This window comes from Oncorhynchus gorbuscha, unplaced genomic scaffold, assembly GCF_021184085.1.
Source record: "Oncorhynchus gorbuscha isolate QuinsamMale2020 ecotype Even-year unplaced genomic scaffold, OgorEven_v1.0 Un_scaffold_691, whole genome shotgun sequence".
NCBI lineage: Eukaryota > Metazoa > Chordata > Actinopteri > Salmoniformes > Salmonidae > Oncorhynchus > Oncorhynchus gorbuscha.
Genome location: NW_025745766.1, coordinates 1 through 67,500, shown reverse-complemented (window position 1 = coordinate 67,500; position 67,500 = coordinate 1). Strand labels below are relative to the sequence as shown.

General features: G+C 45.4%; 2 protein-coding genes across 2 annotated transcripts in view; one reads left to right on the top strand and one right to left on the bottom strand.

Moving 5' to 3' along the window:
- Positions 1 to 5,358, bottom strand: part of LOC124019825 (methyltransferase-like protein 22) — a 30,252-nt gene extending 24,894 nt beyond the window's left edge. Inside the window, exons 1-3 of the mRNA XM_046335259.1 lie at positions 5,269 to 5,358; positions 4,182 to 4,325; positions 3,585 to 3,882 (exon numbers count right to left, since the gene is read on the bottom strand). Coding sequence (XP_046191215.1) covers positions 3,585 to 3,882; positions 4,182 to 4,287 — 404 coding nt within the window. The 5' untranslated portion in view covers positions 4,288 to 4,325; positions 5,269 to 5,358. The remainder of the gene's footprint in view (positions 1 to 3,584; positions 3,883 to 4,181; positions 4,326 to 5,268) is intronic.
- Positions 5,359 to 11,374: 6,016 nt separating this feature from the next.
- Positions 11,375 to 56,094, top strand: LOC124019820 (transmembrane protein 114-like). Its single transcript, XM_046335252.1, is given in 5 exon segments — positions 11,375 to 11,654; positions 14,039 to 14,116; positions 45,050 to 45,187; positions 55,811 to 55,902; positions 55,905 to 56,094. Coding segments are annotated over 5 exon segments (627 nt in total). The 5' UTR covers positions 11,375 to 11,473; the 3' UTR covers positions 56,043 to 56,094.
- Positions 56,095 to 67,500: the final 11,406 nt, after the last annotated feature.

Below are 67,500 nucleotides of genomic sequence, written 5' to 3'. Positions count from 1 at the left end.
ACTCACCAATATAACTAACTGACCAATATAACTAACTGACCAATATAACTAACTCACCAATATAACTAACTGACCGATATAACTAACTGACCGATATAACTAACTGACCAATATAACTAACTCACCAATATAACTAACTCACCAATATAACTAACTGACCAATATAACTAACTGACCAATATAACTAACTGACCAATATAACTAACTCACCAATATAACTAACTCACCAATATAACTAACTGACCAATATAACTAACTGACCAATATAACTAACTGACCAATATAACTAACTCACCAATATAACTAACTCACCAATATAACTAACTCACCGATATAACTAACTGACCGATATAACTAACTCACCAATATAACTAACTCACCAATATAACTAACTGACCAATATAACTAACTGACCAATATAACTAACTGACCAATATAACTAACTCACCAATATAACTAACTCACCAATATAACTAACTGACCAATATAACTAACTCACCAATATAACTAACTCACCAATATAACTAACTGACCAATATAACTAACTCACCAATATAACTAACTCACCAATATAACTAACTGACCAATATAACTAACTGACCAATATAACTAACTCACCAATATAACTAACTCACCAATATAACTAACTGACCAATATAACTAACTCACCAATATAACTAACTCACCAATATAACTAACTCACCAATATAACTAACTCACCAATATAACTAACTCACCGATATAACTAACTGACCGATATAACTAACTCACCAATATAACTAACTCACCAATATAACTAACTGACCAATATAACTAACTGACCAATATAACTAACTGACCAATATAACTAACTCACCAATATAACTAACTCACCAATATAACTAACTGACCAATATAACTAACTCACCAATATAACTAACTCACCAATATAACTAACTGACCAATATAACTAACTCACCAATATAACTAACTCACCAATATAACTAACTGACCAATATAACTAACTCACCAATATAACTAACTCACCAATATAAAAAAACAAGTACCAAATAATGCTGAGAGAGATAATTGAGTGACTGTCACAAGAAGAGAAACACTGCTGATGCACAAACACATTTCTAAATAATGCTGAGAGAGATAATTGAGTGACTGTCACAAGAAGAGAAACCCTGCTGATGCACAAACACATTTCTAAATAATGCTGAGAGAGATAATTGAGTGACTGTCATAAGAAGAGAAACCCTGCTGATGTACAACCACATTTCTAAATAATGCCGAGAGAGATAATTGAGTGACTGTCACAAGAAGAGAAACACTGCTGATGCACAACCACATTTCTAAATAATGCCGAGAGAGATAATTGAGTGACTGTCACAAGAAGAGAAACACTGCTGATGCACAAACACATTTCTAAATAATGCTGAGAGAGATAATTGAGTGACTGTCATAAGAAGAGAAACCCTGCTGATGTACAACCACATTTCTAAATAATGCCGAGAGAGATAATTGAGTGACTGTCACAAGAAGAGAAACACTGCTGATGCACAAACACATTTCTAAATAATGCTGAGAGAGATAATTGAGTGACTGTCAGTGGCTGTCATAAGAACAGAAACCCTGCCGATGCACAACCACATTTGTATATTGGACCTTGGTGTATTCTACCATTCTATTGACCCACTGGCCATAAAACATCTACAGGACAACAATCAAATGAAGGCAGTACAACACAGAGGGAAGGTTTGACTGTAATAACTGTGGTGATGTGGAGGTGAGATGTAGAAGGGAAGGTTTGACTGTAATAACTGTGGTGATGTGGCGGTGAGATGTAGAAGGGAAGGTTTGACTGTAATAACTGTGGTGATGTGGAGGTGAGATGTAGAAGGGAAGGTTTGACTGTAATAACTGTGGTGATGTGGAGGTGAGATGTAGAAGGGAAGGTTTGACTGTAATAACTGTGGTGATGTGGAGGTGAGATGTAGAAGGGAAGGTTTGACTGTAATAACTGTGGTGATGTGGAGGTGAGATGTAGAAGAGAAGGTTTGACTGTAATAACTGTGGTGATGTGGAGGTGAGATGTAGAAGGGAAGGTTTGACTGTAATAACTGTGGTGATGTGGAGGTGAGATGTAGAAGGGAAGGTTTGACTGTAATAACTGTGGTGATGTGGAGGTGAGATGTAGAAGGGAAGGTTTGACTGTAATAACTGTGGTGATGTGGAGGTGAGATGTAGAAGGGAAGGTTTGACTGTAATAACTGTGGTGATGTGGAGGTGAGATGTAGAAGGGAAGGTTTGACTGTAATAACTGTGGTGATGTGGAGGTGAGATGTAGAAGGGAAGGTTTGACTGTAATAACTGTGGTGATGTGGAGGTGAGATGTAGAAGGGAAGGTTTGACTGTAATAACTGTGGTGATGTGGAGGTGAGATGTAGAAGGGAAGGTTTGACTGTAATAACTGTGGTGATGTGGAGGTGAGATGTAGAAGGGAAGGTTTGACTGTAATAACTGTGGTGATGTGGAGGTGAGATGTAGAAGGGAAGGTTTGACTGTAATAACTGTGGTGATGTGGAGGTGAGATGTAGAAGGGAAGGTTTGACTGTAATAACTGTGGTGATGTGGAGGTGAGATGTAGAAGGAAGGTTTGACTGTAATAACTGTGGTGATGTGGAGGTGAGATGTAGAAGGGAAGGTTTGACTGTAATAACTGTGGTGATGTGGAGGTGAGATGTAGAAGGGAAGGTTTGACTGTAATAACTGTGGTGATGTGGAGGTGAGATGTAGAAGGGAAGGTTTGACTGTAATAACTGTGGTGATGTGGAGGTGAGATGTAGAAGGGAAGGTTTGACTGTAATAACTGTGGTGATGTGGAGGTGAGATGTAGAAGGGAAGGTTTGACTGTAATAACTGTGGTGATGTGGAGGTGAGATGTAGAAGGGAAGGTTTGACTGTAATAACTGTGGTGATGTGGAGGTGAGATGTAGAAGGGAAGGTTTGACTGTAATAACTGTGGTGATGTGGAGGTGAGATGTAGAAGGGAAGGTTTGACTGTGATAACTGTGGTGATGTGGAGGTGAGATGTAGAAGGGAAGGTTTGACTGTAATAACTGTGGTGATGTGGAGGTGAGATGTAGAAGGGAAGGTTTGACTGTAATAACTGTGGTGATGTGGAGGTGAGATGTAGAAGGAAGGTTTGACTGTAATAACTGTGGTGATGTGGAGGTGAGATGTAGAAGGGAAGGTTTGACTGTAATAACTGTAGTGATGTGGAGGTGAGATGTAGAAGGAAGGTTTGACTGTAATAACTGTGGTGATGTGGAGGTGAGATGTAGAAGGGAAGGTTTGACTGTAATAACTGTGGTGATGTGGAGGTGAGATGTAGAAGGGAAGGTTTGACTGTAATAACTGTGGTGATGTGGAGGTGAGATGTAGAAGGGAAGGTTTGACTGTAATAACTGTGGTGATGTGGAGGTGAGATGTAGAAGGGAAGGTTTGACTGTAATAACTGTGGTGATGTGGAGGTGAGATGTAGAAGGGAAGGTTTGACTGTAATAACTGTGGTGATGTGGAGGTGAGATGTAACTGACCTGCGTGGTACCTCTAAATCTCCATCTTCATCCAGGGGTGGTTCTACCCCTCCGTCCTCATCACTGTTCACTCCTCCGTCAGGTCCTCGGTCCTCATCCCTGTCCACTCCTCCGTCAGCCCCTCCGTCCTCATCCCTGTCCACTCCTCCGTCAGCCCCAGTCTCACTCTCCTTAGCATCTCCCCTTCCACTCTCCTCCTGGGTGTCGCGGTCTAACTCTTCCCCTCTGCAGGGGGAACCGAGGTCACAGGTGCGCTGCTTCGTTCCGTCCCACAGGATTCTGAACCGGGAGATGAACACTAGACACACAGGCTGCGTTTAGACAGGCACCCCAATTCTGATCTTGTTTTCACTCATTGCTATTTTGACCAATCAGATCAGCTCTGAAACAGATCGGACGTGAAACGATCTGATGTGATTGGTAAAAAGACCAATTATTGGGGGGGAAAACTACCAGAACTGTGCTTCCTGTGTAAACACAGCAATAGAGGATTGGGACACAGTTCCGTTCACATTCAGGAAAGACCTACATGGTAACTAAATTAAAACATTTTCATAATTAATTTTGTGTCATTTCACACACACACCCCTCCAGTACCTGGTTGTCCTACGCGGTTGAGGCGTGCCATGAGGTGGCGAGAGTTGGGCAGCAACAGGTGAACGTCAGACAGCACCGTGTCATAATGGAAGGTGATCTGGTCCATGGCTCACCCTGCATGTCATCTACCTGCCTGCAGCACACCTGGGGAAAACACACACACACACACACACACACACACACACACACACACACACACACACACACACACACACACACACACACACACACACACACACACACACACACACACACACACACACACACACACACACACACACTTTTAAGAGCTTAAACTACCAAATTGGCTGTATTTCAGGTGAAATAAAGTCTGTCTCTGTTATCTGTTAGACAGGTGAAATAAAGCCGTTATCTGTTAGACAGGTAAAACACAGCCTGTCCCGGGAACACAGAACTAAAAGACGAGGCCAACAGCAACCCTCAGCCAGAGGCCATCTGCAGCTCAGCAAAGTGTCCTCTCCAGCATCACAGTGAGCTGTTGTAGCAGCAATCCGCCTCATAGCTGGGAAAAGCACCAAGTGACGTCGCCATAGCGACCGACCAAGGTGTGTTGACGACCCTGTATTCATTATGTCAACAAGAGACATCATAAATGGTTCTTAGAAACACAATCTTCTTGGTCGGTGTGGCTAAAAATGTATGTTGTTATGCCCTGCAGTTATAGTAGCCAACGTTACTTATAACTGTTAGCGGTCACTCGCCTTTCCCAGTGGTAGTTAGCTAACTTTTCTAGCCAGAAGTTGTCAATGAAAATGCTGCCAAGACGTGTGTCTGGTAAACATGTTTTCATTTGGTCAAATAAACTAGCCTTTTCTCTACGGTGGGAACTGCTGACAAACGTAACTGAATGGGTGGGAGGGAACCTGCTAGAAACAGCTAGCTTGATGCTAGCTACTCTGATAATGAATGACTTGGCCAGGTCCAGGGGCAGACTAACTAAATAACTAACTAACTCACTAACAACGACGCTAGCTAAACGAGGCACATTTAAATGAAACACTTCCAACACCTGACATTCAATACAGTCTAATAACATAAACACGCATTTCATTCACTCTGAGCTTACAACGACGACGCGCAGATTGTCTCAAAATATCAGCCGTTCAGAAATAACACTAGACGTACAGAATTACAGGCGGTGCCGCATTATTATTTCACCCACCAACAAAGGAAACAAAAGCCATTCAAAACGTTCCGTGTGCTACACGCATCTAGAAATCACTCAATATGTAAACCTGCTCCGAAAGAATTTAAATGGCATTTGGATTAGAATTCAAATTGAAACATAGTTAGAATTTCACTTAGATTGTGATTAAATATCTACATGTGTGTGTTGTAGACACTTTTCCTCACTCAAATAATTACATTTCTAAAACTCTGATTAAATTAACATAATGTGTTCAACACATTATTACAGTACAACCATGGTGGTGGCAGCATCATGCTGCGGGGATGTTTTTCAGGGGCAGGGACTGGGAGACTAGTCAGGATCCCTACTGTGAAGCATGGTGGTGGCAGCTTCATGCTGTGGGGATGTTTTTCAGGGGCAGGGACTGGGAGACTAGTCAGGATCCCTACTGTGAAGCATGGTGGTGGCACCCTAACCCTAACCCTAACCCTAACCCTACAGAGATGAGGTCATCATTCAAAAATTATGTTAACCACTATTATTGCACATAGAGTGAGTCCATGCAACTCATTATTGAATTTGTTAAGCACATGTTTTACTCCTGAACTTATTTAGGCGTTTCCATAACAACGGGGTTGAATACTTATTGACTCAAGACATTTGAGATTTTAATTGAATAAATGTGTTTAAAAAAATGTCTAATAACAGAATTCCACTTTGACATTATGGGGTAAATGTAATCCATTTTAAATGTAATACAACGACGTGTGGGGAAAGCCACGGTGTGTGAACCCTTTCTGAAGGTGCTGTATGCACCTGGTCCTAATGAACTTTAGTCAATGATCGATACATGTGTCTTTGCTATATTGTTTCAGAGATTTTAACAGTTATTGTGTTGAGTTACATAGCTTTTTAAAATTGTATTTTTTACTTCTCTTTGTTTAGTAAATGATTGAATGGTCCCTAATCCCATTGGGAATGACACCAAATCCTAGATGTATCAGACACCAAGATCACATCTATGATGGTTTGAGTGGCGTTACGTACTCTAGTGGGCTATTTTATCAGTTGAAGCAAATCAAACCCCCGTCAAAAGGTAAATGGAAACTTTCATAACGGTTTTGTCTTTGACTTGAGTGGTTGTGTTAAAATCACCAATCAAAACATTTACATTGAAGATCTAAACATTTAGAGAAAGGTTTCTCCAGCGCTGGGTAAAAGTCATTCTGATTGGCTGGTCTGTAGCATGCCTCCTCCAGCGCTGGGTAAAAGTCATTCTGATTGGCTGGTCTGTAGCATGCCTCCTCCAGCGCTAGGTAAAAGTAATTCTGATTGGTTGGTCTGTAGCATGCCTCCTCCAGCGCTGGGCAAAAGTAATTCTGATTGGCTGGTCTGTGGCATGCCTCCTCCAGCGCTGGTTATATCTTGTCTCAGAGAAACACACAATCAATTTGAGAGATGGTACGGTCCATACATGTCTCAGAGAAACACACAATCAATTTGAGAGATGGTACGGTCCATACATGTCTCAGAGAAACACATAATCAATTTGAGAGATGGTACGGTCCATACATGTCTCAGAGAAACACACAATCAATTTGAGAGATGGTACGGTCCATACATGTCTCAGAGAAACACACAATCAATTTGAGAGATGGTACGGTCCATACATGTCTCAGAGAAACACACAATCAATTTGAGAGATGGTACGGTCCATACATGTCTCAGAGAAACACACAATCAATTTGAGAGATGGTACGGTCCATACATGTCTCAGAGAAACACACAATCAATTTGGTGAAGAAGCCCAGTGTGGAGTTCCTGGGTTGCCGTGGTTACACGGGGTCTGCGGTTCTGAGGCCGGATGAACGTACAGCCAAATTCTCGAAAATGACATTGGAGGTGGAGAGGTGGAGAGAAATTAACATTACATTCTCTGGCAGCAGCTCTGGTGGACATTTCTGCTGTTGGCCTGCTAATTTCACGCTCCCTCAAAACTTGAGACATCTGTGGCATTATGTTGTGTGACAGCACAAGGTGCACCTGTGTAATGACCATACTGTTTAATCAGCTTCTTGGTATGCCACACCTGTCAGGTGGATGGATTATCTTGACAAAATGAGAGATGCTCACTAACAGGGATGTAAAACAAATGTGTGCAGAATATTTGAGAGGAATAAGCTTTTTTTTTGTGGGATTACTAGGATCTTTTAATTCAGCTCATGAAACATGGGACCAACACTTTACATGTTGCGTTTGTACATTTGTTCAGTGTATATTCCTGCACACATATGGCAGACAGATGATGGTCAGAGCACGTCTTTGGAGCCTCTGAGCCAGAGCAGCGTGTATTAACCCTGCTGTAGGACTCATTGCAGCCAGCACTAGCAGGTCAAATAAATGGCAGGTCAAAAATACATATTTTGTAAAACCCATAGAGATAGATAGAGGACTCATCTTTGTGTCTGTGCCATTTTAGCGTCTGTGACAGCTTGGGCAGCTGCATAGAGATAGATAGAGGACTCATCTTTGTGTCTGTGCCATTATAGCATCTGTGACAGCTTGGGCAGCTGCATAGAGATAGATAGAGGACTCATCTTTGTGTCTGTGCCATTTTAGTGTCTGTGACAGCTTGGGCAGCTGCTTAGAGATAGATAGAGGACTCATCTTTGTGTCTGTGCCATTATAGCATCTGTGACAGCTTGGGCAGCTGCATAGAGATAGATAGAGGACTCATCTTTGTGTCTGTGCCATTTTAGCATCTGTGACAGCTTGGGCAGCTGCTTAGAGATAGATAGAGGACTCATCTTTGTGTCTGTGCCATTTTAGCGTCTGTGACAGCTTGGGCAGCTGCTTAGAGATAGATAGAGGACTCATCTTTGTGTCTGTGCCATTTTAGCGTCTGTGACAGCTTGGGCAGCTGCTTAGAGATAGATAGAGGACTCATCTTTGTGTCTGTGCCATTTTAGCGTCTGTGACAGCTTGGGCAGCTGCATAGAGATAGATCTTTGTGTCTGTGCCATTATAGCATCTGTGACAGCTTGGGCAGCTGCATAGAGATAGATAGAGGACTCATCTTTGTGTCTGTGCCATTTTAGCGTCTGTGACAACATGGGCAGCTGCATAGAGATAGATAGAGGACTCATCTTTGTATCTGTGCCATTATTATTGACACGGTCTGTGAACTGTGTTGTGCACGTTTGCACGTTTGGTGATACTACTGATACTACTAGTGATACTACTGATACTACTATTGATACTACTGATACTACTATTGATACTACTAGTGATACTACTGATACTACTATTGATACTACTGATACTACTAGTGATACTACTGATACTACTATTGATACTACTGATACTACTATTGATACTACTAGTGATACTACTGATACTACTATTGATACTACTGATACTACTATTGATACTACTGATACTACTAGTGATACTACTAGTGATACTACTGATACTACTAGTGATACTACTACTGATACTACTATTGATACTACTGATACTACTAGTGATACTACTAGTGATACTACTAGTGATACTACTATTGATACTACTGATACTACTAGTGATACTACTAGCGATAGTACTGATACTACTATTGATACTACTGATACTACTAGTGATACTACTTATACTACTATTGATACTAGTGATACTATTGATACTATTGATACTACTATTGATACTAGTGTTACTACTATTGATACTAGTGATACTACTATTGATACTAGTGATACTACTAGTGATATTAGTGTTACTACTAGTGATACTAGTGATACTATTGATACTACTGATACTACTGATACTACTAGTGATACTAGTGATACTACTAGTGATATTAGTGTTACTACTATTGATACTAGTGATACTATTGATACTACTGATACTACTATTGATACTAGTGTTACTACTATTGATACTAGTGATACTACTAGTGATACTAGTGATACTACTAGTGATACTAGTGATACTACTACTGATACTAGTGATACTACTATTGATACTAGTGATACTACTAGTGATACTAGTGATACTACTGATACTACTATTGTTACTAGTGATACTACTGTTACTACTATTGATACTACTGATACTACTATTGTTACTAGTGATACTACTGTTACTACTATTGATACTACTGATACTACTATTGTTACTAGTGATACTACTGTTACTACTATTGATACTACTGATACTACTATTGTTACTAGTGATACTACTGTTACTACTATTGTTACTAGTGATACTACTGTTACTACTATTGATACTACTGATACTACTATTGTTACTAGTGATACTACTGTTACTACTATTGATACTACTGATACTACTATTGTTACTAGTGATACTACTAGTGATACTAGTGATACTACTATTGATACTAGTGATACTATTGATACTATTGATACTACTGATACTACTATTGATACTAGTGTTACTACTATTGATACTAGTGATACTACTAGTGATACTAGTGATACTACTAGTGATACTAGTGATACTACTAGTGATACTAGTGATACTGCTATTGAAACTACTAGTGATACTAGTGATACTACTAGTGATACTACTGATACTACTATTGTTACTAGTGATACTACTAGTGATACTAGTGATACTACTATTGATACTAGTGATACTACTAGTGATACTAGTGATACTGCTATTGATACTACTAGTGATACTAGTGATACTACTAGTGATACTACTGATACTACTATTGTTACTAGTGATACTACTAGTGTTACTACTGATACTACTATTGATACTAGTGTAATTACTGATGCTACTGATACAGACACAGAGATCATAACGAACATTCAAAATGCACATTGTCTGTCCCACGCTACCCTCATCTGGCCCATGACGGTACTACACCCTAATGATCGACCGTCTGGTAGGACAGGGTTTTCCAAACTTGTCCCTGGCCCACCCTCTGGGTCCTGGGCCCCTCTTGGTCCTGTACCCCCCCCCACACACACACACACACGTTTATGTTTATGTTTCCCCTCGCACTACACAGCTGATTCAAATAACCAACTCATCATCAGCCTTTGATTATTTAAATCAGCTGTGGGGTGCTAGAGGAAAAACCTAAATGTGCACAGAGGGGCCCCGGGATTGAGTTTGGGAAACCCTGTGGTAGGTAGACTACTTCAGTACCAGACCAGGACACAGAGATACACCTCCACTCCACAGACGGCAGATACACAGTCTGACATAGAGACAGTCCACTACAGCTCCATCTCTTTATCTTTCACCCCCTGTATACTTCTCTTATTCACCCTCTTCCACTGTGTGTGTTTGACACTCTGATCTCTCACTCTGTTCCTCTCTGCCTCTCTCTCTCTCTCTCTCTCTCTGTTCCTCTCTGCCTCTCTCTCTCTCTCTCTCTCTCTCTCTCTCTCTCTCTCTCTCTCTCTCTCTCTCTCTCTGTTCCTCTCTCTCTCTGTTCCTCTCTTCCTCTCTCTCTCTCTGTTCCTCTCCCTCTCTTCCTCTCTCTCTCTCTCTCTGTTCCTCTCTCTCTCTCTCTCTCTGTTCCTCTCTCTCTGTTCCTCTCTCTCTCTCTGTTCCTCTCTCTCTCTGTCCCTCTCTCTCTCTGTTCCTCTGTTTCTCTCTCTCTCTCTGTGTTCCTCTCTCTCTCTGTTCCTCTCTCTCTCTCTGTTCCCCTCTCTCTCTCTCTCTCTCTCTCTGTCTCTCTCTCTGTCTCTCTGTTCCTCTCTCTCTGTGTTCCTCTCTCTCTCTCTGTTCCTCTCTCTCTCTCTGTTCCTCTCTCTCTCTCTCTCTCTTTCTCTCTCTCTCTCTGTCTCTCTCTCTCTTCTTGTACTTTTCCTCTCTCCCTCTGTGTTTCTCTTCCTGTCCCTCTCTCCTCCTTCCTCTCTCTTCTTGTCCTCCTCCTCTATCCCTCTCTCTGTTTCTCTCCCTTTCCCTCTCTCTTCCTCCCCCCCCCCTCTCTCTCTCTCTTCTTGTCCTCCTACTCTCTCCCTCTGTGTTTCTCTTCATTTCTCTTTCTCACTCCCTCATGCTCTGTACACCTCTTTCTTTCTCGCTCTGATTTGCCTCACCAGGTCTATCACTCTCTCTGTTTCTCTCTCTCCTCTCTCCTCTCTCCTCTCCTCTTCTCAGTATGGTGAGGATGACTCTGGGAGCTCTGGCACTTTTTGTAGCTGTGTGTGGAGTGTCCAGTTTTGTGTTGCTGGGGGTGGCCATAGGGACAGACTACTGGTACCTGATAGATGTCGCTCAGAGGGAAAACATCTCCAACCTCTCTCTCAACTCACACTCAGGACTGTGGAGGACCTGCAACTGTAAGTCACTGCGTCTTACTTTTCTTCTAGCAGGGAGTCAGATACTGGTCCTTTGTGGCTTAGTGTGACCATCTGTAGCTCAGCTGGTACAGCATGGTACTACCAGGTTATAACATGTATAGTGTAGTCCCCTGTAGCTCAGCTGGTACTACCAGGTTATAACATGTATAGTGTAGTCCCCTGTAGCTCAGCTGGTACAGCATGGTACTACCAGGTTATAACATGTATAGTGTAGTCCCCTGTAGCTCAGCTGGTACTACCAGGTTATAACATGTATAGTGTAGTCCCCTGTAGCTCAGCTGGTACTACCAGGTTATAACATGTATAGTGTAGTCCCCTGTAGCTCATCTGGTACTACCAGGTTATAACATGTATAGTGTAGTCCCCTGTAGCTCAGCTGGTACTACCAGGTTATAACATGTATAGTGTAGTCCTCTGTAGCTCAGCTGGTACTACCAGGTTATAACATGTATAGTGTAGTCCCCTGTAGCTCAGCTGGTACTACATGGCTTTAAGATGCTTTGGATAAGTGTCAGCTAAAGTTTCTATTATCAGACATTCTATTATCAGATATTATATTATCAGACATTCTATTATCAGACATTCTATTATCAGACATTCTATTATCAGACATTCTATTATCAGACATTCTATTATCAGACATTCTATTATCAGACATTCTGTTATCAGACATTCTATTATCAGACATTCTATTATCAGACATTCTATTATCAGACATTCTATTATCAGACATTCTATTATCAGACATTCTATTATCAGACATTCTATTATCAGACATTCTATTATCAGACATTCTATTATCAGACATTATATTATCAGACATTCTATTATCAGATATTCTATTATCAGATATTATATTATCAGACATTATATTGAGCCCCAGGTCTCTTTTACAAATAAAACCCTTTTCTCTGCTGTTCTGTTCTTTAGTCCTTGTCCTGTGCAAGTGTTTTGTTCCAACCCAGCACTAATACAGCTGATTCAACTTATTAGACTTATCGTAACGACATTGATTACGTGGAACAGGTGTATTAGTACTGGGCTGGAACAAAAACAGTCAATGTAACAATGTCATAACATAAAAGTCAACCTAGGCTAGGACTGCTGTGGTGTTTAGAAACAGACTGACATCCAGGCTAGGACTGCTGTGGTGTTTCGAAACAGACTGACATCCAGGCTAGGACTGCTGTGGTGTTTAGAAACAGACTGACATCCAGGCTAGGACTGCTGTGGTGTTTTGAAACAGACAGACATCCAGGCTAGGACTGCTGTGGTGTTTAGAAACAGACTGGGAGGGAAATGAGGGGGAGGAGATGAGGGGAGGGGAGGAGATGAGGAGATGAGGGAGAGGAGATGAGGGGGAGGAGATGAGGGGGAGGAGATGAGGGGAGGAGATGAGGGAGAGGAGATGAGGGAGAGGAGATGAGGGGAGGAGATGAGGGGGAGGAGATGAGGGGAGGAGATGAGGGAGAGGAGATGAGGGGGAGGAGATGAGGGGAGGAGATGAGGGGGAGGAGATGAGGGGAGGAGATGAGGGAGAGGAGATGAGGGAGAGGAGATGAGGGGAGGAGATGAGTGAGAGGAGATGAGGGGAGGAGATGAGGAGGAGGAGATGAGGGGAGAAGATGAGGGGAGGAGATGAGGGGAGGAGATGAGGGGAGGAGATGAGGGAGAGGAGATGAGGGAGAGGAGAATAGGGGGAGATGAGGGGAGGAGATGAGGGAGAGGAGAATAGGGGGAGGAGATGAGGGAGAGGATATGAGGGAGATGAGATGAGGGAGAAGAGATGAGGGGAGGAGAATAGGGGGAGAAGATGAGGGGGAGGAGATGAGGGGGAGGAGATGAGGGAGAGGAGATGAGGGGAGGAGATGAGGGGGAGGAGATGAGGGAGAGGAGAATAGGGGGAGGAGATGAGGGGAGGAGATGAGGGAGGAGATTAGGGGGAGGAGATGAGGGAGAGGAGATGAGGGGAGGAGATGAGGGGGAGGAGATGAGGGAGAGGAGATGAGGGGGAGGAGATGAGGGAGAAGAGATGAGGGGAGGAGATTAGGGGGAGGAGATGAGGAGAGGAGATGAGGGAGAGGAGATGAGGGAGAGGAGATGAGGGAGAGGAGATGAGGGGAGGAGATGAGGGAGAAGAGATGAGGGGGAGGAGATTAGGGGGAGGAGATGAGGGAGAGGAGATGAGGGAGAGGAGATGAGGGAGAAGAGATGAGGGGAGGAGAATAGGGGGAGAAGATGAGGGGGAGGATATGAGGGGGAGGGGAATAGGGGGAGAAGATGGGGGGGGAGGATATGAGGGGGAGGGGATGAGGGAGGGAAGATGTGATTGGCTGATCCATGTGTTCTGTCTTCTCTCCCAGCCCAGAAGCTCTGTCAGCCATTCGTCAACCCGTTTGAAGGCGGACAAAACCTCACAGACTCTTACAGACAACTTTTAAGTAAGAACAGTTACAGTAACTAAAGCACTTATCGTTATCATCATCTTCATCATTACCATGGTTACCACCTTTTGGGCAGTATTTTGCTGTGTGTTAATGTAAGATATATTGGTGAGTATTTAGCCGTGTTTAAATGTAAGATATATTGGTGAGTATTTAGCCGGGTATAAATGTAAGAATTTTTACATTTTAAAATGTTACATTTATTTGTACAAATTATAACAAATTGTAAGGCTAAAATGTCTTGAGTCAATAAGTATTCAACCCCGTTGTTATGGAAACGCCTAAATAAGTTCAGGAGTAAAAATGTGCTTAACAAGTCACAGAATAAGTTGCATGGACTCACTGTGTGTAATAATAGTGTTTAACATAATTTTTTAATGACTACCTCATCTTTGTACCCCACACATACAATTATCTCTTATGTCCCTCAGTCAAGCAGTGAATTACAAACACAGATTCAACCACAAAGATCAGGAAGGTTTTCCAATGTTTAACAAAGTAAGGCTCCTATTGGTTGATGGGTAAAAATGATAAAAGCAGACATTGAAAATCCCCTTTTGAGCCTCTGGTGAAGTTAATAATTACACTTTGGATGGTGTATCAATACACCCAATCAATACAACTCAGTTGCCGGAGAGACCCATGGTGACTTTAAAACATGGCTGTGATAGGAGAACACTGAGGATGGATCAACAACATTGTAGTTACTCCTCAATACTAACCTAACTGACAGAGTTTAATGGCTGTGATAGGAGAACACTGAGGATGGATCAACTACATTATAGTTACTCCACAATACTAACCTCACTGACAGAGTTTAATGGCTGTGACTGGTGAAAACTGAGGATAGATCAAAGACATTGTAGTTACTCCACAATACTAACCTAACTGACAGAGTGAAAAGAAGGAAGCCTGTACAAAATAAAAACATGGATCCTGTTCGCAACAAGGAACGAAAGTAAAAAAACTGCAAATAATGGGGCAAAGAAATTAACTTTATGTCCTGAACACAAAGTTTTGTGTTTGAGGCAAATCCAATACAACTCATTACTGAGTTACTGAGTATCACACATATTTTCAAGCATAGTGGTGGCTGCATCATGTTATGGGTATACTTGTCATAGTTAAGGGCTGGAGAGTTTTTCCAGATAAAAAAAACATGATAAAATGGAGCTAAATCCTCAAGGAAAACTTGGTTCTGTCTGTTTTCCACCAGACACGGACTTGAATACACCAATAACCTCAAGGCCAAATCTACACTGGTGTTGTTTACAAAGAAGACAGTTTTGACTCAGATCTACTTGAAAAGCCATGGCAAGTCCGGAAAATGGTTGTCGAGCAATGATCCACATCCAATTTGACAGAGATCGAAGAATTTTGATAAGAATTTTGGGGAAGGTATTGAACAATCCATGTATTCTATTATCAGATATTCTATTATCAGACATTCTATTATCAGACATTCTATTATCAGACATTCTATTATCAGACATTCTATTATCAGACATTCTATTATCAGACATTCTATTATCAGACATTCTATTATCAGATATTCTATTATCAGACATTCTATTGTCAGATATTCTATTATCAGACATTCTATTATCAGACATTCTATTACCAGACATTCTATTATCAGATATTCTATTATCAGACATTCTATTATCAGACATTCTATTATCAGACATTCTATTGTCAGATATTCTATTATCAGACATTCTATTATCAGACATTCTATTATCAGATATTCTATTATCAGACATTCTATTATCAGACATTCTATTGTCAGATATTCTATTATCAGACATTCTATTATCAGACATTCTATTATCAGACATTCTATTATTAGAGATTTACCCAGAAACACTCACAGCTGTAATCGCTGCCAAATGTGCTTCTACAAAACACTTTATTTTATTTAACCTTTATTTAAATAGGCAAGTCAGTTAAGAACAAATTCTTAATTATAATGACGGCCTACCAGAAGACAAAAGACCTCCTGTGGGGACGGGGGCTGGGATTCAAAAATAAATAATAAAATAAAAAACATATAAATATAGGACAGAACACACATCACAACAAGAGAGACAACACAACACTGCATAAAGAGAGACCTAAAAACAACGACATAACAAGGCAGCAACACTACATGACAACACAGCATGGTAGCAACACTACATGACAACACAGCATGGTAGCAACACTACATGACAACACAGCATGGTAGCAACACTACATGACAACACAGCATGGTAGCAACACTACATGACAACACAGCGTGGCAGCAACACTACATGACAACACAGCGTGGTAGCAACACTACATGACAACACAGCGTGGTAGCAACACTACATGACAACACAGCGTGGTAGCAACACTACATGACAACACAGCGTGGCAGCAACACTACATGACAACACAGCATGGTAGTAACACAATATAACAACAACATAACAAGGCAGCAACACTACATGACATCACAGCATGGTAGCAACACAATATAACAACAACATAACAAGGCAGCAACACTACATGACAACACAGCGTGGTAGCAACACTACATGACAACACAGCGTGGCAGCAACACTACATGACAACACAGCATGGTAGCAACACTACATGACAACACAGCATGGTAGCAACACAATATAACAACAACATAACAAGGCAGCAACACTACATGACAACACAGCGTGGTAGCAACACTACATGACAACACAGCGTGGTAGCAACACTACATGACAACACAACGTGGTAGCAACACTACATGACAACACAGCGTGTTAGCAACACTACATAACAACACAGCGTGGTAGCAACACTACATGACAACACAGCGTGGTAGCAACACTACATGACAACACAGCATGGTAGCAACACTACATGACAACACAGCGTGGTATCAACACATGACAACACAGCGTGGTAGCAACACTACATGACAACACAGCATGGTAGCAACACTACATGACAACACAGCGTGGTATCAACACATGACAACACAGCATGGTAGCAACACTACATGACAACAACATGGTAGCAACACTACATGACAACACAGCGTGGTAGCAACACTACATGACAACACAGCGTGGTAGCAACACTACATGACAACACAGCGTGGTAGCAACGTGGTCCTTCTGTAGCTCAGTTGGTAGAGCATGGCGCTTGTAACGCCAGGGTAGTGGGTTCGATTCCCGGGACCACCCATACGTAGAATGTATGCACACATGACTGTAAGTCGCTTTGGATAAAAGCGTCTGCTAAATGGCATATATTTTATATATATATATATATATACTACATGACAACACAGCGTGGTAGCAACACTACATGACAACACAGCATGGTAGCAACACTACATGACGACTCAGCGTGGCAGCAACACTACATGACAACACAGCGTGGTAGCAACACTACATGACAACAACATAACAAGGCAGCAACACTACATGACAACACAGCGTGGTAGCAACACTACATGACAACACAGCATGGTAGCAACACTACATGACAACACAGCGTGGTAGCAACACTACATGACAACACAGCGTGGTAGCAACACTACATGACAACACAGCGTGGTAGCAACACTACATGACAACAACACGGTAGCAACACAATATAACAACAACATAACAAGGCAGCAACACTACATGACAACAACACGGTAGCAACACAATATAACAACAACATAACAAGGCAGCAACACTACATGACAACACAGCGTGGCAGCAACACTACATGACAACACAGCATGGTAGCAACACTACATGACAACAACACGGTAGCAACACAATATAACAACAACATAACAAGGCAGCAACACTACATGACAACACAGCATGGCAGCAACACTACATGACAACACAGCATGGTAGCAACACTACATGACAACACAGCATGGTAGCAACACTACATGACAACACAGCATGGTAGCAACACTACATGACAACACAGCATGGTAGCAACACTACATGACAACACAGCATGGTAGCAACACTACATGACAACACAGCATGGTAGCAACACTACATGACAACAACATGGTAGCAACACTACATGACAACACAGCGTGGTAGCAACACTACATGACAACACAGCGTGGTAGCAACACTACATGACAACACAGCATGGTAGCAACACAGCATGGTAGCAACACTACATGACGACTCAGCGTGGTTGCAACACTACATGACAACACAACATGGTAGCAACACTACATGACAACACAGCGTGGTAGCAACACTACATGACAACACAGCGTGGTAGCAACACTACATGACAACACAGCATGGTAGCAACACAGCGTGGTTGCAACACTACATGACGACTCAGCGTGGTTGCAACACTACATGACAACACAACATGGTAGCAACACTACATGACAACACAGCGTGGTAGCAACACTACATGACAACACAGCGTGGTAGCAACACTACATGACAACACAGCATGGTAGCAACACAGCGTGGTTGCAACACTACATGACGACTCAGCGTGGTTGCAACACTACATGACAACACAACATGGTAGCAACACTACATGACAGCACAGCGTGGTAGCAACACTACATGACAACACAGCGTGGTAGCAACACTACATGACAACACAGCGTGGTAGCAACACTACATGACAACACAGCATGGTAGCAACACTACATGACAACAACATGGTAGCAACACAACATGGTAGCAGGATAAAACATGGTACTAACATTATTGAGCACAGCCAACAGCACAAAGGGCAAGAAGGTAGAGACAACAATAGATCACACACAGCAGCCACAACTGTCAGTATGAGTGTCCATGACTGAGTCTTTGAATAAAGAGATTGAGATTAAAACTGTTCAGTTTGAGTGTTTGTTGCAGCTCGTTCCAGTCGCTAGCTGCAGCGAACTGAAAAGACGAGCGACCAGGGATGTGTGTGCTTTGGGGACCTTTAACAGAATGCGACGGTCAGAACGGGTGTTGTATTGACTCAGAGGTGTGAATACATAGGTATGTAAATGAGATATTTCTGTATTTAATTTTCAATACATTTGTGAACATTACTTAAAACACCATGTTGTGCGTAAATAGGTGAGAAAAAAATCCATTCAATCCATTTTGAAATCAGGTTGTAACACAACAAAATGTGGAATAGGTCAAGGGGTGTGAATACTTCCTGAAGGCTCTGTATCACAGTCAAGGGGTGTGAATACTTCCTGAAGGCTCTGTATCACAGTCAAGGGGTGTGAATACTTCCTGAAGGCTCTGTATCACAGTCAAGGGGTGTGAATACTTCCTGAAGGCTCTGTATCACAGTCAAGGGTGTGAATACTTCCTGAAGGCTCTGTATCACAGTCATATCAAGTTCATTTTTCATCAAAGTTACTATCAGCATAGTCAGTGCCAGTAAGGGGGGGGACGTCAAGTGTGAGTGTTAAACAATGTCAAACCCAACACTTGGCCCCTAAGCACATTATCGAGTGGACACTTGCTGTTGTGTTCGATAGTGATTCATTTAATTTTTTATTTAACTAGGCAAGTCAGTTAAGAACAAATTCTTATTTACAATGACGGCCTAGGAACAGTGGGTTAACTGGTCTAGGAACAGTGGGTTAACTGGTCTAGGAACAGTGGGTTAACTGGTCTAGGAACAGTGGGTTAACTGGTCTAGGAACAGTGGGTTAACTGGTCTAGGAACAGTGGGTTAACTGGTCTAGGAACAGTGGGTTAACTGGTCTAGGAACAGTGGGTTAACTGGTCTAGGAACAGTGGGTTAACTGGTCTAGGAACAGTGGGTTAACTGGTCTAGGAACAGTGGGTTAACTGGTCTAGGAACAGTGGGTTAACTGGTCTAGGAACAGTGGGGTTAACTGGTCTAGGGAATGGTGGGTTAACTGGTCTAGGAACAGTGGGTTAACTGGTCTAGGAACAGTGGGTTAACTGGTCTAGGAACAGTGGGTTAACTGGTCTAGGAACAGTGGGTTAACTGGTCTAGTGGGACTGGTCTAGGAACAGTGGGTTAACTGGTCTAAGGAACAGTGGGTTAACTGGGTTAACTGGTCTAGGAACAGTGGGTTAACTGGTCTAGGAACAGTGGGTTAACTGGTCTAGGAACAGTGGGTTAACTGGTCTAGGAACAGTGGGTTAACTGGTCTAGGAACAGTGGGTTAACTGGCCTAGGAACAGTGGGTTAACTGCCTTGTTCAGGGGCAGAACAACAGATTTGTTCAGATTGACGGCCTACCAGAAGGCAATAAGGCCTCCTGAGGGGACGGGGCATTAAATAAATGTATATAGGACAAAACACACATCACCACAAGGGACCACTTGAGTCTACAACTTTTATTTTATTGTTTATTTAACCTTTATTTAACCAGGCAAGTCAGTTAAGAACCAATTCTTATTTTCAATGACGGCCTGGGAACAGTGGGTTAACTGCCTGTTCAGGGGCAGAACGACAGATTTGTACCTTGTCAGCTCAGGGGTTTGAACTTGCAACCTTCCGGTTACTAGTCCAACGCTCTAACCACTAGGCTACCCTGCCGCCTCTACACTCTAACCACTAGGCTACCCTTCCGCCTCTACACTCTAACCACTAGGCTACACTGCCCTCTCTACACTCTAACCACTAGGCTACCCTGCCGCCTCTACACTCTAACCACTAGGCTACCCTTCCGCCTCTACACTCTAACCACTAGGCTACACTGCCCCCTCTACACTCTAACCACTAGGCTACCCTGCCACCTCTACACTCTAACCACTAGGCTACCTGCCACCTCTACACTCTAACCACTAGGCTACCCTGCCACCTCTACACTCTAACCACTAGGCTACCCTGCCGCCTCTACACTCTAACCACTAGGCTACCCTACCACCTCTACACTCTAACCACTAGGCTACCCTACCACCTCTACACTCTAACCACTAGGCTACCTGTCGCCTCTACACTCTAACCACTAGGCTACCCTACCACCTCTACATTCTAACCACTAGGCTACCTACCACCTCTACACTCTAACCACTAGGCTACCTACCACCTCGACACTCTAACCACTAGGCTACCCTGCCACCTCGACACTCTAACCACTAGGCTACCTGCCGCCCTAAAGTGGTTTAGTCAAAAGGAGCATTGATGACCCATCTGACACTTTTGCGAGCAAGCCAGGTACTAATATACCTTGAAGCATGACTCACTTGCTATAAAACATGGGCACCGGGGACCTGCAGCAGACACAAGACACACACTCTGATAGACAGTGAGAAAGTTGTAAAAACAAAAACGACATCTCTCTACTCCTGCACAAAATATGTGTAAGTATATCGGTCACCAGTGATTCCATCAGCTGAGTTAGCTTGTTGTAGCCTGTCGTCTGCTAGCTACTGTAGCTCCACTGACAAACACAGTCAACTAATGATGTTGGGCTGAACAGCATGCAGCGTGTTACTTAATGTAGGATAGTTTGACAGCTTGCTGATGAAGTTGTAGACATGTTCCCAGCAGTCAGTCCGTATTACAGCCTGTTTCCAAAACACCACTCTGTAGAGTCTAATATACTGTCTCAACAAAACACCACTCTGTAGAGTCCAATATACAAAACACCACTCTGTAGAGTCTAATATACTGTCTCAACAAAACACCACTCTGTAGAGTCCGATATACAAAACACCACTCTGTAGAGTCCAATATACAAAACACCACTCTGTAGAGTCTAATATACTGTCTCAACAAAACACCACTCTGTAGAGTCCAATATACAAAACACCACTCTGTAGAGTCTAATATACTGTCTCAACAAAACACCACTCTGTAGAGTCCAATATACAAAACACCACTCTGTAGAGTCCAATATACAAAACACCACTCTGTAGAGTCTAATATACTGTCTCAACAAAACACCACTCTGTAGAGTCCAATATACAAAACACCACTCTGTAGAGTCTAATATACTGTCTCAACAAAACACCACTCTGTAGAGTCCAATATACAAAACACCACTCTGTAGAGTCTAATATACTGTCTCAACAAAACACCACTCTGTAGAGTCCAATATACAAAACACCACTCTGTAGAGTCTAATATACTGTCTCAACAAAACACCACTCTGTAGAGTCCAATATACAAAACACCACTCTGTAGAGTCTAATATACTGTCTCAACAAAACACCACTCTGTAGAGTCCAATATACAAAACACCACTCTGTAGAGTCTAATATACTGTCTCAACAAAACACCACTCTGTAGAGTCCAATATACAAAACACCACTCTGTAGAGTCCAATATACAAAACACCACTCTATAGAGTCCTGTATACTGTCTTAACAAAACACCACTCTGTAGAGTCCAATATACAAAACACCACTCTGTAGAGTCTAATATACAAAACACCACTCTGTAGAGTCCAATATACAAAACACCACTCTGTAGAGTCTAATATACTGTCTCAACAAAACACCACTCTATAGAGTCCTGTATAATTTCTTAACAAAACACCACTCTGTAGAGTCCAATTTACAAAACACCACTCTGTAGAGTCTAATATACTGTCTCAACAAAACACCACTCTATAGAGTCCTGTATACTTTCTTAACAAAACACCACTCTGTAGAGTCCAATATACAAAACACCACTCTGTAGAGTCTAATATACTGTCTCAACAAAACACCACTCTATAGAGTCCTGTATACTGTCTTAACAAAACACCACTCTGTAGAGTCTAATATACTGTCATAACAAAACACCACTCTGTAGAGTCTAATATACTGTCTTATCAAAACACCACTCTGTAGAGTCTAATATACTGTCTTACCAAAACACCACTCTGTAGAGTCTAATATACTGTCTTATCAAAACACCACTCTGTAGAGTCTAATATACTGTCATAACAAAACACCACTCTGTAGAGTCTAATATACTGTCTTATCAAAACACCACTCTGTAGAGTCTAATATACTGTCTTACCAAAACACCACTCTGTAGAGTCTAATATACTGTCTTATCAAAACACCACTCTGTAGATTCTAATATACTGTCTTATCAAAACACCACTCTGTAGATTCTAATATACTGTCTTATCAAAACACCACTCTGTAGAGTCTAATATACTGTCTTATCAAAACACCACTCTGTAGATTCTAATATACTGTCTTAACAAAACACCAGTCGATAGAGTCTAATATACTGTCTTACCAAAACACCACTCTGTAGAGTCTAATATACCGTCTTAACAAAACACCACTCTGTAGAGTCTAATATACTGTCTTATCAAAACACCACTCTGTAGAGTCTAATATACTGTCTTATCAAAACACCACTCTGTAGAGTCTAATATACCGTCTTAACAAAACACCACTCTGTAGAGTCTAATATACTGTCTTATCAAAACATCACTCTGTAGAGTCTAATATACTGTCTTATCAAAACACCACTCTGTAGAGTCTAATATACCGTCTTAACAAAACACCACTCTGTAGAGTCTAATATACCGTCTTAACAAAACACCACTCTGTAGAGTCTAATATACCGTCTTATCAAAACACCAGTCTGTAGTGTCAGCTAACACCACAAACTGTAAAGGTCTCTCCAGAGAGGCCCGTAGACACACCCCTCATCCAATAAGATGACGAAAAGGTCGCCCTTTGTGATGCAGACAGTGGAGGTGGGCAAACCCATTACTCATGATGTACAAGAGAAAATGAGCAGCGGCTCAGTGTTTGCTTCTATAGGCAGTTTGTGGACTTAGCTGATATTAACAGCTGAGGCTGCTGGCGCCTTCATACGCACTCCTGGTCTACGTTCCAAAATGGCACCCTATTCCCTATATAGAGCACTATTTTAACCAGGGACCATAAGGGCTCTGGTCGGAAGTAGTGCACTACATCGTAAAAAGTGTGCCATTCGGGATGCACACCTTCATTACAGGAGGAAAGCAGTAGACAGTGACTGAACCCCCAGTTACACTCCTTAATAATACAACTCTTTCCTGAGCTCACAGCATGTGTTTCTATTGAGTTATTGATCCAAGGCTCCAACACCTCCATAACACCTCCAACAGCCCAAACCAAGGTCCTTTATAGACCGGAGTTTTCCAGGCAAGAAACACAGTCTGAAGAAGATGAAGAAGAAGAAGAAGAAGAAAATTCCCTTGTTTCCCGGATTTCCTGCTTATTCCAATCGTCATTTCATGGCTCAGGCGCCATTAGCTTCTCCTGGTCGACGGTGCCGCCGTACGACAGGGAGTCACACAGCTCCTTAGCCTGCACTTCCTAGTGGACGGAGAGGAGGGACAGCTGTCTTCACAGAGCACACGCTGCCTGAGCTGCAGATCGATAGCTCTTTTCATAGAGATCTTCTCTATTTCAACCATTTTATACTTATGATGTAAGTAAGTGACTTACTAAACAAATCTACGTCATTTTTTTTTCTTTTTTTACAATTCTCTCAATCCCTTCTTTATTAATCTCTCTGCTTATTGAAGATTAATTAACCTATATTTTAACATGACAATCATTTCGGGTGTTATCCCGAAGAGATCTGGAGAGCGGCACACTCTACATAAAGGAGGAGGTCCTTTTTGAGTGGACGAAAGTTATCTCTAACTTATTAGTATATTATATAACTTTAAATTGGACAATAGTTATCTCAACTTTCCAAAGTTTTGCTTAGATGATAACAAAACATTGTGCTAACTTATTTGTAGACCTTTTCTGAGGCATTTTGACAAGGTTTACCATCACATTCTCATTCAAAACATTGTGCTAACTTATTTGTAGACCTTTTCTGAGGCATTTTGACACGGTTTACCATTACATTCTCATTCAAAAAGCTGGCTAAGGCCTGGATCAGCCTTCTTGCAAGTGGTTTGAGAATGGTCTGTCTAATAGTGTGTCAAGTTTAGTTTCCTGGCTATTACAGAAGGTGTACAGCAGGGGTCTGTATTGGGACCTGCTCTGTTTAATATTTATAATCAATACCATTGGTCTATCTGTTAAAACCTGTTTAATAGGCCACAATGTGTGATTTTTAAGTGTGTCAAGTTTAGTTTCCTGGCTATTACAGAAGGTGTACAGCAGGGGTCTGTATTGGGACCTGCTCTGTTTAATATTTATAATCAATACCATTGGTCTATCTGTTAAAACCTGTTTAATAGGCCACAATGTGTGATTTTTAAGTGTGTCAAGTTTAGTTTCCTGGCTATTAAAGAAGGTGTACAGCAGGGGTCTGTATTGGGACCTGCTCTGTTTAATATTTATAATCAATAACATTGGTCTATCTGTTAAAACATTTTTATATTCATCTGTATGCAGATGACACTGTGATGTATGCCAATGACCTAACTGTTGCTCAGGCAGAGTTAGAGTTGCAATCTGACCTCGTTACCTTACAGAAAGCCCGGGTTGTTTTGAAAATGTGTACTTAATAATGTGTTCGAAAGGCTAAAGATGGACTACATATTTATTCATTGGTTGGTTCTCCCATCGGTCAGGTTTCCGCCTGTACATATATGGGTATTTGATTTGACAAAGATTGAATGTTTAAAAAAAGAAGGATTATCTAGTTAAAAAGCTCAAATTTAATGTGGGCCTGAGTTTAAAAATAAATACATATTGCCTCTCCCTAATAGCAGGAAGCAGATTGTACAGTCAACTTTCCTGCCGGTTCCTGACTATGGTGAAACTATTTACCAGATTGCAGCAGCCACTACTCCTTCGGATGCCTCCTAGCATAGAGCCCTTTGCTTTATCACTGGTGACAGGTGCTTTATCACAAGGTGACAGTTTTAAAACTCACCACTGTATCCTGTATCAAAAGGTTGGCTGGTCCTCATTAAAGTCCCATAGATTACTTCATTATTCCCTTTACTGCACAAGCTGTTGACTATAAAAACAGTACATTAGTCAACAAGCTTTGTTAGGCTTGACCTGCTTCTTCTACCTCTTGGTTAGTACATTAGTCAACAAGCTTTGTTAGGCTTGACCTGCTTCTTCTACCTCTTGGTTAGTACATTAGTCAACAAGCTTTGTTAGGCTTGACCTGCTTCTTCTACCCCTTGGTTAGTACATTAGTCAACAAGCTTTGTTAGGAATGACCTGCTTCTTCTACCCCTTGGTTAGTACATTAGTCAACAAGCTTTGTTAGGAATGAGTTAATTCATCTACCCCTTGATCAGTACATTAGTCAACAAGCTTTGTTAGGAATGAGTTAATTCATCTACCTCTTGGTCAGTACATTAGTCAACAAGCTTTGTTAGGAATGAGTTGATTCATCTACCCCTTGATCAGTACATTAGTCAACAAGCTTTGTTAGGCTTGACCTGCTTCTTCTACCCCTTGGTTAGTACATTAGTCAACAAGCTTTGTTAGGAATGAGTTAATTCATCTACCCCTTGATCAGTACATTAGTCAACAAGCTTTGTTAGGCTTGACCTGCTTCTTCTACCCCATGGTTAGTACATTAGTCAACAAGCTTTGTTAGGAATGAGTTAATTCATCTACCTCTTGGTTAGTACATTAGTCAACAAGCTTTGTTAGGAATGAGTTAATTCATCTACCCCTTGATCAGTACATTAGTCAACAAGCTTTGTTAGGCTTGACCTGCTTCTTATACCCCTTGGTTAGTACATTAGTCAACAAGCTTTGTTAGGAATGAGTTAATTCATCTACCCCTTGATCAGTACATTAGTCAACAAGCTTTGTTAGGAATGAGTTGATTCATCTATCCCTTGGTCAGTACGTTAGTCAAATCAAATCAAATCACATTTATTTATATAGCCCTTCGTACATCAGCTGATATCTCAAAGTGCTGTACAGAAACCCAGCCTAAAACCCCAAACAGCAAACAATGCAGGTGTAAAAGCACGGTGGCTAGGAAAACCTCCCTAGAAAGGCCAAAACCTAGGAAGAAACCTAGAGAGGAACCAGGCTATATGGGGTGGCCAGTCCTCTTCTGGCTGTGCCGGGTAGAGATTATAACAGAACATGACCAAGATGTTCAAATGTTCATAAATGACCAGCATGGTCAAATAATAATAAGGCAGAACAGTTGAAACTGGAGCAGCAGCATAGTCAGGTGGACTGGGGACAGCAAGGAGCCATCATGTCAGGTAGTCCTGGGGCACGGTCCTAGGGCTCAGGTCCTCCGAGAGAGAGAAAGAAAGAGAGAATTAGAGAGAGCATATGTGGGGTGGCCAGTCCTCTTCTGGCTGTGCCGGGTGGAGATTATAACAGAACGTGGCCAAGATGTTCAAATGTTCATAAATGACCAGCATGGTTGAATAATAGTAAGGCAGAACAGTTGAAACTGGAGCAGCAGCATGGCCAGGTGGACTGGGGACAGCAAGGAGTCATCATGTCAGGTAGTCCTGGGACATGGTCCTAGGGCCCAGGCCAGTTGAAACTGGAGCAGCAGCATAGTCAGGTGGACTGGGGACAGCAAGGAGCCATCATATCAGGTAGTCCTGGGGCACGGTCCTAGGGCTCAGGTCCTCCGAGAGAGAGAAAGAAAGAGAGAATTAGAGAGAGCATATGTGGGGTGGCCAGTCCTCTTCTGGCTGTGCCGGGTGGAGATTATAACAGAACGTGGCCAAGATGTTCAAATGTTCATAAATGACCAGCATGGTTGAATAATAGTAAGGCAGAACAGTTGAAACTGGAGCAGCAGCATGGCCAGGTGGACTGGGGACAGCAAGGAGTCATCATGTCAGGTAGTCCTGGGACATGGTCCTAGGGCCCAGGCCAGTTAAACTGGAGCAGCAGCATGGCCAGGTGGACTGGTGACAGCAAGGAGTCATCATGTCAGGTAGTCCTGGGGCATGGTCCTAGGGCTCAGGTCCTCCGAGAGAGAGAAAGAAAGAGAGAAGGAGAGAATTAGAGAACGCACACTTAGATTCACACAGGACACCGAATAGGACAGGAGAAGTACTCCAGATATAACAAACTGACCCTAGCCCCCGACACATAAACTACTGCAGCATAAATACTGGAGGCTGAGACAGGAGGGGTCAGGAGACACTGTGGCCCCATCCGAGGACACCCCCGGACAGGGCAAAACAGGAAGGATATAACCCCACCCACTTTGCCAAAGCACAGCCCCCACACCACTAGAGGGATATCTTCAACCACCAACTTACCATCCTGAGACAAGGCCGAGTATAGCCCACAAAGATCTTCGCCACGGCACAACCTCTGGGGGGGCGCCAACCCAGACAGGCTGACCACAATAGTGAATCAACCCACCCAGGTGACGCACCCCCCCAGGGACGGCATGAGAGAGCCCCAGCAAGCCAGTGACTCAGCCCCCGTAACAGGGTTAGAGGCAGAGAATCCCAGTGTAAAGAGGGGAACCGGCCAGGCAGAGACAGCAAGGGCGGTTCGTTGCTCCAGAGCCTTTCCGTTCACCTTCCCACTCCTGGGCCAGACTAGACTCAATCATATGACCCACTGAAGAGATGAGTCTTCAGTAAAGACTTAAAGGTTGAGACCGAGTTTGCGTCTCTGACATGGGTAGGCAGACCGTTCCATAAAAATGGAGCTCTATAGGAGAAAGCCCTGCCTCCAGTTGTTTGCTTAGAAATTCTAGGGACAATTAGGAGGCCTGCGTCTTGTGACCGTAGCGTACGTGTAGGTATGTACGGCAGGACCAAATCAGAGAGGTAGGTAGGAGCAAGCCCATGTAATGCTTTGTAGGTTAGCAGTAAAACCTTGAAATCAGCCCTTGCTTTGACAGGAAGCCAGTGTAGAGAGGCTAGCACTGGAGTAATATGATCAAATTTTTTAGTCAACAAGCTTTGTTAGGAATGAGTTGATTCATCTACCCCTTGGTCAGTACGTTAGTCAACAAGCTTTGTTAGGAATGAGTTGATTCATCTATCCCTTGGTCGGTACGTTAGTCAACAAGCTTTGTTAGGAATGAGTTGATCCATCTACCCCTTGGTCAGTACATTAGTCAACAAGCTTTGTTAGGAATGAGTTGATTCATCTACCCCCTTGTCAACAAGCTTTGTAGGGGTTGATTCATCTAGTCAAGTCAACAAGCTTTGGACTGGGTGGACGAAAGCAGGTGGAAATACCGGGGGATGGTTAGCCTCTCCACTCTACTAACTCAATGGAGACGTGCTCTATGTAGTCAATAGGATGTAGTCTAAGGCTGTCTGGACATGATGGAGGGGTCAGAGGAAGGCCCTAAAAATGTCAAAGACTCCAGCCACCTTAGACATAGACTGTTCTCTCTGCTACCACACGGCAAGCTGTACCGGAGCACCAAGTCTAGGTCCAAGAGGCTTCAAAACAGCTTCTACCCCAAGCCATAAGACTCCTGAACACCTAATCACAAGGCTACCCAGACTATTTGCATTGCCCCCTCCCCTCTTTACACCGCTGCTACTCTCTGTTGTTATCATCTATGCATTGTCACTTTAATAACTCCACCTACATGTACATATTACCTCAACCCACAGGTGCCCCCGCACATTGACTCTGTACCGGTACCCCCCTGTATATAGTCTTTCTATTGTTATTTTACTGCTGCTCTTTAATTACTTGCTGCTTTTATTTCTTATTCTTATCCATACTTTTTAAAACTACATTGTTGGTTAGGGGCTCGTAAGTAAGCATTTCACTGTACGTTCTACACCTGTTGTACTTGGCGCATGTGACTAATAAAATGTGATTTCATGTGATTTTGAAAGGATGGAGGGGTAAGCATTCTGGATGTAGTCTATCTGGACAGAATGAAGAGGTAAGCATTCTGGATGTAGTCTATCTGGACAGAATGGAGAGGAAAGCATTCTGGATGTAGTCTATCTGGACAGAATGGAGAGGAAAACATTCTGGATGTAGTCTATCTGGACAGAATGGAGAGGAAAACATTCTGGATGTAGTCTATCTGGACAGAATGGAGAGGAAAGCATTCTGGATGTAGTCTATCTGGACAGAATGGAAGGGGTAAGCATTCTGGATGTAGTCTATCTGGACAGAATGGAGAGGAAAACATTCTGGATGTAGTCTATCTGGACAGAATGGAGGGGTAAGCATTCTGGATCTAGTCTATCTGGACAGAATGGAGGGGTAAGCATTCTGGATGTAGTCTATCTGGACAGAATGGAGGGGTAAGCATTCTGGATGTAGTCTATCTGGACAGAATGGAGGGGTAAGCATTCTGGATGTAGTCTATCTGGACAGAATGGAGGGGTAAGCATTCTGGATCTAGTCTATCTGGACAGAATGGAGGGGTAAGCATTCTGGATGTAGTCTATCTGGACAGAATGGAAGGGCAAACATGCATCTCATTGATCTGAGTTAGAATCAGTCTCCCTCCTCCTTCCCCTTTTAATTATAGTCCTGCAATAACCTGGTTATCAGACCATGCTGGTTAATTTATCCAACATTGAACTCCCTCTCACACACACACACACACACACACACACACACACACACACACACACACACACACACACACACACACACACACACACACTCACACACTCACTCACTCACTCACTCACTCACTCACTCACTCACTCACTCACTCACTCACTCACTCACTCACCACTCACCACTCACTCACTCACTCACTCACTCACTCACTCACTCACTCACTCACTCACCACCACTCACTCACTCACTCACACACACACACACACACACACACACACACACACACACACACACACACACACACACAATCCCTCCAGTGCTCAACCTCTCCCTCAGCTCTCTTCCTCCCCATTGATTGTGTGGTCAGATGCTGTCACCCATGGGGTAAATGCAGGTTACACAGTAAGTCTCTCAGCAAACACAGCTTTATTTACCATTGAGCCAGCTCCTCCCCCACCAGCTCCTCCCCCACCAGCTCCTCCCCACCAGCTCCTCCCCCCACCAGCTCCTCCCCCACCAGCTCCTCCCCACCAGCTCCTCCCCCACCATGTTACTGGATGGAGGAAGGAGGGAATGGTTGTATAACTAGACTATGATTTCCTGCTGAGCACATATCTTCAATTTATTGTTCTGTGTGTGTGTGTGTGTGTGTGTGTGTGTGTGTGTGTGTGTGTGTGTGTGTGTGTGTGTGTGTGTGTGTGTGTGTGTGTGTGTGTGTGTGTGTGGGTGCATGCATTTATGTGTGTGCGTGTATATTGCGTAGGTAGAGGAGGACGTTATCTGTGTGATATGCAGCAGCTGTTTGGGATCAGAGTTCTCCCACTGAGAGACAAAGGATGCTGATTGGTGCCAGTCTAGGGCTGATTACCAGCTTATGTTTACCAGGACCACAGGTGCATCATTGAACAGGTACTGGTCACTCAGGCTCTGTGGCCAAAACACTTAACCACTAGTTTTGTAAGGAACCTGATGCCCCTCTGCTTGGCACTCAGCATTAAACATTGCCCTTCAAAGTCATTCTAATTCCCATGTAAAATAGCCTTTTGAGTGACAGACACATTACCCTTAATAACCCCCCCCCCTGCGATAAATGCTCAGAATAGAAAGAAAAAATTACCAGGAAGTCTGAAAACACAGACTGAGTGAGTGGGGAGCTAGTATGCTGAGTGGGAGGGGAGCTAGTATGCTGAGTGGGACGGGAGGGGAGCTAGTATGCTGACTGGGCGGGGAGCTAGTATGCTGAGTGGGACGGGAGGGGAGCTAGTATGCTGAGTGGGCGGGGAGCTAGTATGCTGAGTGGGCAGGGAGCTAGTATGCTGAGTGGGCGGGGAGCTAGTATGCTGAGTGGGGAGGGAGCTAGTATGCTGAGTGGGCGGGGAGCTAGTATGCTGAGTGGGAGGGGAGGGGAGCTAGTATGCTGAGTGGGCGGGGAGCTAGTATGCTGAGTGGGAGGGGAGCTAGTATGCTGAGTGGGCGGGGAGCTAGTATGCTGAGTGGGCGGGGAGCTAGTATGCTGAGTGGGCGGGGAGCTAGTATGCTGAGTGGGAGGGGAGCTAGTATGCTGAGTGGGCGGGTAGCTAGTATGCTGAGTGGGACGGGAAGGGAGCTAGTATGCTGACTGGGCGGGGAGCTAGTATGCTGAGTGGGACGGGAGGGGAGCTAGTATGCTGAGTGGGCGGGGAGGGGAGCTAGTATGCTGAGTGGGCGGGGAGCTAGTATGCTGAGTGGGAGGGGAGCTAGTATGCTGAGTGGGTGGGGAGCTAGTATGCTGAGTGGGCGGGGAGCTAGTATGCTGAGTGGGCGGGGAGCTAGTATGCTGAGTGGGAGGGGAGCTAGTATGCTGAGGGCAGGGAGCTAGATGCTGAGTGGGCGGGGAGCTAGTATGCTGAGTGGGCGGGGAGCTAGTATGCTGAGTGGGAGGGGAGCTAGTATGCTGAGTGGGAGGGGAGGGGAGCTAGTATGCTGAGTGGGCGGGGAGCTAGTATGCTGAGTGGGCGGGGAGCTAGTATGCTGAGTGGGCAGGGAGCTAGTATGCTGAGTGGGCGGGGAGCTAGTATGCTGAGTGGGAGGGGAGCTAGTATGCTGAGTGGGCGGGTAGCTAGTATGCTGAGTGGGACGGGAGGGGAGCTAGTATGCTGACTGGGCGGGGAGCTAGTATGCTGAGTGGGACGGGAGGGGAGCTAGTATGCTGAGTGGGCGGGGAGCTAGTATGCTGAGTGGGCAGGGAGCTAGTATGCTGAGTGGGCGGGGAGCTAGTATGCTGAGTGGGCGGGGAGCTAGTATGCTGAGTGGGCGGGGAGCTAGTATGCTGAGTGAGTGGGGAGCTAGTATGCTCAGTGGGCGGGGAGCTAGTATGCTGAGTGGGCGGGGAGCTAGTATGCTGAGTGGGCGGGGAGCTAGTATGCTGAGTGGGTGGGGAGCTAGTATGCTGAGTGGGTGGGGAGCTAGTATGCTGAGTGGGCGGGGAGCTAGTATGCTGAGTGGGTGGGGAGCTAGTATGCTGAGTGGGAGGGCAGGGAGCTAGTATGCTGAGTGGGAGGGCAGGGAGCTAGTATGCTGAGTGGGAGGGCAGGGAGCTAGTATGCTGAGTGGGCGGGGAGCTAGTATGCTGAGTGGGCGTGGAGCTAGTATGCTGAGTGGGTGGGGAGTTAGTATGCTGTGTGGGTGGGGAGCTAGTATGCTGAGTGGGCGGGGAGCTAGTATGCTGAGTGGGTGGGGAGCTAGTATGCTGAGTGGGAGGGCAGGGAGCTAGTATGCTGAGTGGGAGGGCAGGGAGCTAGTATGCTGAGTGGGAGGGCAGGGAGCTAGTATGCTGAGTGGAAGCTAGTATGCTGAGTGGGAGCTAGTATGCTGAGTGGAAGCTAGTATGCTGAGTGGAAGCTAGTATGCTGAGTGGAAGCTAGTATGCTGAGTGGAAGCTAGTATGCTGAGTGGGAGCTAGTATGCTGAGTGGGAGTTCTGTGAGGTAGAAAACACCTGTATCAAGCAACATGGACTCAGTGAGCTGTGTGATTATCTCAAGCAAACAACATTGAAATTGCACGCAACATCTAATCATGTTGTACATCACCTCATTACATATCATTTAACTTGCTAGCCCAAATGGAATTGGACAATTCCCAAATGAAATTCTTGGACAATTTCAGTTGGGGTACAAGTCTCTCTCTCTCTCTCACTCTCTCTCTCTCTCTCTCTCTCTCTCTCTCTCTCTCTCTCTCACTCACTCACTCACCACTCACTCTCACTCACTCACTCACTCACTCACTCACTCACTCACTCACCACTCACTCACTCACTCACCACCACTCACCACTCACCACTCACCACTCACTCACTCACTCACTCACTCACCACTCACTCACTCACCACTCACCACTCACTCACTCACTCACTCACCACTCACTCACTCACTCACTCACTCACCACCACCACTCACTCACTCACCACTCACCACTCACTCACTCACTCACTCACTCACTCACTCACTCACCACTCACTCACTCACCACTCACTCACCACTCACTCACCACTCACTCACTCACTCACTCACCACCACTCACCACTCACTCACCACTCACTCACCACCACTCACTCACCACCACCACTCACTCACTCACCACTCACCACTCACCACTCACTCACCACTCACTCACTCACCACTCACCACTCACCACTCACCACTCACCACTCACTCACTCACTCACTCACTCACCACTCACTCACTCACTCACTCACTCACCACTCACTCACCACCACTCACTCACTCACCACTCACTCACTCACTCACTCACTCACTCACTCACTCACTCACTCACACACACACACACACACACACACACACACACACACACACACACACACACACACACACACACACACACACACACACACACACACACACACACACACACACACACACACACACACACACACACACACACACACACACACACATTTTACTACTTCTGATAACTGGTGTACTGCTACTACTGGCAGGTAAGCACCCTATACCCTACATCCTATACCCTATACCTTATACCCTATACACTCGTACCACCAGAGCTTACCTACTACTTCTGATAACTGGTGTACTGCTACTACTGGCAGGTAAGCACCCTATACCCTACATCCTATACCCTATACCTTATACCCTATACACTCTTACCACCAGAGCTTACCTACTACTTCTGATAACTGGTGTACTGCTACTACTGGCAGGTAAGCACCCTATATCCTACATCCTATACCCTATATCTATACTTTGGACGTAGTGCCAAATTCTCTAAAACGGCTCTGGTGGACATTTCTACATTCAGCATGCCAATTTCACGCTCCCTCAAAACTTGAGACATCAGTGGCATTGTGTTGTGTGACAAAACTGCACATTTTAGAGTGGCCGTTTATTTCCCCCAGCACAAGGTGCACCTGTGATTATGTTTAATCAACTTCTTGATATGCCACACCTGTAAGGTAGATTGATTATTTTGGTAAAGGAGAAATGCTCACTAACAGGGATGTAAACATATTGGTGCAAAAAATGTGATGGTTTTATGAGTGAAGGCGGTGTGGTGTGATGTCATTCCAGTCGGTCTGATCTGTGGTGTGATGTCATTCCAGTCGGTCTGATCTGTGGTGTGATGTCATTCCAGTCGGTCTGATCTGTGGTGTGATGTCATTCCAGTAGGTCTGATCTGTGGTGTGACGTCATTCCAGTCGGTCTGATCTGTGGTGTGATGTCATTCCAGTCGGTCTGATCTGTGGTGTGATGTCATTCCAGTCAGTCTGATCTGTGGTGTGATGACATTCCAGTCGGTCTGATCTGTGGTGTGATGTCATTACATGTCATTCCAGTAGGTCTGATCTGTGGTGTGATGTCATTACATGTCATTCCAGTAGGTCTGATCTGTGGTGTGATGTCATTCCAGTCGGTCTGATCTGTGGTGTGATGTCATTACATGTCATTCCAGTCGGTCTGATCTGTGGTGTGATGTCATTCCAGTCGGTCTGATCTGTGGTGTGATGTCATTACATGTCATTCCAGTAGGTCTGATCTGTGGTGTGATGTCATTCCAGTCGGTCTGATCTGTGGTGTGACGTCATTCCAGTCGGTCTGATCTGTGGTGTGACGTCATTCCAGTCGGTCTGATCTGTGGTGTGACGTCATTCCAGTCGGTCTGATCTGTGGTGTGACGTCATTCCAGTAGGTCTGATCTGTGGTGTGACGTCATTCCAGTCGGTCTGATCTGTGGTGTGACGTCATTCCAGTCGGTCTGATCTGTGGTGTGACGTCATTCCAGTAGGTCTGATCTGTGGTGTGACGTCATTCCAGTCAGTCTGATCTGTGGTGTGATGTCATTACATGTCATTCCAGTCGGTCTGATCTGTGGTGTGATGTCATTCCAGTCGGTCTGATCTGTGGTGTGATGTCATTCCAGTCGGTCTGATCTGTGGTGTGATGACATTCCAGTCGGTCTGATCTGTGGTGTGATGACATTCCAGTCGGTCTGATCTGTGGTGTGATGTCATTCCAGTAGGTCTGATCTGTGGTGTGATATCATTCCAGCCGGTCTGATCTGTGGTGTGACGTCATTCCAGTCGGTCTGATCTGTGGTGTGATGCCATTTCCATGTGTTTCCAGTGATGGTGTCTCTTGTGAAAGACTCCACATATTGTTTGGTCTTGTGTCTATTGAGAAATGATGTCTCAATCAATGGTTCTCAATTATCTCTCCAGGGTGGTTGTGGAGGAAATCAAGCTTCCTGAAGTATTTCCATTCAAATAGCTTTGCTATTTCAGAGGTTCGTTATCCGTCCCCGATGCACATTAGGGCGTCTGCGAGTCAGCAGCAAATAGCAGCGTGTGATAATCAAGAGTTGTTTTTGTCATTCATCCTAACTCTGTGGTGCAGAGTGGTAAATGGTTGTCTTTAGCCTACAGTCTGTTGGAAATGGCAGAGTCACATTTTACATCCCTCTTCCCTTGTTACCTTCAACTTTACTATGGTTGTAAAACAGAATCTATGGTATTATTTAGAATGATTACAGTTTTTTTTTTAAAGTTTTTTTTACAATCGCTCGGACCCATTTCCCAAAACTTAGGTCACTTTTTCAAAACTCTTCACACTGTTCTCCTACCCGACTTTCAGCTTGGCACAGCAGTTCATTTCACATCCATAAATGCACTAAAACTACCAAAACTCTTCACACACGTCTCAAATCAGCACATTCTTCCGGGCAAAGATTGTCCCCCAGCAAGCACACGTTGTCACTCAATAAAACAGCACATTCTTCCATCACACGGGCAAAGATTGTCCCCCAACAAGCACACGTTGTCACTCAATAAAACAGCACATTCTTCCATCACACGGGCAAAGATTGTCCCCCAACAAGCACACGTTGTCACTCAATAAAACACCGACCTAAACACCACTAACAACGATGTTTTCTTTTGTCAAATGTCTTTTCCAAACAAGAATGAAACCTCTCTACTGTTTATAATTCACTGCAGTTTATGTTACAGGAACAAATCAGACAGGATGCTAAATGCCCTAATAGGTTTGATCATGTGGATGGTGGTCATTCACCTTCCAGCTCCGTGAGGAAAAGTGACACCGTCCTGGGATGGGCTGCATACCGCCCTGTGACTGCATACCTCCCTGTGACTGCATACCGCTCTGTGACTGAATACCGCTCTGTGACTGCATACCGCCCTGTGACTGCATACCGCCCTGTGACTTCATACCGCCCTGTGACTTCATACCGCCCCTGTGACTGCATACCGCTCTGTGACTGCATACCGCTCTGTGACTGCATACCGCCCTGTGACTGCATACCGCCCTGTGACTTCATACCGCCCTGTGACTGCATACCACTCTGTGACTGCATACCGCCCTGTGACTGAATACCGCCCTGTGACTGCATACCGCCCTGTGACTGCATACCGCCCTGTGACTGCATACCGCCCTGTGACTTCATACCGCTCTGTGACTGCATACCTCCCTGTGACTTCATACCGCCCTGTGACTTCATACCGCCCTGTGACTGCATACCGCTCTGTGACTGCATACCTCCCTGTGACTGCATACCGCTCTGTGACTGGATACCGCTCTGTGACTGCATACCGCCCTGTGACTGCATACCGCCCTGTGACTGCATACCGCCCTGTGACTGAATACCGCTCTGTGACTTCATACCGCCCTGTGACTGCATACCTCCCTGTGACTTCATACCGCCCTGTGACTGCATACCGCCCTGTGACTGCATACCGCCCTGTGACTGCATACCGCTCTGTGACTGCATACCGCTCTGTGACTGGATACCGCTCTGTGACTGCATACCACTCTGTGACTGCATACCGCTCTGTGACTGAATACCGCTCTGTGACTGCATACCGCTCTGTGACTGCATACCGCCCTGTGACTGGATACCGCCCCTGTGACTGCACGGGACTGGTGAAATGCCACATTGTTCCATACAATTAAAAACTTTGGCCGATTTCGCCTCACTGTGACCCCTTCTCACCTGGTACAACCCTCCCATAGAGGTCGATAAGGAATGTACGGAGACGCTCGGTGTTGTACGGCCCAATCCTTTCATAGAGGTCCTCCAGGAATGTACGGAGACGCTCGGTGTTGTACGGCCCAACCCTTTCATAGAGGTCCTCCAGGAATGTACGGAGACGCTCGGTGTTGTACGGCCCAATCCTTTCATAGAGGTCCTCCAGGAATGTAAGGAGATGCTCGGTGTTGTACGGCCCAACCCTTTCATAGAGGTCCTCCAGGAATGTAAGGAGACGCTCGGTGTTGTACGGCCCAATCCTTTCATAGAGGTCGATAAGGAATGTAAGGAGACGCTCGGTGTTGTACGGCCCAATCCTTTCATAGAGGTCCTCCAGGAATGTACGGAGACGCTCGGTGTTGTACGGCCCAATCCTTTCATAGAGGTCCTCCAGGAATGTACGGAGACGCTCGGTGTTGTACGGCCCAACCCTTTCATAGAGGTCCTCCAGGAATGTACGGAGACGCTCGGTGTTGTACGGCCCAATCCTTTCATAGAGGTCCTCCAGGAATGTTTGGAGACGCTCGGTGTTGTACGGCCCAATCCTTTCATAGAGGTCGATAAGGAATGTAAGGAGACGCTCGGTGTTGTACGGCCCAATCCTTTCATAGAGGTCCTCCAGGAATGTAAGGAGATGCTCGGTGTTGTACGGCCCAACCCTTTCATAGAGGTCCTCCAGGAATGTAAGGAGACGCTCGGTGTTGTACGGCCCAATCCTTTCATAGAGGTCGATAAGGAATGTAAGGAGACGCTCGGTGTTGTACGGCCCAATCCTTTCATAGAGGTCCTCCAGGAATGTACGGAGACGCTCGGTGTTGTACGGCCCAACCCTTTCATAGAGGTCCTCCAGGAATGTACGGAGACGCTCGGTGTTGTACGGCCCAATCCTTTCATAGAGGTCCTCCAGGAATGTAAGGAGACGCTCGGTGTTGTACGGCCCAATCCTTTCATAGAGGTCCTCCAGGAATGTAAGGAGACGCTCGGTGTTGTACGGCCCAATCCTTTCATAGAGGTCCTCCAGGAATGTAAGGAGACGCTCGGTGTTGTACGGCCCAATCCTTTCATAGAGGTCCTCCAGGAATGTACGGAGACGCTCAGTGTTGTATGGCCCAATCCTTTCATAGAGGTCCTCCAGGAATGTACGGAGACGCTCGGTGTTGTATGGCCCAACCCTTTCGTAGAGGTCCTCCAGGAATGTACGGAGACGCTCGGTGTTGTACGGCCCAACCTTTCGTAGAGGTCCTCCAGGAATGTACGGAGACGCTCTGTGTTGTACGGCCCAATCCTTTCGTAGAGGTCCTCCAGGAATGTACGGAGACGCTCGGTGTTGTATGGCCCAACCCTTTCGTAGAGGTCCTCCAGGAATGTACGGAGACGCTCGGTGTTGTATGGCCCAACCCTTTCGTAGAGGTCCTCCAGGAATGTACGGAGACGCTCGGTGTTGTACGGCCCAATCCTTTCATAGAGGTCCTCCAGGAATGTACGGAGACGCTCGGTGTTGTATGGCCCAATTAGTGGTTTGTGTAACAGCAATCCAACAGAGGATTGTGATGTTGGCACCCTCTGGCCCGGGACATCCACCCATCTGGCCCGGGACATCCACTGTGACTCTTCTTCCCCAATCACATTCCTTCCCCGCCGTCGTGTTCTGGCCAAGTTGAAACCAGCCTCGTCCACAAAGATGAATATGTGGGGTGATTGCCTGGTTTCAATCTCCATGACTCTCTAAAATAAATCCCCAAGGCAACATAAGAGTTAGGCTATGACGGTAGTTTACATCATACCTAAACAATATGCCATCGTGTGCCTCTGCCCTGTTTTGGTTTTGTTCAAAACCAGTTCTGTATTTTATAGTCATCTTACCTGGACATAGTGGTTCCTGAGTTGCTTGACTCAATCAGAGTTCCTCTCAAAGGGGACAGTGTACAACTGCTTCATCCTGACTTGATGTTGTTTCAGGACTCTAGAAAGATAGTTGTTCTGGTTACGTTGTGAATATTTCCAAATGTAATGTTGTCTGCCCAAACACTCTGTCCTGAATCTTCTGTGAGTTTTATGCCATCGTTACTGATGACCTTATCAACGATTGTAGTTTCCTGCACAGCAGTGGAAGTCCTACCTCTCCTTCCTGTGGGAGGTAACCGTTGGGACCTCAGCAGAAATACTAAAACAATCAGACACAAGCGGGTTTGGAGGCTCAATTGACTTCTGTAATGTACAGTTCAGTCAGATGCAGAATGCACATCTTACCTGGTGTTTTGCCGGAAATGTCTCACAATAGATGCCACTGTTGAGCGTTGCAGATTTGTCTGCACTCTCAGACCAGCCTCTCTCATTGATAGACCATGATTTATTACAGGATCAATAATATCAGCCCTAATCTCATCTGAGACTACAGCTCTTGATCTTCCTCTCAGTCTTCTTCCACCACGTATACGTACCCTTCTTCCTCTCCCAGCCACTCTTCTTCCTCTGTCAGCCACTCTTCTTCCTCTCCCAGCCACTCTTCTTCCTCTCCCAGCCACTCTTCTTCCTTTGTCAGCCACTCTTCTTCCTCTGTCAGCCACTCTTCTTCCTCTGTCAGCCACTCTTCTTCCTCTCCCAGCCACTCTTCTTCCTCTCCCAGCCACTCTTCTTCCTCTCCCAGCCACTCTTCTTCCTCTGTCAGCCACTCTTCTTCCTCTGTCAGCCACTCTTCTTCCTCTGTCAGCCACTCTTCTTCCTCTGTCAGCCACTCTTCTTCCTCTCCCAGCCACTCTTCTTCCTCTCCCAGCCACTCTTCTTCCTCTGTCAGCCACTCTTCTTCCTCTCCCAGCCACTCTTCTTCCTCTGTCAACCACTCTTCTTCCTCTCCCAGCCACTCTTCTTCCTCTCCCAGCCACTCTTCTCTTCCTCTCCCAGCCACTCCTCTCCCTCTCCCAGCCACTTCTCTATCTCTGGCTGGGTCCATGTTTATATTACAGTACAGCATTATTCCTAAGATGTCTCCTTTTGTATAGATGGTAATGACATTGAAAGACCAACACCTGGGTGTTCAGCTACAATGGGAGTCAGATGGATGTGGTTGGTCTAATTGTTTTGATAGTATTTCATTTTTTAGATTTGGAATATAATTCACTACGGCATTAAAGTAGAAACGTAGTAAATTGCTGTCTTATTATGTTTTGAACAGTTTTGAAAAGAGTATGATAACGTGCAAATTGGCCTGTAGGTACATAGAGTTCCGGTGGTGGTTGTGTCTGAGTGAAAAAATAATTCACGACATTTGAAAGATGTAGTCATTGAATGCATTTTGTGCCAAAACAATGAAAAATGATCCGCAGTTTTAGTCCACATAGACTGCTGTTGTGCAAAGAGTTATGAAAGAGTGATGAGAAATGGGTCCTAGCGATGGTTAAAAACTGTTAGACTGAAGCTTATACTAAACACAACACATTATTTAGGATGATTTAGACTGAAGCTTATACTAAATACAACACATTATTTAGGATGATTTAGACTGAAGCTTATACTAAATACAACACATTATTTAGGATGATTTAGACTGAAGCTTATACTAAACACAACACATTATTTAGGATGATTTAGACTGAAGCTTATACTAAACACAACACATTATTTAGGATGATTTAGACTGAAGCTTATACTAAACACAACACATTATTTAGATGATTTAGACTGAAGCTTATACTAAACACAACACATTATTTAGGATGATTTAGACTGAAGCTTATACTAAATACAACACATTATTTAGGATGATTTAGACTGAAGCTTATACTAAATACAACACATTATTTAGGATGATTTAGACTGAAGCTTATACTAAATACAACACATTATTTAGATGATTTAGACTGAAGCTTATACTAAATACAACACATTATTTAGGATGATTTAGACTGAAGCTTATACTAAATACAACACATTATTTAGATGATTTAGACTGAAGCTTATACTAAATACAACACATTATTTAGGATGATTTAGACTGAAGCTTATACTAAATACAACACATTATTTAGGATGATTTAGACTGAAGCTTATACTAAATACAACACATTATTTAGGATGATTTAGACTGAAGCTTATACTAAATACAACACATTATTTAGGATGATTTAGACTGAAGCTTATACTAAATACAACACATTATTTAGGATGATTTAGACTGAAGCTTATACTAAATACAACACATTATTTAGGATGATTTAGACTGAAGCTTATACTAAATACAACACATTATTTAGATGATTTAGACTGAAGCTTATACTAAATACAACACATTATTTAGGATGATTTAGACTGAAGCTTATACTAAATACAACACATTATTTAGGATGATTTAGACTGAAGCTTATACTAAATACAACACATTATTTAGGATGATTTAGACTGAAGCTTATACTAAATACAACACATTATTTAGGATGATTTAGACTGAAGCTTATACTAAATACAACACATTATTTAGGATGATTTAGACTGAAGCTTATACTAAATACAACACATTATTTAGGATGATTTAGACTGAAGCTTATACTAAACACAACACATTATTTAGGATGATTTAGACTGAAGCTTATACTAAATACAACACATTATTTAGGATGATTTAGACTGAAGCTTATACTAAATACAACACATTATTTAGGATGATTTAGACTGAAGCTTATACTAAATACAACACATTATTTAGGATGATTTAGACTGAAGCTTATACTAAATACAACACATTATTTAGGATGATTTAGACTGAAGCTTATACTAAATACAACACATTATTTAGGATGATTTAGACTGAAGCTTATACTAAATACAACACATTATTTAGGATGATTTAGACTGAAGCTTATACTAAATACAACACATTATTTAGGATGATTTAGACTGAAGCTATATACTAAATACAACACATTATTTAGGATGATTTAGACTGAAGCTTATACTAAATACAACACATTATTTAGGATGATTTAGACTGAAGCTTATACTAAATACAACACATTATTTAGGATGATTTAGACTGAAGCTTATACTAAATACAACACATTATTTAGATGATTTAGACTGAAGCTTATACTAAATACAACACATTATTTAGGATGATTTAGACTGAAGCTTATACTAAATACAACACATTATTTAGGATGATTTAGACTGAAGCTTATACTAAATACAACACATTATTTAGGATGATTTAGACTGAAGCTTATACTAAACACAACACATTATTTAGGATGATTTAGACTGAAGCTTATACTAAATACAACACATTATTTAGGATGATTTAGACTGAAGCTTATACTAAATACAACACATTATTTAGGATGATTTAGACTGAAGCTTATACTAAATACAACACATTATTTAGGATGATTTAGACTGAAGCTTATACTAAATACAACACATTATTTAGGATGATTTAGACTGAAGCTTATACTAAATACAACACATTATTTAGGATGATTTAGACTGAAGCTTATACTAAACACAACACATTATTTAGGATGATTTAGACTGAAGCTTATACGATAATATAATAATAATAATATATGCCATTTAGCAGACGCTTTTATCCAAAGCGACTTACAGTCATGTGTGCATACATTCTACGTATGGGTGGTCCCGGGAATCGAACCCACTACCCTGGCATTACAAGCGCCATGCTCTACCAACTGAGCTACAGAAGGACCACTAACACAACACATTATTTAGGATGATTTAGACTGAAGCTTATACTAAACACAACACATTATTTAGGATGATTTAGACTGAAGCTTATACTAAACACAACACATTATTTGAACAGTGCAGTGTAGTTTCACATAACTATTTTCTAAATAGTGTGCCTTCAATGGGATTCAACCTCACACCCAAACGTTCTTGAATGTTCCACAGTTAGCTGCTCTACCTGCTTAGCTACCAGTCAGGTGTAATTACATGTGCAAAACCCTAACTAGGTGGATAAGTACGATAACCAGTAAAAGGTCGATGTTTGAAAGCAACGTCATCAAAGAAAGCACCGGAACCTGTAGGAAATCAGTTGGATCTCGCATTTTTGTTGTTGTTGCAACACATGGTTTGAAAAAGCACGTGCTCAAACGAAGCTTCGGACATCGTTGACGACGTAATTGTGATAAAGTGATACACGCATCGGAATACTGCTTTTGAAGTTCGCTGCTTGGAGATTTCAACGCCTCCGGGAACTGCAGTATTTAACACGTAACGTCACTACTTCAGGGCCCCTCAGCAGTAACATCACTACTTCAGGGTCCCTCAGCCTTAACATCACTACTATGAAGAGGGAGGGTGGACTGTGGGCTGAAAGGGGAGGGTGGACTGTAGGCTGAAAGGGGAGGGTGGACTGTAGGCTGAAAGGGGAGGGTGGACTGTGGGCTGAAAGGGGAGGGTGGACTGTGGGCTGAAAGGGGAGGGTGGACTGTGGGCTGAAAGGAAAGGGTGGACTGTGGGCTGAAAGGGGAGGGTGGACTGTGGGCTGAAAGGGGAGGGTGGACTGTGGGCTGAAAGGGGAGGGTGGACTGTGGGCTGAAAGGGGAGGGTGGACTGTGGGGTGAAAGGGGGGGTGGACTGTGGGTTGAAATGGGAGGGTGGACTGTGGGCTGAAAGGGGAGGGTGGACTGTAGGCTGAAAGGGGAGGGTGGACTGTGGGCTGAAAGGGGAGGGTGGACTGTAGGCTGAAAGGGGAGTGTGGACTGTGGGCTGAAAGGGGAGGGTGGACCGTGGGCTGAAAGGGGAGGGTGGACTGTGGGCTGAAAGGGGAGGGTGGACTGTGGGCTGAAGACGGAGGGTGGACCTCTCTCTCTCTCTCTCTCTCTCTCTCTCTCTCTCTCTCTCTCTCTCTCTCTCTCTCTCTCTCGCTCTCGCTCTCGCTCTCGCTCTCGCTCTCGCTCTCTCTCGCGCTCTCTCTCGCGCTCTCTCTCCCTCTCTCACGAGAGTGCATCATAGCATATTTATGTATTCGCTCTCTCCCTCCCCTCCCCCTCTCTCAGATATGCACGGGACATTCATGGTGTTGCTTCCTCTCAGCATGATCATCATGGTTGTTGGGGGACTGATGGGGTTCATCGGCCTGCTGGCCAGAGCTTACCTACTACTGCTGATGACTGGTGTACTGTTACTACTGGGAGGTAAGCACCCTATACCCTATACCTTACACCCTATACCTTATACGCTACACCCTATACCCTATACAAGATACCTTATACCCTATACCCTACACTCTACACTCTATACCTTATACCCTACACCCTATACAAGATACCTTATACCCTATACCGTATACCCTATACCTTATACCCTACACCCTATACCCTACACCTTATACCCTTTACCCTATACCCTATGCCTTATACCCTATACCCTATACAAGATACTTTATACACTATACCTTATACCCTACACCCTATACCCTACACTCTACACCCTACACCCTACACCTTATACCCTACGCCTTATACCCTATACCCTACACCTTATACCCTACACCTTATACCCTATACCCTACACCTTATACCCTACACCATATACCCTATACCCTACACCATATACCCTACACCATATACCCTATACCCTACACCTTATACCCTTTACCCTATACCCTATGCCTTATACCCTATACCCTATACCCTATACCCTATGCCTTATACCCTATACCTTATACCCTATTCCTTATACTCTACAACATATACCCTATACTTTATACCCTATACCTTAAATTCTATACCCTATACCCTATTCCCTATACCCTATACCCAACATTCTACACCCTATACCTTAAACTCTACACCCTATACCTTAAACTCTACACCCTATACCTTCATCTCTACACCCTATGCCTTAAACTCTACACCCTATACTCTATACCTTAAACTCTATACCCTATAACCTACACCCTACACCAACACCCTATACCCTACACCCTACACCCTATACCGACACTCTATACCCTATACTTTATACCCTATACCCTATACCCTATACCCTATACCCTACACTCTACACTCTATACCCTATACCCTAAACCCTACACTCTATACCCTATACCCTAAACCCTACACCCTATACCCTACACCTATAACCTACACCCTTACCTCCAGAGCTTACCTACTAATGCCACTAGTCTACCCTGCCACCTCTACACTCTAACCACTAGACTACCCTGCCACCTCTACACTCTAACCACTAGACTACCTGCCACCTCTACACTCTAACCACTAGGCTACCCTGCCACCTCTACACTCTAACCACTAGACTACCTGCCACCTCTACACTCTAACCACTAGGCTACCTGCCACCTCTACACTCTAACCACTAGGCTACCCTGCCACCTCTACACTCTAACCACTAGGCTACCTGCCACCTCTACACTCTAACCACTAGGCTACCCTGCCACCTCTACACTCTAACCACTAGGCTACCTGCCACCTCTACACTCTAACCACTAGGCTACCCTGCCACCTCTACACTCTAACCACTAGGCTACCTGCCACCTCTACACTCTAACCACTAGGCTACCTGCCACCTCTACACTCTAACCACTAGGCTACCCTGCCACCTCTACACTCTAACCACTAGGCTACACTGCTGCCTCTACACTCTAACCACTAGGCTACCCTGCCGCCTCTACACTCTAACCACTAGGCTACCCTGCCACCTCTACACTCTAACCACTAGGCTACCCTGCCACCTCTACACTCTAACCACTAGGCTACACTGCCGCCTCTACACTCTAACCACTAGGCTACCCTGCCGCCTCTACACTCTAACCACTAGGCTACCCTGCCACCCCTACACTCTAACCACTAGGCTACCTGCCACCTCTACACTCTAACCACTAGGCTACCTGCTGCCTCTACACTCTAACCACTAGGCTACCTGCTGCCTCTACACTCTAACCACTAGGCCACCTGCCGCCTCTACACTCTAACCACTAGGCTACCTGCCACCCAACACTCTAACCACTAGGCTACCTGCCACCTCTACACTCTAACCACTAGGCTACCTGCAGCCTCTACACTTTAACCACTAGGCTACCTGCTGCCTCTACACTCTAACCACTAGGCCACCTGCCACCTCTACACTCTAACCACTAGGCTACCTGCCACCCAACACTCTAACCACTAGGCTACCTGCCACCTCTACACTCTAACCACTAGGCTACCTGCAGCCTCTACACTTTAACCACTAGGCTACCTGCTGCCTCTACACTCTAACCACTAGGCTACCTGCCACCTCTACACTCTAACCACTAGGCTACCTGCCACCCAACACTCTAACCACTAGGCTACCTGCCACCTTTACACTCTAACCACTAGGCTACCTGCCACCTTTACACTCTAACCACTAGGCTACCTGCCACCTCTACACTCTATCCACTAGGCTTCCTGCCACTTCTACACTCTAACCATTTGGCTACCTGCCACCTCTACACTCTAACCATTATGCTACCTGCTGCCTCTACACTCTAACCACTAGGCTACCCTGCCACCTCTACACTCTAACCACTAGGCTACCCTGCCACCTCTTGACTCGAACCACTAGGCTACCTGCTGCCTCTACACTCTAACCACTAGGCTACCCTGCCACCTCTACACTCTAACCACTAGGCTACCCTGCCACCTCTACACTCTAACCACTAGACTACGCTGCCACCTCTACACTCTAACCACTAGGCTACCCTGCCACCTCTTCACTCTAACCATTAGGCTACCTGCTGCCTCTACACTCTAACCACTAGGCCACCTGCCACCTCTACACTCTAACCACTAGGCTACCTGCCACCCAACACTCTAACCACTAGGCTACCTGCCACCTCTACACTCTAACCACTAGGCTACCTGCCACCTCTACACTCTAACCACTAGGCTACCTGCCACCTCTACACTCTAACCACTAGGCTACCTGCTGCCTCTACACTCTAACCACTAGGCTACCTGCTGCCTCTACACTCTAACCACTAGGCCACCTGCCACCTCTACACTCTAACCACTAGGCTACCTGCCACCCAACACTCTAACCACTAGGCTACCTGCCACCTCTACACTCTAACCACTAGGCTACCTGCAGCCTCTACACTTTAACCACTAGGCTACCTGCTGCCTCTACACTCTAACCACTAGGCTACCTGCCACCTCTACACTCTAACCACTAGGCTACCTGCCACCCAACACTCTAACCACTAGGCTACCTGCCACCTTTACACTCTAACCACTAGGCTACCTGCCACCTCTACACTCTATCCACTAGGCTTCCTGCCACCTCTACACTCTAACCACTAGGCTACCTGCCACCCAACACTCTAACCATTAGGCTACCTGCCACTTCTACACTCTAACCATTTGGCTACCTGCCACCTCTACACTCTAACCATTATGCTACCTGCTGCCTCTACACTCCAACCACTAGGCTACCTGCAGCCTCTACACTCTAACCACTAGGCTTCCTGCCATCTCTACACTCTAACCACTAGGCTACCTGCCACCCAACACTCTAACCACTAGGCTACCTGCCACCCAACACTCTAACCACTAGGCTACCTGCAGCCTCTACACTCTAACCACTAGGCTACCTGCTGCCTCTACACTCTAACCACTAGGCTACCTTCCACCTGAGGATGTCCCTGTGTCTCCCTAGTGGTCAGTATGCCCCTGTGTCTGCCTAGTGGTCAGTATGTCCCTGTGTCTCCCTAGTGGTCAGTATGTGTCTCCCTAGTGGTCAGTTTGTCCCTGTGTCTCCCTAGTGGTCAGTATGTGTCTCCCTAGTGGTCAGTATGTCCCTGTGTCTCCCTAGTGGTCAGTATGTGTCTCCCTAGTGGTCAGTTTGTCCCTGTGTCTCCCTAGTGGTCAGTGTGTCCCTGTGTCTCCCTAGTGGTCAGTGTGTCCCTGTGTCTCCCTAGTGGTCAGTGTGTCCCTGTGTCTCCCTAGTGGTCAGGATGTCCCTGTGTCTCCCTAGTGGTCAGTGTGTCCCTGTGTCTCCCTAGTGGTCAGTATGTCCCTGTGTCTCCCTAGTGGTCAGTGTGTCCCTGTGTCTCCCTAGTGGTCAGGATGTCCCTGTGTCTCCCTAGTGGTCAGTGTGTCCCTGTGTCTCCTAGTGGTCAGTATGTCCCTGTGTCTCCCTAGTGGTCAGTTTGTCCCTGTGTCTCCCTAGTGGTCAGTATGTCCCTGTGTCTCCCTAGTGGTCAGTATGTCCCTGTGTCTCCCTAGTGGTCAGTTTGTCCCTGTGTCTCCCTAGTGGTCAGTTTGTCCCTGTGTCTCCCTAGTGGTCAGTATGTCCCTGTGTCTCCCTAGTGGTCAGTTTGTCCCTGTGTCTCCCTAGTGGTCAGTATGTCCCTGTGTCTCCCTAGTGGTCAGTTTGTCCCTGTGTCTCCCTAGTGGTCAGTATGTGTCTCCCTAGTGGTCAGTTTGTCCCTGTGTCTCCCTAGTGGTCAGTATGTGTCTCCCTAGTGGTCAGTATGTCCCTGTGTCTCCCTAGTGGTCAGTATGTGTCTCCCTAGTGGTCAGTTTGTCCCTGTGTCTCCCTAGTGGTCAGTGTGTCCCTGTGTCTCCCTAGTGGTCAGTGTGTCCCTGTGTCTCCCTAGTGGTCAGGATGTCCCTGTGTCTCCCTAGTGGTCAGTGTGTCCCTGTGTCTCCTAGTGGTCAGTATGTCCCTGTGTCTCCTAGTGGTCAGTTTGTCCCTGTGTCTCCCTAGTGGTCAGTATGTCCCTGTGTCTCCCTAGTGGTCAGTATGTCCCTGTGTCTCCCTAGTGGTCAGTGTGTCCCTGTGTCTCCCTAGTGGTCAGGATGTCCCTGTGTCTCCCTAGTGGTCAGTGTGTCCCTGTGTCTCCCTAGTGGTCAGTATGTCCCTGTGTCTCCCTAGTGGTCAGTTTGTCCCTGTGTCTCCCTAGTGGTCAGTGTGTCCCTGTGTCTCCCTAGTGGTCAGTATGTCCCTGTGTCTCCTAGTGGTCAGTATCTCCCTGTGTCTCCCTAGTGGTCAGTATGTCCCTGTGTCTCCCTAGTGGTCAGTATGTCCCTGTGTCTCCTAGTGGTCAGTATGTCCCTGTGTCTCCCTAGTGGTCAGTATGTCCCTGTGTCTCCCTAGTGGTCAGTTTGTCCCTGTGTCTCCCTAGTGGTCAGTTTGTCCCTGTGTCTCCCTAGTGGTCAGTTTGTCCCTGTGTCTCCCTAGTGGTCAGTTTGTCCCTGTGTCTCCCTAGTGGTCAGTTTGTCCCTGTGTCTCCCTAGTGGTCAGTTTGTCCCTGTGTCTCCCTAGTGGTCAGTATGTCCCTGTGTCTCCCTAGTGGTCAGTTTGTCCCTGTGTCTGCCTAGTGGTCAGTATGTCCCTGTGTCTCCCTAGTGGTCAGTATGTCCCTGTGTCTCCCTAGTGGTCAGTATGTCCCTGTGTCTCCCTAGTGGTCAGTATGTCCCTGTGTCTCCCTAGTGGTCAGTTTGTCCCTGTGTCTCCCTAGTGGTCAGTATGTCCCTGTGTCTCCCTAGTGGTCAGTTTGTCCCTGTGTCTGCCTAGTGGTCAGTATGTCCCTGTGTCTCCCTAGTGGTCAGTATGTGTCTCCCTAGTGGTCAGTTTGTCCCTGTGTCTCCCTAGTGGTCAGTATGTGTCTCCCTAGTGGTCAGTATGTCCCTGTGTCTCCCTAGTGGTCAGTATGTGTCTCCCTAGTGGTCAGTTTGTCCCTGTGTCTCCCTAGTGGTCAGTGTGTCCCTGTGTCTCCCTAGTGGTCAGTGTGTCCCTGTGTCTCCCTAGTGGTCAGTATGTCCCTGTGTCTCCCTAGTGGTCAGTTTGTCCCTGTGTCTCCCTAGTGGTCAGTATGTCCCTGTGTCTCCCTAGTGGTCAGTTTGTCCCTGTGTCTCCCTAGTGGTCAGTTTGTCCCTGTGTCTCCCTAGTGGTCAGTTTGTCCCTGTGTCTCCCTAGTGGTCAGTTTGTCCCTGTGTCTCCCTAGTGGTCAGTTTGTCCCTGTGTCTCCCTAGTGGTCAGTTTGTCCCTGTGTCTCCCTAGTGGTCAGTTTGTCCCTGTGTCTCCCTAGTGGTCAGTTTGTCCCTGTGTCTCCCTAGTGGTCAGTTTGTCCCTGTGTCTCCCTAGTGGTCAGTTTGTCCCTGTGTCTCCCTAGTGGTCAGTATGTCCCTGTGTCTCCCTAGTGGTCAGTATGTCCCTGTGTCTCCCTAGTGGTCAGTATGTCCCTGTGTCTCCCTAGTGGTCAGTATGTCCCTGTGTCTCCCTAGTGGTCAGTATGTCCCTGTGTCTCCCTAGTGGTCAGTTTGTCCCTGTGTCTCCCTAGTGGTCAGTATGTCCCTGTGTCTCCCTTGTGGTCAGTTTGTCCCTGTGTCTCCCTTGTGGTCAGTTTGTCCCTGTGTCTCCCTAGTGGTCAGTTTGTCCCTGTGTCTCCCTAGTGGTCAGTATGTCCCTGTGTCTCCCTTGTGGTCAGTTTGTCCCTGTGTCTCCCTAGTGGTCAGTATGTGTCTCCCTAGTGGTCAGTTTGTCCCTGTGTCTCCCTAGTGGTCAGTATGTCCCTGTGTCTCCCTAGTGGTCAGTGTGTCCCTGTGTCTCCCTAGTGGTCAGTATGTCCCTGTGTCTCCCTAGTGGTCAGTTTGTCCCTGTGTCTCCCTAGTGGTCAGTATGTCCCTGTGTCTCCCTTGTGGTCAGTTTGTCCCTGTGTCTCCCTTGTGGTCAGTTTGTCCCTGTGTCTCCCTAGTGGTCAGTTTGTCCCTGTGTCTCCCTAGTGGTCAGTTTGTCCCTGTGTCTCCCTAGTGGTCAGTTTGTCCCTGTGTCTCCCTAGTGGTCAGTTTGTCCCTGTGTCTCCCTTGTGGTCAGTTTGTCCCTGTGTCTCCCTAGTGGTCAGTTTGTCCCTGTGTCTCCCTAGTGGTCAGTATGTCCCTGTGTCTCCCTAGTGGTCAGTATGTCCCTGTGTCTCCCTAGTGGTCAGTATGCCCCTGTGTCTCCCTAGTGGTCAGTTTGTCCCTGTGTCTCCCTAGTGGTCAGTATGTCCCTGTGTCTCCCTAGTGGTCAGTATGTCCCTGTGTCTCCCTAGTGGTCAGTATGTCCCTGTGTCTCCCTAGTGGTCAGTATGCCCCTGTGTCTCCCTAGTGGTCAGTTTGTCCCTGTGTCTCCCTAGTGGTCAGTTTGTCCCTGTGTCTCCCTAGTGGTCAGTATGTCCCTGTGTCTCCCTAGTGGTCAGTATGTCCCTGTGTCTCCTAGTGGTCAGTTTGTCCCTGTGTCTCCTAGTGGTCAGTTTGTCCCTGTGTCTCCCTAGTGGTCAGTTTGTCCCTGTGTCTCCCTAGTGGTCAGTTTGTCCCTGTGTCTCCCTAGTGGTCAGTTTGTCCCTGTGTCTCCCTAGTGGTCAGTTTGTCCCTGTGTCTCCCTAGTGGTCAGTATGTCCCTGTGTCTCCCTAGTGGTCAGTATGTCCCTGTGTCTCCCTAGTGGTCAGTATGCCCCTGTGTCTCCCTAGTGGTCAGTTTGTCCCTGTGTCTCCCTAGTGGTCAGTATGTCCCTGTGTCTCCCTAGTGGTCAGTATGTCCCTGTGTCTCCCTAGTGGTCAGTATGTCCCTGTGTCTCCCTAGTGGTCAGTATGCCCCTGTGTCTCCCTAGTGGTCAGTTTGTCCCTGTGTCTCCCTAGTGGTCAGTTTGTCCCTGTGTCTCCCTAGTGGTCAGTATGTCCCTGTGTCTCCCTAGTGGTCAGTATGTCCCTGTGTCTCCCTAGTGGTCAGTTTGTCCCTGTGTCTCCCTAGTGGTCAGTTTGTCCCTGTGTCTCCCTAGTGGTCAGTTTGTCCCTGTGTCTCCCTAGTGGTCAGTTTGTCCCTGTGTCTCCCTAGTGGTCAGTTTGTCCCTGTGTCTCCCTAGTGGTCAGTTTGTCCCTGTGTCTCCCTAGTGGTCAGTTTGTCCCTGTGTCTCCCTAGTGGTCAGTTTGTCCCTGTGTCTCCTAGTGGTCAGTTTGTCCCTGTGTCTCCCTAGTGGTCAGTATGTCCCTGTGTCTCCCTAGTGGTCAGTATGTCCCTGTGTCTCCCTAGTGGTCAGTTTGTCCCTGTGTCTCCCTAGTGGTCAGTTTGTCCCTGTGTCTCCTAGTGGTCAGTTTGTCCCTGTGTCTCCCTAGTGGTCAGTTTGTCCCTGTGTCTCCCTAGTGGTCAGTATGTCCCTGTGTCTCCCTAGTGGTCAGTTTGTCCCTGTGTCTGCCTAGTGGTCAGTATGTCCCTGTGTCTCCCTAGTGGTCAGTATGTGTCTCCCTAGTGGTCAGTTTGTCCCTGTGTCTCCCTAGTGGTCAGTATGTGTCTCCCTAGTGGTCAGTATGTCCCTGTGTCTCCCTAGTGGTCAGTATGTGTCTCCCTAGTGGTCAGTTTGTCCCTGTGTCTCCCTAGTGGTCAGTGTGTCCCTGTGTCTCCCTAGTGGTCAGTGTGTCCCTGTGTCTCCCTAGTGGTCAGTATGTCCCTGTGTCTCCCTAGTGGTCAGTTTGTCCCTGTGTCTCCCTAGTGGTCAGTATGTCCCTGTGTCTCCCTAGTGGTCAGTTTGTCCCTGTGTCTCCCTAGTGGTCAGTTTGTCCCTGTGTCTCCCTAGTGGTCAGTTTGTCCCTGTGTCTCCCTAGTGGTCAGTTTGTCCCTGTGTCTCCCTAGTGGTCAGTTTGTCCCTGTGTCTCCCTAGTGGTCAGTTTGTCCCTGTGTCTCCCTAGTGGTCAGTTTGTCCCTGTGTCTCCCTAGTGGTCAGTTTGTCCCTGTGTCTCCTAGTGGTCAGTTTGTCCCTGTGTCTCCCTAGTGGTCAGTTTGTCCCTGTGTCTCCCTAGTGGTCAGTATGTCCCTGTGTCTCCCTAGTGGTCAGTATGTCCCTGTGTCTCCCTAGTGGTCAGTATGTCCCTGTGTCTCCCTAGTGGTCAGTATGTCCCTGTGTCTCCCTAGTGGTCAGTATGTCCCTGTGTCTCCCTAGTGGTCAGTTTGTCCCTGTGTCTCCCTAGTGGTCAGTATGTCCCTGTGTCTCCCTTGTGGTCAGTTTGTCCCTGTGTCTCCCTTGTGGTCAGTTTGTCCCTGTGTCTCCCTAGTGGTCAGTTTGTCCCTGTGTCTCCCTAGTGGTCAGTATGTCCCTGTGTCTCCCTTGTGGTCAGTTTGTCCCTGTGTCTCCTAGTGGTCAGTATGTGTCTCCCTAGTGGTCAGTTTGTCCCTGTGTCTCCCTAGTGGTCAGTATGTCCCTGTGTCTCCCTAGTGGTCAGTGTGTCCCTGTGTCTCCCTAGTGGTCAGTATGTCCCTGTGTCTCCCTAGTGGTCAGTTTGTCCCTGTGTCTCCCTAGTGGTCAGTATGTCCCTGTGTCTCCCTTGTGGTCAGTTTGTCCCTGTGTCTCCCTTGTGGTCAGTTTGTCCCTGTGTCTCCCTAGTGGTCAGTTTGTCCCTGTGTCTCCCTAGTGGTCAGTTTGTCCCTGTGTCTCCCTAGTGGTCAGTTTGTCCCTGTGTCTCCCTAGTGGTCAGTTTGTCCCTGTGTCTCCCTTGTGGTCAGTTTGTCCCTGTGTCTCCCTAGTGGTCAGTTTGTCCCTGTGTCTCCCTAGTGGTCAGTATGTCCCTGTGTCTCCCTAGTGGTCAGTATGTCCCTGTGTCTCCCTAGTGGTCAGTATGTCCCTGTGTCTCCCTAGTGGTCAGTTTGTCCCTGTGTCTCCCTAGTGGTCAGTATGTCCCTGTGTCTCCCTAGTGGTCAGTATGTCCCTGTGTCTCCCTAGTGGTCAGTATGTCCCTGTGTCTCCCTAGTGGTCAGTATGCCCCTGTGTCTCCCTAGTGGTCAGTTTGTCCCTGTGTCTCCTAGTGGTCAGTTTGTCCCTGTGTCTCCCTAGTGGTCAGTATGTCCCTGTGTCTCCCTAGTGGTCAGTATGTCCCTGTGTCTCCCTAGTGGTCAGTTTGTCCCTGTGTCTCCCTAGTGGTCAGTTTGTCCCTGTGTCTCCCTAGTGGTCAGTTTGTCCCTGTGTCTCCCTAGTGGTCAGTTTGTCCCTGTGTCTCCCTAGTGGTCAGTTTGTCCCTGTGTCTCCCTAGTGGTCAGTTTGTCCCTGTGTCTCCCTAGTGGTCAGTATGTCCCTGTGTCTCCCTAGTGGTCAGTATGTCCCTGTGTCTCCCTAGTGGTCAGTATGCCCCTGTGTCTCCCTAGTGGTCAGTTTGTCCCTGTGTCTCCCTAGTGGTCAGTATGTCCCTGTGTCTCCCTAGTGGTCAGTATGTCCCTGTGTCTCCCTAGTGGTCAGTATGTCCCTGTGTCTCCCTAGTGGTCAGTATGCCCCTGTGTCTCCCTAGTGGTCAGTTTGTCCCTGTGTCTCCCTAGTGGTCAGTTTGTCCCTGTGTCTCCCTAGTGGTCAGTATGTCCCTGTGTCTCCCTAGTGGTCAGTATGTCCCTGTGTCTCCCTAGTGGTCAGTTTGTCCCTGTGTCTCCCTAGTGGTCAGTTTGTCCCTGTGTCTCCCTAGTGGTCAGTTTGTCCCTGTGTCTCCCTAGTGGTCAGTTTGTCCCTGTGTCTCCCTAGTGGTCAGTTTGTCCCTGTGTCTCCCTAGTGGTCAGTTTGTCCCTGTGTCTCCCTAGTGGTCAGTTTGTCCCTGTGTCTCCCTAGTGGTCAGTTTGTCCCTGTGTCTCCCTAGTGGTCAGTTTGTCCCTGTGTCTCCCTAGTGGTCAGTATGTCCCTGTGTCTCCCTAGTGGTCAGTTTGTCCCTGTGTCTCCATTTGGTATTTTATCAGTAAACACACCGTTTCAGTAAACACACTCCTTTCCCCCATTTCCCTCCCTCCCTCCCTCCCTCCCTCCCTCCCTCCCTCCCTCCCTCCAGCTCTGTCCTCACTAACAGGGGTGAGTGTGTACATGGCCTACTCTGCTGCAGTCTTCCAGGAGGCTCTGTGTCTGGCTGAGCAGATGGGGGTCAATATGGAGGGGTCCAGATCCTGTTTGGCTGGTCTCTGGTCCTGTCCTGGATCTCTAGTGGAACACAGCTATTCACCTCCGCTGGCTTCCTGCTGGCCTGCAGAACCATCACTACACAGAGACAGGAACTGAAATTATGAGACATGGAGGGAGGGGGAGAAGCAGGAGGAGAGAGAGGGAGGAGGAAAGAGAGGGAGGAGGAGAGAGAGGGAGGGGGAGGAGGAGAGAGAGGGGAGGAGGGGAGGGGAGAGGAAAGAGAGGGAGGAGGAGAGGGAGGGAGGAGGAGAGAGAAGGGAGGAGAGGAAGAGGAGAGAGAGGGGGAGGAGAGGGAGGGAGGAGGAGAGACAGGGAGGAGGAAAGAGAGGGAGGATAATAGGGAGGGAGGAGGAGAGGAGGGAGGGAGGAGGAGAGAGAGTGAAGAGGAGAGAGAGGGAGAGGAGAGAGAGGGAGGGAGGAAAGAGAGGGAGGAGGAAAGAGAGGGAGGAGGAAAGAGAGGGAGGAGGAAAGAGAGGGAGGAGGAAAGAGAGGGAGGAGGAAAGAGAGGGAGGAGGAAAGAGGGGGAGGAGGAAAGAGGGGGAGGATAAGAGAGAGGGAGGAGGAAAGAGGGAGGAGGAAAGAGAGGGAGGATAAGAGAGAGGGAGGAGGAAAGAGAGGGAGGATAAGAGAGAGGGAGGAGGAAAGAGAGGGAGGAGGAAAGAGAGGGAGGATAAGAGAGAGGGAGGAGGAAAGAGAGGGAGGAGGAAAGAGGGGGAGGAGGAAAGAGGGGGGGAGGAAAGAGGGGGAGGAGGAAAGAGAGGGAGGAGGAAAGAGAGGGAGGATAAGAGAGAGGGAGGAGGAAAGAGAGGGAGGAGGAAAGAGAGGGAGGATAAGAGAGAGGGAGGAGGAAAGAGAGGGAGGAGGAAAGAGAGGGAGGAGGAAAGAGAGGGAGCAGGAAAGAGGGGAGGAAAGAGGGAGGAGGAAAGAGGGGGAGGGAGGAAAGAGTTCTGCCTGGAGGAGGAAAGAGAGGGAGGAGGAAAGAGGGGGAGGAGGAAAGAGAGGGAGGAGGAAAGAGAGGGAGGAGGAAAGGAGGGAGGAGGAAAAGGGAGGAGGAAAGAGAGGGGAATAAGAGGAGGAAAGAGAGGGAGGAGGAAAGAGAGGGAGGAGGAAAGAGAGGGAGGAGGAAAGAGAGGGAGCGAGAGAAGCAGGAGGATGGAGGGAGAAAAAAAACAACATGTTTTCTTGAATCTTTACAATTTTGACTTTGCAGCTGGCCTATCTATGGGGAAAATCACTTCGTTCTGCCTCCAGGAAAGGACTCATGACAATAAACGTTGACCTGCATCCCTGATGCAATTCAACTCGGTCCTCTCTCTTGTCTTGCCATATCCAATTGATTGGTTAAGACACAAGGTGTACCTGGAGGCGAGCAGTGTTCATGTAACCGGGAAAAAGATCACACAGTTAAAGGGGGACAATCTGTGATTGCTACATCCATCTTCTAGACACTTTTAGTGGTGGTGTGAACACATTGATGTTTGAACTGCAGATTTCCCCTTTAAGTTGCATGGAGGAGAGATGTCTTGATGTGGCCAGGAAGGAAACGCCCTTCCCTGCACCACCTTAACTGGCTCCCAGTCAAACTACACCTCGCCTACAAGACACTACACCGCACCTACAAGAAACTACACCTCACCTACAATAAACTACACCTCACCTACAATAAACTACACCACACCTACAATAAACTACACCTCACCTACAAGACACTACACCTCACCTACAAGAAACTCACCTACAATAAAACACACCTCACCTACAAAAACTACACCGCACCTACAAGAAACTACACCGCACCTACAATAAACTACACCTCACCTACAATAAACTACACCCCACCTACAAGACACTACACCTCACCTACACCTCACCTACAATAAACTACACCTCACCTACAATAAACTACACCCCGCCTACAAGAAACTACACCGCACCTACAATAAACTACACCTCACCTACAATAAACTACACCCCGCCTACAAGACACTACACCTCACCACACCTCACCTACAATAAACTACACCACACCTACAAGACTACACACCCCGCCTACAAGAAACTACACCCCACCTACAATAAACTACACCTCACCTACAATAAACTACACCTCACCTACAATAAACTACACCACTCCTACAATAAACTATACCTCACCTACAATAAACTACACCTCACCTACAATAAACTACACCTCACCTACAATAAACTACACCACACCTACAATAAACTACACCACTCCTACAAGAAACTTCACCTCACCTACAAGGAACTACACATCGCCTACAAGGCCCTCAACGGTCTTGCCCCTCATACCTCTCTGACTTCCTAAGCCCGATGTCTCCCCACACACCCCCTCTCCCCGCTGGTCTACTCACCATCCCCAAAACAAGACTGTGCACCATGGGGGGTCGTGCTTTCAGCTGCCCCCAAACTCTACAACTCTTCCCCTAGCGACCTGCACCTCTGATGACATCACCACTTCAAAACCAGATTCAAACCCACCTGTTCAGTCTGGCTTTCTCCTCAGTCTGGCTTTCTCCTCAGTCTGGCTTTCTCCTCAGTCTGGCATTCTCCTCAGTCTGGCATTCTCCTCAGTCTGGCTTTCTCCTCAGTCTGGCTTTCTCCTCAGTCTGGCTTTCTCCTCAGTCTGGCTTTCTCCTCTGTCTGGCTTTCTCCTCTGTCTGGCTTTCTCCTCAGTCTGGCTTTCTCCTCAGTCTGGCTTTCTCCTCTGTCTGGCTTTCTCCTCAGTCTGGCTTTCTCCTCAGTCTGGCTTTCTCCTCAGTCTGGTTTTCTCCTCAGTCTGGCTTTCTCCTCAGTCTGGCTTTCTCCTCAGTCTGGCTTTCTCCTCAGCGTAGCCCAGCAAAACACAGCATCATATGATGCAAAATGCAAAAAAACTAAAAGGTTTTTGTTGAAATATTACTTTTAAAGGTAATTAGCTTCAAATATTATATTATTTTGATTGTCTTTCTTTATCCTATATTTTACTGGGTCTGTTTTTGCTGTAAAGGTTTCTTGGTTTTTAGAAAAGTACTGAACACTGATACAATACACACATTCAGACAGAACACTGACACAATACACACATTCAGACAGAACACTAGAACACAATACACACATTCAGACAGAACACTGATACAATACACACATTCAGACAGAACACTGATACAATACACACATTCAGACAGAACACTGAACACAATACACACATTCAGACAGAACACTGATACAATACACACATTCAGACAGAACACTGATACAATACACACATTCAGACAGAACACTGACACAATACACACATTCAGACAGAACACTGACACAATACACACATTCAGACAGAACACTGACACAATACACACATTCAGACAGAACACTGACACAATACACACATTCAGACAGAACACTGTTACAATACACACATTCAGACAGAACACTGATACAATACACACATTCAGACAAAACACTGACACAATACACACATTCAGACATAACACTGACACAATACACACATTCAGACAGAACACTAGAACACAATACACACATTCAGACAGAACACTGACACAATACACACATTCAGACAGAACACTGATACAATACACACAGAACACTGACACAATACACACATTCAGACAGAACAGTGACACAATACACACATTCAGACAGAACACTGATACAATACACACAGAACACTGGCACAATACACACATTCAGACAGAACACTGATACAATACACACATTCAGACAGAACACTGACACAATACACACATTCAGACAGAACACTGACACAATACACACATTCAGACAGAACACTGATACAATACACACAGAACACTGACACAATACACACATTCAGACAGAACACTGGCACAATACACACATTCAGACAGAACACTGATACAATACACACATTCAGACAGAACACTGACACAATACACACATTCAGACAGAACACTGACACAATACACACATTCAGACAGAACACTGACACAATACACACATTCAAACAGAACACTGATACAATACACACATTCAGACAGAACACTGACACAATACACGCATTCAAACAGAACACTGGAACACAATACACACATTCAGACAGAACACTGACACAATACACACATTCAGACAGAACACTGGAACACAATACACACATTCAGACAGAACACTGACACAATACACACATTCAGACAGAACACTGACACAATACACACATTCAAACAGAACACTGGAACACAATACACACATTCAGACAGAACACTGACACAATTACACATTCAGACAGAACACTGATACAATACACACAGAACACTGAGACAATACACACATTCAGACAGAACACTATTACAATACACACATTCTGACAGAACACTGACACAATACACACAGAACACTGACACAATACACACATTCAGACAGAACACTGTTACAATACACACATTCAGACAGAACACTGCTACAATACACACATTCAGACAGAACACTGTTACAATACACACATTCAGACAGAACATTGACACAATACACACAGAACACTGATACAATACACACATTCAGACAGAACACTGATACAATACACACATTCAGACAGAACACTGTTACAATACAAACAGAACACTGTTACAATACACACATTCAGACAGAACACTGATGCAATACACACATTCAGACAGAACACTGATACAATACACACATTCAGACAGAACACTGTTACAATACACCCATTCAGACAGAACACTGATACAATACACACATTCAGACAGAACACTGTTACAATACACACATTCAGACAGAACACTGATACAATACACACATTCAGACAGAACACTGGAACACAATACACACATTCAGACAGAACACTGGAACACAATACACACATTCAGACAGAACACTGACACAATACACACATTCAGACAGAACACTGACACACAATACACACATTCAGACAGAACACTGACACAATACACACATTCAGACAGAACACTGACACAATACACACATTCAGACAGAACACTGGCACAATACACACATTCAGACAGAACACTGCTACAATACACACATTCAGACAGAACACTGCTACAATACACACATTCAGACAGAACACTGTTACAATACACACATTCAGACAGAACATTGACACAATACACACAGAACACTGTTACAATACACACATTCAGACAGAACACTGATGCAATACACACATTCAGACAGAACACTGTTACAATACACACATTCAGACAGAACACTGGAACACAATACACACATTCAGACAGAACACTCACACAATACACACATTCAGACAGAACACTGGAACACAATACACACATTCAGACAGAACACTGGAACACAATACACACATTCAGACAGAACACTGATACAATACACACATTCAGACATAACACTGACACAATACACACATTCAGACAGAACACTGGAACACAATACACACATTCAGACAGAACACTGACACAATACACATATTCAGACAGAACATTGGAACACAATACACATATTCAGACAGAACATTGGAACACAATACACACATTCAGACAGAACACTGTTACAATACACACAGAACACTGATAAAATACACACATTCAGACAGAACACTGATACAATACACACATTCATTCACATACTCCCCAGCGGGAGAGGGGGGTGTGTGTGGGGATATATGTATATATATGTTAGAGTCTGTAAACCTAGTTCTGTTACCCCCCTCCCTAAAAGAGGTAGCCCTTATTGGAGTGGTGGTTAGCAGTTTGCTACAATACTGTACTATGGATCACTGTTAGAAATCAGACTAACTGGACTAGACTCAGTATTGTCACACAGGAATGTTATAATTCTGTTCTAACTAATGAAGGGGTTGGTGAAATGACTTCATTCTATTGTAACTAATGAACGGGTTGGTGAAATGACTTCATTCTATTGTAACTAATGAACGGGTTGGTGAAATGACTTCATTCTGTTGTAACTAATGAACGGGTTGGTGAAATGACTTCATTCTATTGTAACTAATGAACGGGTTGGTGAAATGACTTCATTCTATTGTAACTAATGAACGGGTTGGTAGAAATGACTTCATTCTATTGTAACTAATGAACGGGTTGGTGAAATGACTTCATTCTGTTGTAACTAATGAACTGGTTGGTGAAATGACTTCATTCTGTTGTAACTAATGAACTGGTTGGTGAAATGACTTCATTCTGTTGTAACTGTAACTGGTGAAATGAACTGGTTGGTGAAATGACTTCATTCTATTGTAACTAATGAACTGGTTGGTGAAATGACTTCATTCTGTTGTAACTGGTTGGTGAAATGACTTCATTCTGTTGTAACTAATGAACGGGTTGGTGAAATGACTTCATTCTATTGTAACTAATGAACTGGTTGGTGAAATGACTTCATTCTATTGTAACTAATGAACTGGTTGGTGAAATGACTTCATTCTGTTGTAACTAATGAACTGGTTGGTGAAATGACTTCATTCTATTGTAACTAATGAAGGGGTTGGTGAAATGACTTCATTCTGTTGTAACTAATGAACGGGTTGGTGAAATGACTTCATTCTGTTGTAACTAATGAACGTGCTGTTATTCAGGTTTGACGGTTGTGTTTGAAAATGTCAGATGTGTAAAAAAAACTATTCTTCAAATAAAGTTGAGTTAATAAAACCTCATGTTGAGAGAGAGAGAGAGAGAGAGAGAGAGAGAGAGAACAGAGAGAGAGAGAGAGAGAGAGGAGACAGAGACAGAGAGAGAGAGAGAGACAGAGAGAGAGAGAGAGAGAGAGAGAGACAGAGACAGAGAGACAGAGACAGAGAGAGAGAGAGAGAAGAGAGAGAGAGAGAGAGAGACAGAGACAGAGAGAGAGAGAGACACAGAGAGAGAGAGAGAGAGAGACAGAGAGAGAGAGAGACAGAGACAGAGAGAGAGAGAGAGAGAGACACAGAGAGAGAGAGAGAGAGAGAGAGAGAGAGAGAGAGAGAGAGAGAGAGAGAGAGAGAGAGAGACAGAGACAGAGAGAGAGAGAGACAGAGAGAGAGAGAGAGAGACACAGAGAGAGAGAGAGAGAGAGAGAGAGAGAGAGAGAGAGACAGAGAGAGAGAGAGAGAGAGAGACAGAGACAGAGAGAGAGAGAGAGATACAGAGAGACAGAGAGAGAGAGAGAGAGAGACACAGAGAGAGAGATAGAGAGAGAGAGACAGAGAAAGAGAGCGAGAGACGGAGAGAGAGAGAGAGAGAGAGAGAGAGAGCGAGAGAGAGAGAGAGAGAGAGAGACACAGAGAGAGAGATAGAGAGAGAGAGAGAGAGAGAGAGAGAGAGAGAGAGAGCCACACAGACACAGAGAGCTCCTGCAATTTTCAGCATGTTCTTAAAAGAGATAGATTTAGAGTTAATTAAATGGGATTGTTTGTCAGGAACACATGCAGGATGCTACCCTTTACAACATAACCTTCACTCCAAATCAAAACTGAAAAATATGCAACCTGATTTTGGACGGAATTACAGAATCACCTGGAAGGCTTACAACAACCAAAGATTATCATTCCAATTTATAATTGATTAATTAATTTACAGCAAATGCTCTGGGAAAACAACAGAAACCTGAAAACACCATCCAACCTGGGACTGAGTGGATAGTGTTTAGTCTGAAGCCATGTTTTATTTCCAAAAGCAAAGAAGAAAAATACATGTTTTAATAAGGACTGAATGCTAAATGAAGGCTGCCAACCCTGATACAACTTCAATTAGAGATGACTTGTCAAGTGAGAGGTGTCAAAGCCCTTAAGCCCAACAATGGCAGGAGAGTCACACAGTCTACTCCAACCAAATGGAGAGGCCTTAGAAGCTCCCTGCCGCTTTTCAGAGGTAATTAAAATACAGTACCCTCTGTATGTAAAGAATGATAAGGCAAGAAAATATCACAAAATTAAGCTCCTTATGGAAAATCAAGAGACACTTTTTGCTGACTATTATAAAAATGGGAACATTAGCAAACTCATATTCCACACAGACCATCCTGGCATGGCACAGTGGGGGGGTGTGTTAACGAGGGGTGGAAACTCAGGATACTAGACAACGAGGACTCAGCTAATGCAAATCTCTATAAGTCTGGAACAGTAATGGTACAGGACAACTCCCAAACAGTTTCAGCTGGACTTTCACCTAATCAAAGAATTAGCTCTGCAGCAGAAACTCTCCCCTGAGAAAGATGCCCCCACCCCCAGCGGGTCAAACCAGACCTCTTCATTATATAACCCCACAGACGAGCAACCCCAAGCGGAAAGTCAACCTCCCAGCACACAGTACTACTCCCTCATTGAAATGAAGGATAAATTCACCCAGCTGGAGGAAGGCAGGTGGAGCTGGAACAGCAGGTGATCACACTCCAGTTAGCACAGACCCAGACAACAGTCCAGCACAACAACACCCTCAACCAGACCCGGAGAGCTGGAGGTGGACAGAGACATATCTGCACTCTGGACAATGGTGAGACAACTTCAACATGAGAAAGAGCAGGGGCAGGAGCAGAACAGAGCACTAAAGGAGAGGATCAGACTGCTGGAGGAGAGGATCAGACTGCTGGAGGAGAGGATCAGACTGCTGGAGGAGAGGATCAGACTGCTGGAGGAGTGGTTGAGGGGATGGTGTGTGACAGAGAACAACCTACTAGAGAGGTGGCCACCCCCACAGAGAAGCCAGCAGAACAGCCCACCTCAGCCCCGACAAAAGTCTCAACACCACAGCAGAACAGTCCACCCAGACCCTGACCATAGCCTCGACACCACAGCAGAACAGTCCACTCCAGACCCTGACCATAGCCTCGACATCACAGCAGAACAGTCCACCTCAGACCCTGACCATAGCCTCGACATCACAGCAGAACAGTCCACTCCAGACCCTGACCATAGCCTCGACATCACAGCAGAACAGTCCACCTCAGACCCTGACCATAGAGTCGACACCACAGCAGAACAGTCCACTCCAGACCCTGACCATAGCCTCGACATCACAGCAGAACAGTCCACCTCAGACCCTGACCATAGAGTCGACACCACAGCAGAACAGAAAAATGAAGAATCCCACGCACAGGGGCTCTCACCCCTCTGAGCACCCCCTCCCCTGTCAGCCACCCTGATAGCCCTTCTGACAACCCCCCCACACCCACTGAGGACAAACACAAGACACAAATTGTACTCTATATGGACTCAAACAGGAAGTATATACAAGAAAATACACTTTTTCCCAACACAGTGTGTCTAAACTCTGGTGTCCAAACATCCAGCGCGCCTAGACCTTCTGTCTGAGGACCAACTAGGTTCACCCAGCCACATGATAATACACCCAGAGCCCTAGACCTTCTGTCTGAGGACCAACTAGGTTCACCCAGAGCCCTAGACCTTCTGTCTGAGGACCAACTAGGTTCACCCAGCCACATAATAATACACCCAGAGCCCTAGACCTTCTGTCTGAGGACCAACTAGGTTCACCCAGCGCAGCCTAGACCGTCTGTCTGAGGACCAACTAGGTTCACCCAGCGCAGCCTAGACCGTCTGTCTGAGGACCAACTAGGTTCACCCAGCGCACCCTATACCTTCTGTCTGAGGACCAACTAGGTTCACCCAGCGCACCCTATACCTTCTGTCTGAGGACCAACTAGGTTCACCCAGCGCACCCTATACCTTCTGTCTGAGGACCAACTAGGTTCACCCAGCCACATAATAATACACACAGGCACAAAAGACCTGAGAACACAGCAGGAAAGGGTGGCCACAGCACTGAAGGGAGTGATTGAAAAAGCTTCTTCTACTTTCCCCAATTCACAAGTGGTTATCTCCACCCTTCTACCACGAAAAGACGTCCACCCTGCTACCACACAGCGTGTAAACGCAAATATTTCCCGTGACTGTTCCTCAAAACTAAATGTTTTCCTGGTCCACCACTCCACCCTGGACTTGAACAGCCTCTATGACCAGGTCCACCTCTACAAGGCAGCAGTGCCCACCACTCCACCCTGGACTTGAACAGCCTCTATGACCAGGTCCACCACTACAAGGCAGCAGAGCCCACATTCGCCAGGACTCTAAAGGATATCGCTCTCAAACGTAGCCCCAACACTTCACACAGGAGCAACAGATCAATAGACACCCCGCCCAAACCAGCGAGACACTCTCCCAGACATGCGGGACCCTCCCTGGACCGACAATTTGAGGACCCACGCTGAGAGGACCTACATCCAGGCCACAAAACCACCAGCCATATACACACCACCACCAATCATCACCCCCCAAGTCAACAATGCCCACACCCTATTTAGGCCCCCTCAGATCAGACCTCCATTAAATTAATCAAAACAGGAACATTTGATATTTGCCTAGAAATTCAAAAGGAAATGATCTTAACAGAGAAAAATGTCCTACCTATATACCCCCACTAGAATCCCCATACTTTAATGAAGACAGTGTCGTGTCTTTGGCTATGCCGGATTAATGATATGACATGCTATTCTGTAAAATAATTTCTCTGTAATTGTAATTGAGCTAATCATGTAAATGTAATTAACTAGAGAGTCGGGCACCACAAAATAATATTTATAGAGCTGTTATCTTCCGAATATACTCTTAATGACTTAGTAATATTTTACCTCAATAGCAGTCAATATTAATCGTCACCTTAATTCAGTCTCATCTGAAAGTTGTAAATTCTTGGTTATCTTCACGAACCCTGGCTAACAAGATGAATCAGCAATACAAAATTGGGTTTCATTATTTATTTACTAAATAATCACACAGAATTACACATACACATAATTAATCATAACTTGATTACAAGTTACGCCATATAAAGGAAACGTCCCTAGCGGGCGAACAAATATGACAGCTTGTTACACAAAAAGAAAAGGGGCTGGGTTTGAGTGAAGGAGCGGGAAGACTGAAGAACAAAGGTGAAGATGTGCTATCGTAAATACAGTATCTTATGCATTCTAAATTACCGCCCCATTTGGAAAAGGAAATGCAATAAATATTTACTCTGAGCTGCGCTTCAGTAGGTTGGTGGTAGATGGAAGGCCGTGTTGCCCAAACCGAGTCCTTTGAAGAATGTCTCTGGTTGTCAATTGGATACGTTGTAGATAACTTCCTGGACAAAACGTTCCACTGTAATAGTGAAGGTGTAAACTGAGCAGTAGAAAATCTTAGCAGTATATTTGACTCTCAGCTTCCCTATCAAATCTAAAAAATGTCCAATAGAAAAATGAAAAAAATGAACAATGACAAATGGTTTGACCAAAAATGCAAAAATCTAAGAAAAGAAGTGAGAAACCTGTCCAACCAAAAACACATTCACTATGGTGAATCACTAAATACACAGCGGTAATAAGAAGGAACAGCATGTCAGAAATCAGCTCAATGTAATTGAAGAATCCACAGACTCTAACCACTGGGAAAATTGGAAAACACTAAACAAACACATCGAAGAATTATCTATTCAAAATGGAGATGTATGGATAAACCACTTCTTCAATCTTTTAGCTCTATAACAAAGAACAAACAGCAAAACA